Genomic DNA, 72,089 nt, shown 5'->3' with positions numbered 1-72,089 from the left:
TAACTCCTGAAACAACAGAATACATTTACATGTTGAAATGCCAGTGCAAACAAGACACCGTAACCTTTTCTAGCAAGTTAATCATCTTAAGGTACACTAACATTTAAAATAATTGACTTTAGCTTTTTTGAAAATCTACACAAACCAAATCTTGTAGGCTTTTAAGCTAATCAAAGTAAACTAATCAATACGAGTGATTGATAGCTAGCTAACTAGGAACACAGCCATCAAATGTTGCTATCAGTGATTATGGCATTTTCAGTATGAAATTCTAACATAAATCCAACAATAATCAACATATTTGGAAATTCCTCTGTAGGAATAAACATGTAAAAATTCATGATGGCAGGTCATCTAGACAGATTTTTAAAAAATGTTTTAAGGAAAAGTTTTAAAAAATACAATATATTTGTATGTGTCCATTCTATAAAGGAAATTGACATGTATATCATAATTACACACATAATTTAATGATTTGATATTTTTAGTACTACTGTATATTACATGTTATAGATGCAATTTTTAAAAAAAAAATCCGAAAATTATTGATGTGACCAAAATTGTTTTTACCTGTATTGTCTTGCCTTCAAATAAGGCTTTTCACCTGTATCTGCCTACATGTGTAAGTCAGTGTACACTATACAGTACTGTGCAAAAATCTTAGGCACACAATTTTGTTTTCCAGCACAAAATTGTGTTACAGAAAAAGGTTTGTATGTCAGTAAGAAAGAAGCATATTGCATAAGAGGCCACTTTTCAGACAAAAAAAACAAACAATGAAGACTGCTGGATTTTGCTGCGAAAATAAGATGCAATTGCGACAGTCAAAGTCTCCACAAGAACTGTGGCTGGTTCTACAAGATGCTCAGTAAAATTTACCAACTCATTTCCTTATAGAACTGCACACATTAGTAGTACCTGAAACTACTAATTTTTTTTAAGCAAAGGGTCATCATACCAAATATTGACTTTGTTTAATTTATTACTGTTTATTGCTCTTTATAGTATTTTTTTTTTTTTTAAGTATAGAAGCATTTAATTTCATTATTTTTGAAGGCATCATTTGCCCTACAGCATTTCTTTGTATGTGCCTAAGACCAAACGTATGTGGACACCTGACCATCACAGCTTTATTCGCTTGTTGGGCATCCCATTGTTCTCCTGGTATCTGTAGTGTTCTCCTGGTATCTGCCAAACCTAAATTCATCCATCAGACAGCCAGTTAATGAAGCGTGATTCATCACTCCAAAGAACGTTTCCACTGCTCCAGAGTCCAGTGGCAGTGTGCTTTTATTTTATTCCACTCCAGTTGACGCTTAGCATTGTGCATAGTCATCTTAGGCCTGTGTGCAGCTACTCGGCCATGAAAACCCATTTCAGGAAGTTCCAAACAAACAGTTTTTGTGCTGATGTTGCTCCTATACGCTTCCACTTCAAAATAGTAGCACTTACATTTGAGTGGGACAGATCTAACAGCACAGAAATTTCATGAATTGACTTGTGGCAAAGGTGGCATCCTATGAATGTGTCATGTTTGAAGTCACTGAGCTCTTCAATATGACCCATTCTACCGCCAATGTTTATCTATGGTGATTGCATGGCTATGTGCTTGATCTTATGCACCTGGCAGCAGTGGGTGTGGCTGAAACACCTGAAGTCAATAATTAAAATGGGTGTCCACATACACTATACTAATACTAGGTAGGGCCTCACTTTTCTCTCAAAACAGCTTCAGTTCTTTACTGCATGGTTTCCACAAGATGTTGAAAACATCTGATCCGTGATTCTGGTCCATGTTGACATGGTTGCATCACTAAATTCCTGCAGATTTTTCATCTGCAGTTTCATGCTGTGAATCTCCTGTTTGGCCACATCCCAAAGGTATTCTATTGAACTTAGATCCTGTGACTGGGAAGGCCACTGAAGAACATTGAGTTCATTGTCATGTTCATGAAACCAGTTTGAGTTTTGCTTTGTGACATGGTGCATTATAATGCTGGAAAGTAGCCATTAGAAGATGGGTAATTTGTGGCCATGAAGGTATGCGCATGGTCAGCAACAATACTCAAATAGGCTGTGGCATTCAAGCGATGATTGATTGGTGTTAACTGGCCCAAAGTGTGCCAAGGGCACATTCCCCACATCATTACACCTCCACCAGTCTGGACTGCCGACAAAAGGCTTTTTGGGTCCATGTATTCTTACTGTTGGTGCCAAATTCTGACAATCTTTTTCTAAAGTCTTTGTACCTCAGCAGAAATCGAGATCAATCAGACCAGGCTATGTTTTTCCAGTCTTCAACTGTCCAGTTTTGATGAGCCTGTGCCCACTGTGCTTTCTGTTCTTGGCTGACAGAAGTGCAAACCAACATGCTCTTTATCTTTTGTAGCAGATCTGCCTCGAGGTTTGATGTATTGTGCATTCTGAGATGCTTTTCTGCTCACCACAATTGTAGAGTGGTTATCGGTGTTATTGTAGCCTTTCTGTCAGTTAGAACTAGTTCAGACATTCTCTGTTGACCTCTCTCATGAACAAGGCGTTTCCATCTGCAGAACTGCCACTTACTGGATGTTTTTCTTTATTTTTCAGATCAGCACTAATAGTTGTTATGATGATGGATGAGATACTTGTTTTCTGGCAGCATTATTTAAAGCTTTGAAAGCATAATTAGAATGAACTTGAATCAACATGTATTATGTATGTGAATGCGGTTGATATCAACTAGCTTCACCTCGTATAGCATCAGAAACACATTGCTTGCCTAGGTGATGAAGGATATTTGACAGAAACATTCCTGTTTTTCTGGGAACTTTTAATTAACTTTTACTACACCTACTATTATTACTGAAGTACACTACATTTCTTCATACGTTTCGTAGGTCGGGTCACCTGTAAATGCTAAGTGGCAAGATAAATTAAATCTTATGTTGCAAACTGTTTAATCAGTAGAAAATAATATGGACCATTCTGCACAGACAGTTATTGCTATAAATAGTTTTTTTTGGTCTACTGAAGTACAGTTTAAATGGAACAAGAAACTTAATCAATGTCTCCTATCCATCAATACTTGCTTCTATTTACCAGCAACTTATAATTGGACAATCATGGTATCTCAACAGGTACACAAAGATGAAGACTGCGACCAACATTTACATCTTTAATTTGGCTCTGGCAGATGCGTTGGCCACCAGCACACTGCCGTTCCAGAGTGCCAAGTATCTGATGAGGACCTGGCCTTTTGGGGAGCTGCTGTGTAAAACAGTCATTGCTATTGACTACTACAACATGTTCACCAGTATCTTTACTCTGACAATGATGAGTGTAGACCGCTACATCGCTGTGTGCCACCCAGTGAGAGCTCTAGATTTCAGGACGCCCGTCAAAGCAAAGATCATCAACGTCTGCATCTGGATCCTGTCATCTGCCATTGGTATTCCAATCATGATCATTGCTGTAACAAGAGTGACGGACAATGGTAAGTTCTTTCTGAAGTTGATCTGATAATGTCAGTTACAAGCAATAAGAATTTTGTAGTGTTTTGTTTTATCAATAGAGCAGTAGAGAGTATATTGACCATGCTTGAAATGGAATGAAAAAGAAACCTTGAGAGCCAAAATCATCTTAAGGGACATAAATGAGAACAGGAGATGTAGTAACTGAAGTTCAGTGTGGATACTAGCACCAAAAAGCAAAAATATGGAGTGGCAGATTTACATGAGCCTGGTTTAGAGTTGCATTAAAGCACACCTATTATTATGGTTTTGAAACATGCCTAATTTTGTTTTAAATGTTTCATAGAATAGATTTACATGCATCCTTTCAGAGAGCATACTCTGCTCTGATTGGTCAGATGTCCCAGTCTGTTGTGATTGGTCTACCATTGTCAGCGTGTGTCCGGAAAAGGAAATGCCCATTACCGTGACGAGTTTCAGCTCCATCTGGAAAAAAACTTAAGACCAGAGGCGGGGCTATTTGTTACAAACCTATGTAGGTTTGTACAGGAAGTAAGTCTGGAATTACTAACGACTCATTTCAGCCGTTCAGAATCGGTTCCTTCTTTTGGGAGTCAATAACTCCGACATTCTACATTCACAAACAGCTCTATAGCACACTACATGAAAGGTAATGTTTGAAAAACCATAATAGGTGCCCTTAAAATTTTTTAAATAATACCTATAACACTGTAATAAAGTCACTGAATCATTGCCCTAGCCATTTAAGGATTATGCACATAATTTATTCATTTACTCCTTTAGATCTAAACCAAGTTTTTGTGAGACGAACTGCATTAAAACTGTAATGCGTGATAATTATATTGTCAATTACTGTTTTATTTGTGAAAAATCATGCATGTAGTAGATCTACCTTTAGATTAAATATACTGGCAGTGTAAATGGATTAATAGAACAGACTAATAAGATACAGGTTTTTTGTATTTTTGCTTAATGGAGGCATTGCCTACATGTGAGCACCAAGACATATTCATATACTGACCTATTTCCCAGTAGTCATTGTGAAGTCTTGTTCTATGGTTTTATTTTCATTATAATAAAAAGGCTGCAGGCTAAATAACAAGAAAATGAAAACACCTCCAAACCATTAGGGATGGCACCAACTTAATGGGTGAGGCCAGTTTAGCCTCAAACTGAAGGAAATATCAACAAACATACATCTGTAATAATATTGTTACTGAGTATCCCATCTTTCCTTAGGTAAAATCATCTGTATGCTGAAATTTCCCGACCCTGAAAGGTATTATGACAATGTGACGAAAATGTTTGTGTTCATCTTTGCCTTTGTGGTGCCTGTTTTGGTGATCTCAGTCTGCTATGGGCTGATGATCCTGCGGCTGAAAAGTGTACGCTTGCTCTCTGGTTCCAAAGAGAAAGACAAGAACCTGCGCCGCATTACCCGTATGGTGCTGGTAGTGGTGGCAGCCTTCATCATCTGCTGGACTCCCATCCATATCTTCATCATAATCAAGACCTTCATAGAGATTGACCAGAAGAACCCACTTGTGATCATCAGCTGGCACTTGTGCATTGCTCTGGGCTACATGAACAGCAGCCTAAACCCAGTCCTGTATGCTTTTCTGGATGAGAACTTCAGGAGATGCTTTCGAGAATTTTGCCTGCGCTTCCGCTCTCACATGAACCAGAGCAGCTTTTCCCAAGGCCGCAACACCACCAGGGAACCTGTCTCAGTCTGTGGTATAACAGATTCAGTAAGAAAGCCCACATGACTAGTGCTGGTCCAGGGATCACCTGGACAACCAAATAGAAACCAACAGGACCTACAGTCTGAGTGCACTCAAATCTCCACCACTGAGTTCTGAGTCACCCCATATGAGACATAGAGTGCAGTATAATCTCTTGTTGATTTTGGTATGACTTTTTATTCTTATAAAATCTAATTAAATTCCTAACTCAGTGTAAATCCCACAAATTTTGGGCAAGATCAAGTTGGAATTATAGACCCCTTAACAGTCAGCCCAATAATCATTCCCTGATGATATATACACTATATGGACAAAAGATTGTGGACACCTGACCATAACACTCATGTGCTTTATGAATATCTCATTCCAAACTTAGTCCCGCTTTATAATAACCTCCACTCTTCTGGGAAGGCTTTCCACTAAATGGAGTGTGGGCATTTGTGCTCATTCAGCCATAAGAGCATTAGTGAGGTCAGGCAATGATTTTGGGTGAGGAAGTGTGGGGAATGTCAGCATTCCACTTCATCCCAAAGGTGTTCAATGGGGTTGAGGTCAAGGCTCTGTCCAGATGATTCAAGTTCTTCTACACCAACCTTGCGAAGCCATGTCTTCGTGGACCTCACTTAGGCAGAGTAGGCAATCACCTAGGGCCTCGAGCTTTGTAGGCGGGGCCTCCATAACCGTAACATCCTTATATGCTAGTCCACCAATCCAAATGGGCAGCAAAAGACTAGGCTCTTTGTCCATTGGATATAGATGAATTGTCACTTACCTGTCCACCACATCGTATACTTTCAACAACAAACAAAATGACAGAAAAATTTAGATTTTCCAAAAATAAGTAAGTAATAATTGGTGACGGGCTGTTGAATTATTAGAAAAATAATGCGCAGCCAAATGCAAAACAGAAGCTTGATCCATTGATATGCAGTTACTGGAGATAACAATCCCCTGGCATATCAATGGCTGAAGCCTCCGTTACTATCTCTAAAATTATGTTTTGAATTAGCAATAGAGGCTTGAGATGGGGTGCGTAATAAATTAGATCCACACACAAGAGCGTTTTAAGGACAAAAACCTGACAAATGTCTTGAAATAAAACATCTGAGCAATTTCATGAGGTGTGGCAACTGTGGTATAAGCGGAATCATTTTCTCCGGTCTGTTGAATTATTAGAAAATAATGCACACCTGAGGTGTAATGGTCACTCTGTGCATTATTTTCTAATAATTAAACGGCCCGTCTTCAATTATTCATTACTTAAAGAAAACCTTCAAATCTTCAAACAGGTTTCATAGTTGAAGAGGTGACTTGCTGTCAAACTGCAACAGAGAAATTATGACTTGACAATGAGACTGGATTGAAGAAATTTGTCACAGTGAAATCATATTTTTAACTGTGTAAATAATGACTCTTATTTTGAATCTCTGTACTGGTCAAAGCTGGTTGATGTCATATTTTATCATAAGGCATAAGAGACTATTGAAATGGAAACAAAGAAATACACCATCATATGCACAAACAAACAAAAACTGGTTCAAGTGTCTACAATGCCCTTAGTTGTCATCTACACATCTCTTAGATTAATGAGATTTTCTGCACAATGGACTTTTGCATGCATCCTAGAGTGCCACTATTGTTGCTGAGATGATTTATGTCTCCAGGACACTTTATCACAAAAGCAAAACTGGAGTACAGACAATGAAGAGAACTAAATATAAATTAGTCATATGTAGGCCAGACTGCAGAAGCAAACCAGTGGCTCATGCAGTGTTGCTTTGGGTGCCTTACTGTGGCTGGAGAGAAGGAAAACTAGCAAGTCTTACAAGCTACTATCTGCACAGTAACAGGCACAATGCTCAATTTCAGTAAAATCATAAAAAATAAAAAAAAATGCTGTCACTGAAATTCCAACTTATGTTTATGCCAACCACAGACACAATTGCAATGTTACAAACTAAAACCTGCCTGTGGGCCACTTCATTGTTAAAACTATTTATTCTATTTCTTTTTCAGTATATGTTTGTATACATGTGACTATGAATACAATGAAAGAAATGTAGTGAAAGCAAATGTTGGATGCAAGTCAAATATTATTCTAATTACATGTATTTGGTGACAGTTTCTGTGTGGTAAAAGTACTTTTGACATTTTCCCAAGCATTTTAATGAGTTTAGTGCCAGTCGCAGAATGAAATGAGAAGTCGATGCAGTGTTCAACATCTATTCATGTGCTGCTTTTTGGTAATGTGGCTTTCGATTGTAGTGTTTTGCATTCTGAGTATTCAAATGTACAAGTTTGGCAGAGGACAACTTCAGTACGAGGCCTTACTTCTTCTGCATCTACATCAATTGGAACTGAATTATAATAACTACAGTGTTGGAATTATATTCTGAACATTTATATATTTTATTGGACCCTTTTGTGTATTTATTAAATATTGATGAAATGTGTGTTGTTTTGTGATATAAATCATAAAGCATTAATTATTGTATAAATGACAAGGAGATAGCCGTTTTGCTAATGTATACTGGTTCAGAGATGTATTTACAAGAATAAATCTAAATATAATCCATGAAATTAGATGTTTTTTATTTTTATTTCAGTGTTAATATAGGTACTTTGTAACTTGATCCCATAAATAACAAGAAAGCTGGACATCAAAAGATCATCTAGAGAAATTTAAATTCTTATTATATTAAAAAGAAAAAAAAAGAACTATAAACAGTTCAAAGAAACAGTGGATAAGATGTTGATAATACCTTAAGAACTGGTCTATTGGAGGTGGCTACCCAAGACTTTTACCATCGGTCTGTCAGTAGGGAATTCTTGTTAGTGCATCCATCCATCCATTTTCCACTTATCCTACACAGGGTCGCAGGGAGCCTGGAGCCTATCCTAGGGGATACGAGGCAGGGGACACCCCATTGCAGGATAAAAAATTAAAAAAATTAATAAAAAAAAAAAAAAATCACACAAATACTTGCCGACAAATTCACACACTACAGACAATTTAGAGATGCCAGTCAGCCTATAGTGCATGTCTTTGGATTGGGGGAGAAAAGTGGAGTACCTGGAGGAAACCCCCAAAGCAAGACAATGAGACAATGGGTAATAAGAACTAGACACTTGTTGGCAGTCGAGGCATCCCTATCAATGCTGTTGGTGTTTACTTTAAAATAAGAGCCTCTACCAAATAATGGAGATGGATCGGTCAGGTTACGAGATTTGTTTTTACCATGGCAATAAAGGAACCAATTAATGGTTAAATTCAATGGTGTGTTTTTTTTGGCCAACTAAATTATGACATTTAATAGCATATTTAATGATAACAGACCTTATGCTCATAAATGAGATTTTAAAAAGCCATCAACACAAGAGAATAAATGTACGTGCATGGTACATGTACAATTAGAGAGCATTAAGTGAGAAAGTACCAAAACACTTTAACTGATGCAATGCTAATTGCATTATATTGTTTTAAACCAGGTATAAGACAGTCACATTAAAACCATAATGTAATTCAAACATCATGTAATGGGTTTTACCTTCAAAAGCTTGATCCTATTTTCCTCAAGGATTTGAGTGCTGTTATACAAGAGCATGTCAGAGAGCAGAGCTGTTTTTCTCTCACTGACATTGTGCACATACATGAGAGAGAGAGACAGAGAGAGAGAGAGAGAGAGAGAGAGAGAGAGAGAGAGAGAGAGAGAGAGAGAGAGAGAGACAGAGAGAGAGAGAGAGAGAGAGGGGCCTTCAACTCCTTTCAGCAGCAAATCCTGCACATCACATTACATAGTCCTTTAGATAGCAAAGACAGAAACACTGATGAAAAGACTGTCAGCAGGACATCACTTTACTATAGCAAAACATACTGGTTTTATCAAACTGAATAGACAAGGGAGACAATATAAATATCATGCCATTTAGTCAGATTTTTATGGTTTTTAAGAATTCTGGGATAATAATAAAAAAAATAACCTGGTCCCAAAACACCAGAATACCTTGTCAGATTTATTCAAAGAACATTTTTGTAAAATTCACATTGTACAACAGATGGGAAAATGCAAAAGTGAACAACAATGAAAAGCCAGTAATTTTTGCAAACAACACGATTAAGTCTGGGAGAAGAACTTTAACACAATGCTAATGAGTTGTGAAAATCCTGTTATAGAAAAGTCAACATACATTATACACCAGCTCAGCTAAGTCAAGCATCACCACGCCCACTTCAAGCATAAAAGATTGACTATGTGATGATTGGTAGGAACCTTGTCCAATCAGGAGAGTGAAAATGTGCACGCAAATAAATGGAAGCAAGAGAGTGACACTGAGACCAATATTATACTACAAAAGAAAAAAAAAAATCAATACAATGGATTTAATAGCTTTTTTCTTGCTGAACAAGTAAAGAATTTCATTTTCTAATTAGAAGGTGAAACTTACCAAATGACAAGCAGACAATTTATCTTTTTAAAAAGTGTGATCTATGCCACTTTAACCATTGCATGGTTGTTGGTGCCTGATGGGCTAATTTGACACAAGTCTTGAGTTTACACAGAATGGTGCGAAAAACAAAAACATTGAGTGAGCAGCAGTTCTGTGGTTTGAAACACCTTGTTGATACAAGAGGTAAGAGAAAATTTCCAGATTGGATTTAAGATGCCAGGAAGGATATAGTAACTTGTATAATCACTCTTTCCAGCCTCGATGAACAGAAAAACATCTCAGCATCCACAAAACATCAAACCTTGAGGTGGGTTAGTTTCAACAGCAGAAGATTATAAGAAAAGAAAAAAAAATCGTCTGGTCTATTTCTAGTCTTCAGCTGCCCAGTTTTGGTGGGTCAGTGTCTATGATAACCTCAGATTCTTGTTCCTGGCAGACAGAAGTGGAACCTGATGTGGCCTTCTGCCACCAACAGACTTCCAGTGAGCTCAGACCAACGTGGTCATTCTTCTCTGGTCCCAGTCATCAACAAGGTGTTTGAGCCTGAAGACCCTCCACTCACAGGATGCTTTTTTGCAACATTCTGTGTGAACCCTAGAGACTGTTGTGTGTGAAATTCAGTAGACATCAGCAGTTTCTGAAATACTCAAACCAGCCCATATGGTACCAACAACTATGCCACAGTTAGTCCCCCATGTTTGATGTGAACATCAGCTGAAACTCTTAACCTGTAGCTGCATGATTTTTGCATTTTGCTGCTTCCACATAATTAGCTGATTGGATAATTGCATAAATGCACAGGTGTGCAAGTATTCCTATTAAAGGGATCAGTGGGTGCATATATTGTATTTGTAAATTGTATTTTGGTTCAATGGGATTAATCTGCACAAAACTGAAGTAAAAACAGCCAGTAATACTGAAGTGCAGTGTGATCAAGATAGTTTACAAACACTTATTTTATTTGTAAAGTTTCTGCATCAGTGACTGCACAAGCATTCATCCTTGTTGCTGTGAAACCATTATATTGGTGCAACCAGTTGCCATTATAAGTCAGCTACATTAATGGAGTTCACCTTTGGCGAATAAAAATAGCCACCCCATCTCAAAATGTTTATAGTTATACAATATATATAAATAAATAAATAGATAAATAAATGTGTATGCACACACACATATATATACATACATATATATATATACACATACATATATACATATATATACACATTATATATATATATATATATATATATATATACATATATACATATATATACACATTATATATATATATACACATATATATATATATATATATATATATATATATATATATATATATATATATATATATATATATATATATATATATATATATATGAGAGAGAGAGAGATAGATAGATAGATATAGAGATATATATAGAGAGAGATAGAGATAGAGAGAGAGAGACACACACACACACACACCATCTCACAAAAGTGAGTACACCCTTAAGTGAAAATGTCCAAATTGGGCCCAAAGTGTCAATATTGTGTGGCCACCATTATTTTCCAGCACTGCCTTAACCCTCTTGGGCATGGAGTTCACCAGAGCTTCACTGGTTGCCACTGGAGTACTCTTCCACTCCTCCATGACAACATCACAGAGCTGCTGGATGTTAGAGACCTTATGCTCCTCCACCTTCCGTTTGAGGATGCCCCACAGATGCTCAAGGGTTTAGGACATTTTCACTTAGGGGTATACTCACTTTTGTTGCCAGCGGTTTAGACATTAATGGATGTGTGTTGAGTTATTTTGAAGGGACAGCAAATTTACACAGTTACACAAGCTGTACACTCACTACTTTACATTGTAGCAAAGTGTCATGGCTTCAGTGCTGTCACATGAAAAGATATAATCAAATATTTACAAAAATGTGAGGGTGTACTTACTTTTGTGAGATACCGTGTAATTTTTACACACACACTTATATATTATCCATATAAATAAATTATACACACACAAAAAAGACCTACTCTTTGAAGGACCCAGAGTTTGTTATGATGATGATGATGAAGACAAAGGAGCGGTCAAAACAAGAAAGTTTGTGAAAAGCATCAGTCAGGGTTTAATTATTAAAAAAATATATAGATTCTCTAAACATTTAACAGCCTACAGAGCACCATTACATTCAGCTACAATTCTGCCTAGAAGAGGCTGTACAACAGAGGTCAGTAACCTGGTAAGAAGCCATTATGCAAAAAAGCAACCAAGGTGCCAAGGATAACTCTGAAGGAGTTGGAGACATACACAGCTCAGATAAGAGAAGCTGTCCAAGAGGGCACGGACATGTACAGACAGGAAAATGGTGAGCCATATGAAATCCTGTGTGGAGACTTGCTGGAAAACAAACACTGGGCACATCCTGCAAACACAATCCCCACAGAGGTTCTACCAAGTACTGGCCAAATAAATCCATCTCTCCATATGGTCAAAATCTGTATTCCCAATTTTCATTAAACCTCAGCTATTCAGTAGAAATTTGTCATCAAGAAAAGATAATGCATAATAAATGAGCTGTTAATTTAAGTTTTATAAAAAAAAAAAAAAAAAAAAAAAAAAAAAAAGCAAGTACTGAAAATATGGATTTGTTGGCAGAAGAAACAGAATGTAATAGTAGAAGAGATCATCAAAATATAAACTCGGGGTGGAGGGGATGATGGAGGCCAGTTAAGTGCTTGCACAAGAGGCTGTTAGCATTTCAAAGGTTTTAGACAAAATGAGCCTACAAGAGCTTTTCAGCTCAGATACTGTACAATCTCTGCTAAAACTCAGCAGAAAGCACACAATGCAATTCACTCTTGAAACACAGATTTGGATCAGTTTGAAATATCAAGCCATTGTTCTGAAACAACTTCCATATTGGAATATTTCAATAACGCCCTAAAGTCCATGTAATCTCTTATTGCAGCATAACTGGCCATTTAGGCTCCCACACCATTACTTCATAAATCATCCAAATGCAAACTTTCACTCGAAATCAAATGTTAAATTGTCTGTCATTATGTTTTTCATTATGACCATAATGGAAAAACACAGCTAATTTGATTTGGAAACTCTGTATAATACTGCATATACCTGATGTTTGGCTTTGTATGGATATGCAAAATGAAATTAAATATTCCAGGCAGCAAGTAACTTGGCATTAGTAATGTCATTTAAACCTACTAAACAAAATCAACAAGGGATCTCTTCTAAAATGAGCTACATTTGATTTACAAGAAGAGAAACACTATCAGCACGGATGGTCACAAATGGCTTTCTGAGAAGCATCATCTTTCCTGAGCAAAATTCATTATGAAAACTCTGTAAAGACTTCAATTTTTATTACACTTCCCACAGGGCAAGCACATCATGGATGCAATCAACAACTGGTATTTGCATTTTAAGGAAAAACAGTTGAATACTGCACATTACAGCAATACCAAACAAATTTCTTTTCCTGTAAAAATGTAAACACATTGCAGCTGCAGCCACTGTACATGGGTATTGCTCTGGGCAAAATGATTAACTTTTAAAATCCATTTGCAGGGAAATTTCCTAAAACTTCTTTAAGCGATAATACGTTACATACATACGTTCACTCACTCACAGCTGGCAATCCTTACAATGCTTACTAATAATTCACATTAAAAAGAATAATAATAATAAAAAAAAGAAGCAAAAAAAAATATTAGTTTAAAAAAAAAGAAAAAAGAAAAAAAAATAGTCTTTTTGATCATGATCTACTAGAATGCACCTAGTGAATCCTTGGGCTCTCCACAAAGTGGGAGAAACATTTAAATCAGATGAGACCCACCAATCTTCACCTCTTCACACATCTCCAAGCTTGTGTAACCAACTAGCAAAGTACAGTACAGGAAGATTAAGCAACCCCAGATTTCCCCCAGCATCCCAGATCAAGTTATAGTTTTACAGTTACCACCAGAACAGTAGTACAGCTCAGCTTTCATTTGGGTTTTATATCAGCACTCTTGCTTGTCTTTGACCAGTAAGACTGTGTGCTGCCCTCCACTGGAGACAGAGAGAACGACCCTGTTCTCCAGCTGTTTGCCCATCATCTCCACTGGGCTCCAAGCATCATCTTCATCTCCTGTGCCCAGCTGCAAGTTGGTGCCCATGCCCCATGCATATACAGAGCCTGTGATGGGGGGAGGGAGAGAGAGAGAGAGAGAGAGAGAGAGAGAGAGAGAGAGAGAGAGAGAGAGAGAGAGAGAGACAGAGACAGAGAGAAAGACAATATATTGAAACTCATTACATAATAAAGCAAGGTTTGTACAATAAGGAGGCATATACAGACAAGTAGCTGGGTGTCCCTGTTCTTATATCCCAGACATTGATTCTTTTTTTCCCCAGTTTTCATCATCCCATACAGTGGGATGCTCAATATGCATCATTTATCAAGTAGGATATGAACAGATTAGGAGAATTTACACAAGAAATTTGCTACTCCTGAAAAGCCCACAAGCATGTATATATATATGTGTGTGTGAGTGATATATATATATAAAAATAAACAACCAAAAAAAAAAAAAAAAAAAAAAAAAAAAAAAAAAAAAAAAAAAAAAAAAAACCCTTCTCTGTATCTTATTCATGCTCCTAAGTTTCAGGGCACAAGACTAACTAAATGTAAACCTCGACTGACTGATTTCAACCCAAACACTTTAATACATCAAGTTTAAATCGATTATTAATTTTAATTACACAAGTTAAAGAAAGAATGAAACTCCGTTATTTCATATGAATAACACACTGAAATGGCTCAAACAGTGCAAGTCAGTTCCGTTTGCCATAGCATCTTTTAATGCTGTTCCTCACTTTATTAGAGCCAGAACTAAGTGACCAATATGTAACCCATCTGGTATGCTTCAAGCTGCAATGGGCCATATACTCCCTAATGTGCCATGTCCAATCATTGCCTCCTTTATGACTCATATCCTTCAGGGAGCATGCAAAGGTGCGTGATGGACTTCAGACAGACAGTTGTTGAGACTGTGTGTTGGAAAAACAACAAAAACCCCATACATAAACAGAAGTTTTTCCTGTGGGATGAGCTCGGTGTCCATGATAATCTGTTCATATGAGATATGTACTTTTTCTTCATTAAATTCAAGTCCTATTTTGCTGTTTATTTAACATTTCAGCTTTGTCTTTTATAGAGTTTTGGGAGTGTCACTAAATGCAAAGCACTTTGCACTTTAGGGGTGACAGGCATTCAACAACATACACAAGGGCAAAAGAAAATCAGTGTTTCCAAAACTTCTGTAAATCTGGCAGGAATGTTCGAATTCAGTTTGGCTTATGCGAACATTTACAAATACCTTTACTAAAAATGGATAAAATGTGCCCACTGTCTCTCACAAACCTTCTTTAGTGACTGCATAGCTCACAGATGCTCCACACGCTACCACACAGGCCTTGGTGATTCCTGTAACTGCTGTGGGCTCGCTCTTTTCCGCCACACCCTCCCCCAGGCCCAGACGCCCATACTCAGCACGACCAAGGCTGTAAACATGCCCTGCAAGTAAACAACTCAAATTGATGATCAAGATTTTAAAAATATATTAATCGTTAGGAGTGTCAGGAAAGTGGTGGGCCAGCCATGTTTAACATGTGTATTTACCTTCAGCGTCCAAGCAGACAGTGTGGTGTTGTCCCCCAGAGAAGCCGACCCAGGTCGTCGTGGAATTTTTGAAGGCAGTGAGCTTTACAGGAACAAAGCATGTGTTTGTGCTTGCGGTACCTTAAAACACGAACAGTAGGACTGATTAAATATTGCTTTAAAGCTTTGACTTAGTTGAGTGATCCTATCGTTTCCTCTACACTTATATTTGTGTCCTTCAAAACGAAGAATTTCAAATGCATGTGCGTATGCAGAGACCTCCAATGAGGTCAATTTTCTAGAACTGTAGTACTAATGATGGCAACTTCTGGGGATCCAAGGCATTACTGATTTGAAACAAATAACCTACCCAGCTGGTGATAGTTGGAGAGACCAAAGCCATAAACATGACCATCTTTAGATATGGCAAACGTGAAGTATGCCCCACAGAAGACATCAGTAAATTGGACCTTCCCTCGAGGCTTCACTATGACCATCTGTGGCTCCAGTAACCTCACTTCAATAGTGGGGAAATAGAGGGGGAAGGGGAGATTTACAAACAAAAAAGAATCAACTGCAAGCCTATTGGTTAGAACAACAGTCACTGACTACGTTTACATGGACAGCAGTAATCTAATTATTGACCTTACTCTGAATAAGACAATACTGTGATTAAGGTGTTTACATGAGTCGCTTTTTCAATACTCCTTTCATGTTCATGTTTTACATGTTATTGAACATAGTTCGATTAACAGCACACGTCATTACGCCACACCATCCGACATTCACTCCAGAATTTCACATATCAACATACAGTTCATCTTCGTTATGGTACCGTATACAGTTTTGGGTGTTTTTATTTAAAATTTTTATGAACGCTTCAAGTGCGGTTAATTATTTGTCATGCTATACGTGCTAACAGACAACTGCGTGAAGCCGTGGGCTGCGTTCCAAACCACGTATTTACCTACTATATAGTAGTCGAGATACATGTATTTCGTCTACTACAGACCTATAGTAGGCAAGTACATGGTTTGGGATGCAGCCGTGCTCTCTTGTTCGCCGTAAAACGGTTGAGCACTGCCGTGTGGTCGTGTCCTGTCGCAAAATGCAGTGAAAACTCAACGTTAATAATGTGATTAAGGTGTTTAAATGTCTGTAATACACATCAATAATGCAACTAGAACAGGAGTACTCCACATGTCTTACTTCGATTATGACTTTAATCGGATTAAGGTAATTAAAAATCACTGTTTACATGGCAGTTCCTTAATCAGCCTATTGTCTTTATCGGGTTAATACTGGATTATTGTTGTCCATGTAAACGCACTGACTGATTCAGGCTACATACTCCAAATGATTTATTTAATAACAATAAATAAATAAATAAAAAACCCAACACACCAAAGGGCAACACATACTTAACCCCTTTCTGCCACCTCGGTTGGCAAAGCACTCCGGTACTCTTCCCAACTGGCCTTGCTCTCCACAGCCTGAAGTGTAGACAGCTCCATTCACAGTAAGCATTACTAGGTGATCATTTCCTTTATAGCAGAGCAATGACAAAGCTTCATTAGAAACAAAACAATTATAACATTTAACATAGGACAAACAAGCTGAAATCTCACCTGAAACTATTTTTACCACAGGACTGTCTATAGGGACTTTGACAGGCAAGGTACATTTTTTCATCGGTTCAAGGAGGCCAATGATACCGTTGTTATCCTGCAAGAAAATAAATGCCATGTTTGTTTTTTAATGTACTTGAAAAGATTAAAAAAAAAAAAAAAAATTATATATATATATATATATATATATATATATATATATATATATATATATATATATATATATATATATATATATATATATATATATATATATATATATATATAAAAATAAAACAAGGAAATGGTGCATAAAATCTTTACCGACGCATATACCCTGCACATATACCGCAAATGCACAACACATAGCTAAGGATTTATTTATTGTTCTTTTAATGCCATGCCAGCATCAGTGTCTATTTTCATGGCAAGATCCAGTAATTCTTACAGCATTACAACAATAAAATAACATTTCAAGCAGTGTCAACAGCAGCTATATGAGGTCCTTCACTATTTAATATTCAATAAGAACTCCAGGATTTTTCCTGTTGAGACATGTTGGAAAACTTAAATATGTATTTTCTGAGTAAAAGCGTTGTCTAGTGTTGTTAAGAGCAGAACAGTCCATTAGTACATGTTTAACAGTCATTCTTGCTTTACAGGAATCACATGTTGGACGTTTTCCACCGTTCAAGTAGGAAAGCATGTGGAAGTCTTGAGTGTCCAGTTCGGCAACTTGTGTATATGGTCTGATCATGTTTGGATTCAAAGGGGAAATTAAGGAATTGTCTTTCGTTTATAACAGGGTTGATTTCGTGTAGTTTGTTATGAATGCACTGGTCCCATTCCATTTGCCACTTTTTTGAGATGTAGGAGTTTATTATTGGTTTAAGACCTGATGGTGGAATTTGACCATCTGTAATTCTCAATTTGAGGGCTTCCTCAGCAGCAATGACTGCTTGCTTGTTGCCAGAAAGCCCATATAGCCTGCTGGCAATTATGAGATGGTCGTTCTAAGGATTTGAGTGATACTAGGGAAGATTGAGTCTGTACAGATTAAAGTGAACCTATTATGGTTTTTGAAATGTTACCTTTAATGTAGTGCGTTATATAGCAGTTTGTGAATGTAAAAAAATCTGCAAAGTTTCAAATAAAGTGCACGACAAATGGGGTTACTGACTCCCAAAAGAAGGAACCGATTCTGAAATAAGTCATTAGTAATTCCAGACTTACTTCCTGCACAAACCTACATAGGTTTGTAACAAAAAGCCCCGACTCTGGTCGTCATTTTTCCCCCCAGACAGAGCTGAAACTTATGGTAATGGGTGTTTCCTTTTGACATACACTGACAGCGGTAGACCAGTCTCATTTCAAAATTTCAATTTTAAAGCGCACATTTCAAAACCGTAATTATGTGTGCTTTAAAAAAAAAAAAAAAAAAAAAAGGTGCCGTTTTTGTGTGCTCTCTGCTCTAGGGCTGGGAGCAAAGCACAGGCCTCAGCTGTGAAAACTGAGCTTTGTCCAGGAATACGAATACCGAGTCACTGTTATCAGAATGCTACTGCTGCAGTCACACTAAGTGGGAAACAGCATTTTAGGCCTAATAACTGTTGGTCTAAGAACTGTATATTCATTTGGGTGGGTCACTGTCTTATGTTCGGTCAGATCCATTATGGTGTTTGGTTTCTTTATATTCCAGGGGGGTACAGGTCATGCATGTGTGTGTGCTAGGATGTCCAAGTTAATATCCTTGTTCTCTAGATGGGGTTTTATGCCGATTCCAAAAGGGCTAACGTACATAGGTCCGGATGCATACAGTTGTAGATATTAATGGTGGAAAACTGGAGAATGAGCTGGATTATTTTACCATGCCTTTAGCTTGACTGCACAGTGCAGGGCCAGTTTCAAGCACCTATTCTGAAATGATGGTTCCCTTGCTTCGATGTAGAAGCTTTGAACTGGTGAAGACCTGAAAGTTCCATGGGAGAGTCTTAATCCAACGTGGTGTACTGTTATCCAACGTTTTGAAATAGGATTTCCTGGCAGAGCTGTAGACTACACTTCCGTAGTCCAATTGGGATCAGACCAGCTTTCTGTAGAGATGCCCCCCCCCTTTGCTGAAGGAAGTGAGCCCTAAAAACTTTGTTTCTTTTATGATCTTAATGGGCTTGCCTTCTATAAAGAGTTCTGGGTCCAGTGCAGAGACTGCAGGAAGCAAAAGCTTACATACGTACAGTCTTTGTTTTAGAGAATTTAAATACATTTTTCATTGATCATTTACTAATCTTATGTATGCATATCTGTAACTAACTACAGAAGGCTACAGAATATGTTGGGTCCAACAACGTTTAATACTGTTGATTTTTATGCTAAAAAAAGTGACCGACAGGATGCTTCCTTGTGGCACCCCTAGTTCATGTGTGTAAGTTTGAGGTCCCCCCCCTCGTCTGAAACCACATCAGTAGTATCTGATCTTATGGTCTGTCTCCAGTATCCAATCAAGACAATTATTTACCATTCTTTTCATGGTTTTACAAAGGAAGCTAGTCAGAGATATAGGGCGATAATTGTTTGGGTCAGTATGATATTTGCCTGGTTTGGGTGAGATTATTGCCTCTTTCCAGTAGGATGGTACATCTCCTGACATCCAGATGGTGGTAAAGCTGTCCAAAAGGATCGAGAACGTGCTTTGGGGTAAATGTTTTAAAAACTGGTAATGAATTTTGTCTGGTCCGACAGCAGTATTGCTGTTCACGTGGCTGATCAACGTAACGATTGGAGACCTAGAAATATAAACATTATACAGCCCATAAGCCAACTCTATCTATTTAGACAGTTTTATGTAGGGGAGAAAAAAGTAGTAATTAAACCTAAAACATCAGCTGTCAGGCAAATCTTTAGAGAAGATCACCATCTAATTGTTGTGAATAATATAAGATAGGGATGAAACAGTTACCGGTTTCCCCTCATGGTTAGTATTGCCATGCCACATTTAATTATCATTAAAACTGTGCACGATTATTGTGATTTGTAAAACTTGCTATAAACGTACACACACACAGAGCATGAGTCTGATGCAAACTCAGCATGCAACATAGTTTTTTGAGGTTGAAATCTGATGCTACAATTAAAACAGTTTTTACAATTAAACTGTCTGCTTAATTCAGCATGAGCTGAATGAGTCGCAGCGCAGAGGCAGGAATCAGATTTCATTTCTCGTGATGAAAGTGAGGCGAGATGGCGGAAGATTTGGTTGTCGTCATTGTATTTTTCCATTAAGAATAAGAATAAACCCACCATTCAAGCAATTGACTGTGAAACCGCTAATTCGAAAGCGAAATGCTCACGGCTGCACGGGCATTCAAAAGCGATTTAAAGCAAGGGGGAGAAGGGCCAAAGCCCCCTTTCACAGCAGCTTTCTTCTCGCAAGCTCTGCAGACAGGGTTACCATCTTCTATTAAGTTTCCCCTCAGCATTTTTATAAAATCCAAAATTTGACCACACTTCAGACTAAATTAACTAAACTGCAACAAGCCTAGTGACAACAATCCATCACTTTATAGTCAAATATAAAACCTGTTTAAATGACTTCAGTGTGTGTATCAATACTTTTTGCACATTTTAACAATACCGTGATGATACTGATAACTGTGATAGTTTTGGTCATAATAATCGTGATATGAAATTTTCATACTATTACATCTCTAATAGAAAAATAGTGGAAAAACAGCCATGCTCAACACCAGTCTTGAATGGCCATCATCAAAATGCTTGAGCTCATAGCCCTGACAATTGCTAAGCTCAATCAGGTGTTTAAATGAAGAAATCTCAAATTGTCCAGGCCTTGAAGAATGGAACTGGGCACATCTACTATAAAAGAAACTAAATTTTAAACAGATTGTGTGCGTCTACTTTATGCAATGTTTATGCTACAGGAAAAAGCTTGGTTTAAAATTTGGCTCACCCTGAAGGATCCCCAGATGAAGACGGTGCCATCTTCTGTGAGAGCAGCAGTGTGGCTGTCACCTGCAGACACCTGCACTGCCTTATCTGCTAACTCTACTTTTCCTGGCACCATCTCAGACCCCTCCTCTGAGGTATCCCTGCCCAGAGCACCCTCATCGTTACAGCCAAATGTGTAGATCTGCAGCAAGAGGCAAATATTAAACATGGCATCAAAGAGAACAAGTTTAATCCTTAAATCATGGTGGCATGAACTTTTGTAGAAACATACGTTGCCTGTGTCACTGAGGCACACTGTGTGCATACCCCCTGCAACAGCCTGCACAATGCCCTCTGGAAGAGTCACCATTGCTGGTTTCTTCATCTCGAGCACATCATCACCCAGACCTAGCTGACCCACATCTCCTTGCCCAAGAACCAGGACCAGGCCCTTTTCCTGACCGTGACTCCTGTGAGAGACTACATTCACACAAGAGCGAGAAATTTTACTAAGATCTTCTTGTCCTGAAGTTGGAGTTTCCCCCGAACATTTCCACAAAAGCTCATTTTAAGTGCATCAATGTTGTAAAAAAATGACTATCTATTTAAAGAGCAGTACCTTTCACTTTTTTCAGTGATGAGTCCTCAGTCTCATTTTCTTTTCTCCTCTTTGCAGCTTTTTTCGCAGGCATGGCAGCTAAAAGGTCTAGAAAGATTGCAAAATTACAAGATGTATGTGTCAGACAGCAGCAACAAACATGACTTCAGTCACATCACTAGACCAAACAGTCTCAGACTAGTTTATTTATTCCTACACTTTGGCCTAAAAATAAGAGCAAAGCATTGCAATGTTATAAACTACCGCCTAATGGGCCACCATGCTTCTCCATTCAGCCCGTGTCCTGTCAGCTAAATGTAGCCTAATGTCACTAATAATTATTCAAAATGTTCATGCTTTTAATGAATCTTTTTGGTCTGCCACCATATCAGTGAATTTAAATTAATGCTTGCATTCAGAGTATAAGGGTGTGTGTGTTTAGCAGTGCACCTTAGCACTTGTAGCCTCCACTGTTTTATCAGTCATTGTCAATGTCTGATAACTAAAATATCCACTTCTCTCTCTCTTTTTGCCAGTATCAGCCAGATGAGGATGTCTTCCAGGAAAGTTTTTAATTGATTCAATCATTTATTTTTAAATACCACACCGTGGTACCGACTTTGGTATCGAGCATTGTGTACTTTTGGTGGCATCGGTACTGACTACATTTATCCATTTAGCAGATGCTTTTATCCAAAGCGACTTACAAATGAGAAAATACAAGCAAAGCGATATATCAAGCAGAGAACAATACAAGTAGTGCTACCAGACAAGATCCATTAATTGAGATCCAGAAGAATATTAGATTTTTGCTATCGTGACATCCCTAATTGTAACAATATAACCAATTGATCAAAGTTAAACTTTTTTTATCTACTGTTTCATTAATAATCTAATACAACAGCAACATCACAACACAGTTGGATTAAGGCACACACCACATGACCACCTGGCTGGGTTTGATCTCTAGCAGCATGATAACACACTGATGGTAATCATTAAAAAAATGCACATTTAATAAATTCACCTCCTCAGATATAGGGTTTGTATATGGGTCCATGTGTGCTTGGATTTGTTAAACAGCACTAGAAGACTTTAATGAAAATGAAGACAAAAATACTCCATGCCACGTTATAAAAAAAATACATGAAAAAAAACCCAGAAAGTGTGAAGCCGCGTAATAAAAAAAAACAAAAAAACGTACTGTTACAAAGTGTCAGCACCCGAAACTTGTTTCCAACTATAAAAACATGAAATTTTGCAGGGTTTTCCCTACCATAGAAAGGTATGTTTTTGCAGAGTGCCTTAAGCCGGGTTCACACTGTTCAATTTTGGCCGCGATTCGGTCGTCTGAGAAATAAAAATATAAAAATTAAAAAGAGACTTTTATACGACATTCAACTGTGTTGCCTTTTACAAACAAATGAACTACTGACCCCATCAAGCCACCAGTTTGAAGGTGCCACCAAAGTGAGTTTTTTGAGTGTATGGTAGGTATTTATATTTAAAGTACATTTTTTGTTTACAAGCAACATGGTATTTGTTATATTGTTCTAGTTTCATTACTCTTCACTTTTAAGCCATGTCATGCAGCTGTGTTTCACTCAAGCTCACATGACAAGCTGGTCAACAAAAACTCCTCACAAGCCTGTAAAACAGCGTAAATCAATAAAACTAACTCATAAGTTTTATACTCATTAGTGAGGAAATCCTCACCAGCAGCTTGAAACTAGAAGCTAAAACGTCACAAGTAAAACACAGTCTCTGAACACCACCATAGTGAATTGGATTATTATTGATCAACAAAAAAAACATGGGTTGCTTTGTCACTTCAGGTAGCTGACTGTTCAGCTCTGCTGGAATTGTATGTAAACTAATGGTGCATTCAAGTCATGTTGGAAAGATTGGATTTATGAATCGAACGCACGTGAATACCACCACAAAGTCATAATTACAAGTAAGAAATAGGATTTTCTTTGAGTTCTGAGTCGGGAACACATCAGTAAGAAAATATGGTGGAATCAATGGATGCGACATCTGTAGTTGGCAGTAAATTTATTGAAATTGAATGTCTACTCATCTCAAAAACTGAATTAAGTTATTATGCAGTTGGTATATGCAGCAAGTAATTGTCAGGCTTTTTTTTTTTAGCATTGTGCAATTACAATACAACATGTAAGGATAAAGCTTACAGTGGCTTCATAAATTAATTAAAAATATAAAAACCACACACCTGATGGACATTTTGTTCTTCATTTTCAGGAAGCAGAGTTAAACCTTGCTGTATTTTTTTGTAGTTAATTAATATAAAAAGGTACACCGCCATCTTGCACCACCCAAAGTGACTTGAATGCACCTGATGTCATAGTTACAACTTCCTAACAAGTAAACATGAACTTCCCAGGAGGACTCGAATGCACAGTAAGTCAAAGAAAGCTGTAATAATTTGATGACCGCAGGTTCATCACCGAGAGGCTTCTGAACAGTAGATTAAATGAAATTATTACTGATTCTTACACATATATAGAACTGCACTTTCCATCTGCAAGAGTGACTCTCCAGCAATGAAACACTCCCCCAAAGTGTGAGACCTCACACACAACCTCAAACTCGAAATTCAGACCCTCTGAGAAATAAAACAAGGACCGACTGGAAAAGAGAAGAGTGCAAAGAAAACACACACCGACAAACCATACCTGCTAATAACAAGCTGCTAGTGTACTGAACAAGGGGCGGGACTTGTATGTTCTAGACAGAATTTAATTGGATGAACACAAGAATAGTACCGGGCGAGTCATCAAAAAAGTAACCATTTTTCAAATGGACTAAATATTAAACTTAAACAAGAATAGTGCCAATTTTGGAATATTTCCCTAAACATCGCAAAAAGATACTGGCATCATAAAAGTAAATAAAATAGAGAAACAAAACATCCATTTTCATTCCAGTATCAACTTAAAAGGTTAAACAAATGTGGTGTTTGGTGTGAGGTTCAAGATGAAATTCATTGTGCCCTTGACCCTGTCCAGTTGTTCGTCCCCCCACAAGACTGACTGGCACAGCTGTTTAAACACAAATGCCCAACACATGTAGCTTTGCTAGACGATTACGAGGTAACGTGTGTGCTGTCGAGTTTTATTCTTAATCTACCACACACACACAGTAACGAATGTTAGTATGTGGTGCAAGTCAATTTTTAAACTGAATGAACGTTCCTCTCAGCCGCATGTCCATGTGGCGCTAACTTCCACATAAGCGTGTGGAACACGCGTGTGTAACACGAGCTACAGCGGCACAGAGTCTCAAACTTCAGCAGAAATGATTAAACAAACTGTAAGTTACAGCAAACACACAAAAGAAACACTGAACCTTTAACTAATTAACTAACAAATACTTAACTAGACATGCTGCTTACTTTGTTATTTCATGTTTTGCAGCTATTTCCATGTATTTCATTACCGAATTACAAAACCTAACTAGTCCTAACGCTGTTCCGTACCAATGAACAGTCCGGAATACTGAAATACTCAGCTAGCGGCTAACTAGCTTGTATAACTTCTAAACTCTAAATGTATGACCTGTGCTACAAATGTAGGTAATGTTGCATAGCATTGAAGGTTAAAATTAATCGGTTTATCTCTTACCTTTGAAATTCTCTAGTGAAATAAGTTTGGAGGCCACGAGATGACGAAGTTTCTCTGAGCTTCTTGAAAGAACATACACACGCGCTCGGCACCTTGTCCTCTTCATGTATTCCCTCAACTTGATGTGATATAAGAGCACACGCTGCCCCCTGGCGCTGCGGAGGAAAATTACCACGTTTTCGTTTTTAAGAAAATAAACACAGACAGGGCATCATTTGGGTACTCGGTGTATTTTATTAATTTTCAAATAGAATTGATAATAAGCGACTTTTTGGACAAACCATAGCGACTTTCCAAATGTCGGCGGTACTGTCCTGCAAGCGCGAGGTCTTGCTTTCCCGCTGCACTCACACCTCTCTCTGCATCCGCTCTGTTCAGTGAGTGTCTAAGAGACGGGGCAGCACATCCCGATGATCACGCGGCAGCTGCCACGGATGTGACTGTAAAAAGAAGCAAGCGCAGGTGTCCCACTGCTTGATTTAATAATGTCATGGATAACGAGACGAGCCCTTCGTCCCAATTTACATCATTCTTATACGAATGTTTTTAGAATGCAAGACGAATGCAATGCAACATGTTTTACATGTAAAATAGTCCACGTTATTACAGCCTAGTTCTCTTGTTGAAAGTACTTATGGTCTTCAGAAACATTTTTAATCATTCATGTTCCATTCTTGTCCATTGTATAGGCCTAGTTTTAGAAGTCATCAAAGTTATATATATATAAAAAAAGAATAATAATAATGAAAAGTTATGAAAAGTAATTTAAAAAGAAGTACACAACCACAAAAGCAAAACAGATTTTGCAAACAGACATATATATTTATACATGAATATATATTTTAAAATATATATACATATATATCTAAAATATATACATACTATATATATATATATATATATATATATATATATATATATATATATATATATATATATATATAACTATATATATATATATATATATAACTATATATATATATATATATATAACTATAACTATATATATATATATATATATATATATATATATATATATATATATATATATATACACACACATACAGTATCTCACAAAAGTGAGTACATTAGTCACATTTTTGTAAATATTTGATTTATACCTTTTCATGTGACGACACTTTGCTACAATGTAAAGTAGTGAGTGTACAGCTTGTATAACAGTGTAAATTTGCTGTTCCCTCAAAATAACTCAACACACATCCATTAATGTCTAAACCACTGGCAACAAAAGTGAGTACACCCCTAAGTGAAAATGTCCAAATTGGGCTCAATTCACCATTTCCCCTCCCCGGTGTCATGTGACTTGTTAGTGTTACAGGGTCTCAGGTGTGAATGGGGAGCAGGTGTGTTAAATTTGGTGTCATCGCTATCACACTCCCTCATACTGGTCACTGGAAGTTCAACATGGCATCTCATGGCAAAGAACTCTCTGAGAATCTGAAAAAAAATAATTGTTGCTCTACATATAGATGGCCTAGGCTATAAGAAGATTGCCAAGACCCTGACACTGAGCTGCAGCACGGTGGCCAAGACCATACAGCGGTTTAACAGGACAGGTTCTACTCAGAACAGGCCTCACTATGGTCGACCAAAGAAGTTGAGTGCACGTGCACTTCGGAAATAGACGTATGAGTGCTGCCAGCATTGCTGCAGAGGTTGAAGGGATGGGGGGTCAGCCTGTCAGTGCTCAGACCATACGCCACACACTGCTTCGAATTGGTCTGCATGGCTGTCGTCCCAGAAGGAAGTCTCTTCTAAAGATGATGCACAAGAAAGCCCGCAAACAGTTTGCTGAAGACAAGCAGACTAAGGACATGGATTACTGGAATCATGTCCTGTGGTCTCATGAGACCAAGATAAACTTATTTGGTTCAGATGGTGTCAAGCGTGTGTGGCGGCAACCAGGTGAGGAGTACAAAGACAAAAACAAAAAAGTCTTGAAATATTTCACTTTATGTGTAATGAATCTAGAATATATTAATTAAATTACAGAAAAAGGGAACTTTTCCACGATATTTTTTTAGATGCACCTGTATATGTTTGAAAGATACTTCTTATTGGAAAGTAAATGTCATAATCTAAATAAAGTTCAATGTCAAACATACATTTCCCTCGCACAGTTCATCAAAATAAAATGTTCATGCACTCTAAAAGAACACTGGGTTAAAAACACCACAAATTATTTAGGTAATTATTTAGTTATTTAGGCCAACAGCTGGGTAAATATAAGACAGGGCACATTTTGGGGTAAACTAACCTATCAAGTTAGGAGTTTCATTTTTACAAAAATGCTCGGTTAATTGTATTTCATAAATGGGTTAATATTTTCAGGGTTAGGCCTATGTTTACCATTTGAAAATATGTATAAAACATACCACATTATAAACAAATGTCAGCATGGTATCTCCTTTTATTTATACACAATCAGGTGTTCAGAAATATATTCTTATAGAGCTGCTAAAGTGGTGTTTACATGCACACGCGTTCTCTCATGATCATCCATTCAGCAGTGAAAAGGTTAGGAATCACTTCAATATAATATTGACATACTGAGATGGTGTATCATACAAAAATGCATGGAGTTTTTACACATTCTATGTTCTTTTTGTTATTCTTTTCTAAATTGTTCAATACCAATACCATTGTGATACTCAAATACTCAATTTAATCAATTTAATCATGACTTAGGAATGTCTGTTTATCCGTGTATAGCTTAGGTTGGTAATAAATTGAAACTTAATGCAGTGACCTTTTCACATATAAATAACAGAGGCCTTGTTCACACTGGTTTCATTTAACACCGTTGATGTCTTGAATAAGAGAAAGGGAACAGACATAAGTTTGGTTTTTTTTTTTTGACTGGCAAGAAAAGACAAGTAAATTAAGGAGTAGTTCAGAATGTGCATAATATTTATTAAGTCATTCATGAATGGCACTGTTCCTCACAACGTTGAACAGCATTGTATGAATTATAGTATTTAAAGTGTTCATGTGCTGTTTTAGGATACAGAACAGCGGTTCACAGAAGCACACATCTGCATTACACAAACTAATCTGGGCAAACTGAAAATTCAGTAAGATCCCATTGATCCCATTCAGTAAGGGTGCTATGCAAATATATTCACACACTCCTTCACATCTAGGGGCAATTTGTCATCATTCTAGTAGCTTTGGGTGATGGGAGAAAACCCAAGAAGCCAGAGAAAAGCCATGCAGATGTAAGAACACTGACAACGCAGAGTCCTTAACCCAAGCTTATTAAACCTGTGACCCTGAAGAGACCCTGGAGAGCATCCAAGCACATCCAATAGCAGCACAAAAATCCAATCTTGTGGGAGGTGGGATTTCTGCTGATACATCATTCCATTTGTAAGAAATGGCAGACTCTGCTGGACAAGTGAGTTTTGATCAGGTGTGATCTCAACCCAAACACCTCAAGTCACTCTCTCTCACACCGTTAGGCTGATAAACTGTTACCGCAAATATACCAGTCATCATAGTCACAAAGAATGGTCTGGCCTCACTTTCACACTTGCACCAGGATGTTAATCAAATCAGGACGTTGATTAAATTATAGGGAATGGGAATAGATTAAAAGGGACCATCTCAGTCAAAAGGATATCAAATGTTTGCATAGGGGTGATAAATCCTGTTCCGAGGTATATATTGTATATTCGGTACATTCTGGTACTTTTCACATATGCCTACTAGTTACTGCTGTTATTGTAATAAAAGACATTCACATTTTTCTCCAAAGTTAAAAGAACTAATTTTTCCTTACACACTTGACGGTTCATTCCACTCACACTAACTGAAAATGACCCTTCATAAATCCTGTTCCGAGGTATATATTGTATATTCGGTACATTCTGGTACTTTTCACATATGCCTACTAGTTACTGCTGTTATTGTAATAAAAGACATTCACATTTTTCTCCAAAGTTAAAAGAACTAATTTTTCCTTACACACTTGACGGTTCATTCCACTCACACTAACTGAAAATGACCCTTCATAAACAATGTAATTGTCATTCATTTATGTTTAGTAACTGCTTTATCCAGGTCACTGTCAGGGAGTGATTCTGGAATAAACTCTGGATGAGACACCAGGGCACCATGAAATCTCACATACATTTATACTTTCATTCACACCAATCCACCTAATGATATGCTTTAGGGAGGTGGAAGGAGACCAGAGAACCTGTAGAAAGACATACCCGCTGTACCACTGCTGAGTTGTATGTACACCTATTCTATGATACTTTTGCTGAGAAAAACTGAAGTTAGACCAGAAACTATTTGTAAGCATTTAATTTAGATTTATAGCGACACCTAAACAGAGTTCAGTTCCTAAACGTTCACACAAATCAAATTAAAAACCAAAAGAAAAGGAGCTTTGAAGCATTGGATAAAACACTTCATATTTTGTGCTTAAAAAAATAGCAACCTATATTACTTTTATAATATTTAAAATACAATTCCAAATAAAGGAAGACAAGATATACACAACAGTTAGTTTAATCTAAATAATACTTCTGTACAGCAGAGCATATTATATAATTCTACTGGCCATAGACATTTAAAAGGAAGAAGAAAAGAAGAAAGCAAATATTCAAGCTGAAATAATTCATAATTCCCCTGGGAATCATTACACTATTAAAAACCAACAAGTTTATTTGTAGTGCTGTATAAAATACTTGGGCTTCGATTTTAATTCAAAAGACTAAATAATTATCAATTTATTCCTATTCAGACAAGTATGCAGTCCTAACTTTCAGAAATATGATTATGATATTGTACTTTAATTGAAATGACTCATCCCCATGTAGTAAAAAGGGATTAAAACATCAAATATTGCAGTTTTATATATATATATTTTTAGATTAAAATCATGATGTGAAATGCTCAAAGACTGAAATAAATCCAAAGTAAAGTAAAAGGCCATCATTTCCCCCTTCTCCTTTTCCAATAATAAGCTGCAAAGGAAGGGCAAAAGTAAGAGAGAGAGGCATAAATAAATCTGGCCATTTCACACAAATATAACAACGCATCATAAAACCTTGTGCTTTACAGTTTCTAATGAGTACATTTAAAAGATTCAGCCTAAGAGAAAATTACAACACTATACACACACACACAAATATTCCTGTTTGTCCATGCAAAGTCCATCTGTACACTCTGCTCAGTCCACCATCAGAATTTAACAATTATTTATTATTATTTCTTAATACTATTATTAGTTAGGCTTTATACATTTCCCTAAAAGGAAACAAACTGAATATGTAAGTATAATGGTCACTCTTGACCTTCCTTTCCCAGACCCATGCTGCTATAGGGGGATCTCGGTTCCTGAGAGATGTTCTCCTGATGGCCTGCGCACTGTACATCCATTTTTGAGGCTCCACTAGTGCTCTGGTTGGCACATGTTTGTCTCCCTCGAACATCAGGGAGAAATACTGAATTGTTCAGTTCTCAGCCCTCCCATCTGTCATATTTACACAAGGGCAGATGACTGAGGAAAAAAGTTCTCCATTTGTTCCAGGTATCTGTACAGTACATTCACTGAAGGGCAATTTGTCAGGAAGCACAAACACCCTGAAGCTCCTTTACACACTTACACACTTACACACTTACACACTTACACACTTACACACTTACACACTTACACACTTACACACTTACACACCCTGCCACCAGTGCTCAAGTGCTTCACTTTACGGTTAATGGAAGATGTTATGGACGATGAAATCTAGAAGAAAAAAAATAATCAGAAGAAATATTTGAAAACCGTAACTAGGTAACAAAAATGATACCATCTTGTGTATTGTTTACCTTGTATAAATTCTACTTTCTTCATGTACTTCCATCTCAGAGCTTTTGAACTCGTTGAGTTCCTTTCGGATTGCAGCCTAGACAAGAGCAGTAAGGTTAACCAGGGAAACAGAGACACACACTGGTGGTAAAGTAAACAGCTAAAGCAGCAAATAACTTGTGGCTTTACTTTGTCGGCAGGTGTGAGTTTAGTCCATGGTTTGTCAGCACGACGGTCGTAGTCTTGAGCGTGTGTGACCTCCACGTACTCGTGGAAGCGCAAGATCTTTCTGGCCTGTAACTCAGCAACTGTTGGCCTCTGACTTAACTAAAGAAGGGACAAGAGTCACTTTCTGTAAACATAACGGTTACCGCTATACTTGATATTCAACTACAATTAAACAGAAGCGGAGTGTGTAGAAATAAAGATTAGGATGGAAAACTGGGGTATGACTGATGCAAGAATTTACTGGGATGAGATCTAGTACAATTACAGGGTAAATATTTTTAGGGCTGTGAACAGAGGCCAATACATTACTGAGACCACAACAGTAAATAAACAAATAAACAAACAAACAAATAAATAAAGATAAGCCTACTTGTTCACAGGGTTTTTCATTTTTTATTACCGCAGAAAATACAATTAATAAATAAACAAATATTGACACCTGTTCACCTGCTTTTCTGTCTCATTACTGCAATCACACTTACTCTCTTGCGTGCTCTCGCTCTCACGCACACTCGCTCTCTCTCTCTCTCTCTCTCTCTCTCGCACCGCCCCAAATAACTATATATATCAATGGCTCAAGCCTCCGCTTCGCCTCATGGCCGCATTTCCACCTCAGGTGAGCATTATTTTTATAATAATTCAACGGCCCATCGTCAATTATTCCTCAGTTATTTCTAGAAAATCTCAATTTTGTTTGCTGTTAAATGTCTGCTGTGGTGAACAGTAGGTTAGATTTTTTAACTTGGCAAAGTGATATGGAATTGTAATGCAGGCAAGACCTGACTGGAACTACTTTAGCTGTGCATTTACTGAAAAATTATTGCAGAACTGCAGAACATCTGTCAGCCAATCAGAATTAATTATTAAACAGCGCTGTGGTATAAGTAGGAATGAACAATATATGTTGTATATAAACAATAAATGCTGAACTGTACCTTTCTGGTGAGCCTGCGTTTGATCTCCCGAACCTCTGCCTGCCGATCAGCTTCATTTTTGGCTGAAGGAGATATGCAGACAGAAAAAGATTAATATTAAATAATTCTGAGCAAATTCTCCACAAGAATGGTGTATTGACAACTAAGACCATTTTTCAAGCCATCATTATTTATATATTTAAGAACACTTGTTAGTCAAAATGCTACTGTTGATTTAATCCTACTTGCTCTGCAGTATGACTAATTTTCACTGCAAATAGTATAAATGGGGAGCAGAGCAGGATTGCATTGTAGGATTATAGGAGTGAAGAATCCTCTGCATATACTTTTTTCTATGTGTGTGTGTGCTACATGTGTTTAAAGCAACCCTATTATGCTTTTTCAGATATTACCTTTCATGTAGTGTTATAGAGCTGTTTGTGAATGTAAAACATCTGAAACGAGTCATTAGTAATTCCAGGCTTACTTCCTGTACTAACCCATGTAGGTTTGTAACAAAAATCCCCGGATCTGGTCTTCATCGGCTGCTCGCGAACAGCTTTGACCCTCCCTCAAACACTACAGTTGTAATTGCCCTGAAAGAGTTAGATTACTGTTGTCGCCATTACCCACTTTATTTGGATTATCTTACGCCACTGGATAACAACCTGTAAGTATGATTCATTATTTATGTACATATTTTCTACCGAGTGTATACGTGTATAGCCAGTGCACAGCTGTTAGCTGCTAGCCTCTGCTAATCTGCTAACTCACGTTACTGTCAAACTACACACAAACTTACCACTGAGAAATATCCTGTTCTCGTTGTGCTTGCGATGGTGGTTCAGGTTTATCTTCCAATACATCATTATCGGGACTCAGGCTCAAATTGATAAGGTAAAACCGACGAAATTATTACTGAGCTGAAATTTGGATATGGTAACAGGCATTCCCTTTTCGACACGCACTGTAAGCGGTAGACCAATCACAACAGACTGGGACATCTGACCAATCAGAGCAGAGTAGGCTCTCTGAAAGGAGGAGTTTATAACACTAAGAAAAAGAGGCGATAAAATTAAAGTGTTTTTTTTTTTTTTTAAACTTGGATGCATGTAAACCTACTGGATGAGACCTCTAAAACAAAATCAAGCACTTTTATAGAGCATAATAGGGGTGCATTAAAAAAGTGAGGCTATATAGAGCACAGAGCATTACTCTGGCAGTAGCAGGAAATAAGGAAATTGCTTACGCTGTAGAATGTTTCTCTGTTCCAGCTCCTCAGCAGTGGGCCTCTGGCTCAGTCGTCTTTAGACAAACAGACACATTACCTTAAAGTTATTTAAGGAGACATTTTTCTCTCTCAGTTTATGTGTATAAATTAATTAAGTCTGATTCCCACTAGTACCTTGGAGAAACCCTGCATTTAGATACTCACCACTCACAGATAGATATTAATGCGCACGTGTGTGTGTGTGTGTGTGTGTGTGTGTGTGTGTGTGTGTGTGTGTTAAAGAGAGAGCATGAGGACCAGTACCGTGTAAGTGCTGTGCCAATCTGTGTGCGGATGGCCTCCCACTGCTCTTTGCTCTGCCACGACAGACCTGTGTACTCAATTCTGGTCTGCCTCTCAGGAACCTGTCTGTCTGGGGCACAGGGCCGACTGCTCAGCTTCAGAGCCAAAGTGTCCTTCCTCTTCACCCTGCTGGCCAGACTACCTGCACATACATATACACACTGTTCAAAGCAGGCCACCACCATTTCTGAATGTTAAAGTTTTCCTACACCATGGATGTATGTATTCTGTATGCATAAAAATAAAGACACACAATCTATCTACAGTGTAAATGGACACGGCTCTGTTCACATACTCGGTGGACTGTCTTCCTCTTCATCGGATTCCTCCTCTTTGTAAAGCACAGAGCCATCTGAATCGCTCTCATCAGCCTGCTGATCTTCCTCTCTTTCCTCTTCCTCACTGCTGTCTGATCCCTCTGGCATGATTCGGATATTTACGTCACCCACCAGGCACCTGCGGCTGCGAGGTTCCAGCTCTGGCTGAATTTGAGGGGGAGGGAGGTGTTCAGGAGGTGGCTCGTCTTCATCCTCCTCCTCCTCCTCCTCCTCCTCTTCTTCATCTTCCTCCTCTTCCTCTTCATCAGAGTAGTCATCTTCAGCCCTGAGAGGTAGGGGTAAAGGATATAAGAATAAATATATGTGAATAAATTATTTTTTTAAAATTGTAATCAAAAATCAGTTCTATCCTCATATGTAGCTACAGGTTTGGAAAACTCCCATCAAAACTTCCATTTCTAATTTCACCAGGCATTATTCAAATTATACCAGTGCTGTTGAACTACTAAATTCTGTTTGTTTGAAGTCAAACTACTGTACAAGCTGTGATTTACACAAAGATATTTTTGGAAGGAGTCTCCAGTGTCAGCTTTTTGTAATTCAGAAGTATGGCTATACATTGCTGATGTTGGGTACACACATTTTTAAAGGCTGGATGGTGACTGGCAGCGGGCGAGATCCTTGGTATTCTGGAGGGTTTTCAAACAGCAGTGAGTGGGCACGGTGGGAGGCATCCAGGTGAGGGAGGGCAGCTCCGGGGCTGATCAGTGCCCGTTGGATCATGATGTGCAGGGGCACTGGGGCTTGACGTGTAGGCAGCTCTTCCTGTGGGCTAGGGGGGTCAAAATGGACAGGCAGTGGGTCGGGGAGAGGATGAGGGTAGGAGTGCTGGTGGAGGAGCTGGTGGGGGTGTCCTCGAGGAGGGGAGGGTGGGATGTGTGTGGGGAGAGGTGGGGACTGTGGAGGCGGGGGCAGTGGGAACCCTCCTGGGATGTTTGCCCTGTCCTCAAGAGAGAGTATAGTAGGCAGAGAGGAGATGGGAAGGATGGAGTTCTCAGTGTGGCGCTTCGTGACCGGCGTGGTTCTCTTGGGGGGCATAGGTGGCGATGGCTTGGATGGAGCTTGGTTGACACTTCCTACAACCTGCGTGAGTTCAGCTGGAGAAGGCAGAGGATTATAGGTCATGATCAGTGACAGTATTTACAGCTAATTTTACCACTCATTTATATCAGAATGACATTTATACAAAATCAAGGTTAGTGCACCATTAAAAATCTGACAACACCAGTTGTTACAAGGCCTTGTAATTTCGATCGTAACATCAACCACAAATGAAATTTCAGAAAGATACACATGTAAAGCATTAAAACTACATTGTATCCTGATTTCACATGCTCAGAAACAGTAAGATGAACTACTGTACATCCACTTTTTGTCACATACTGTACATGTCCATGTGGCAGGACAAACTGCATGTTGAACTGCCACAGGTATGGCGCAAGGCGAAGCTGCCCCATGTACAGATGACCTCAGAACAGCTGACAAACACACAGAAAGCCACAGCCAGAGAAAACTAGGCTTAATGGAGTAACTGCATGCACACATTTGAAATCTTTTCACTGATAACAGAAGGGACAGTATTTGAACAGATTTTCAGCTTCTGCCGAATTCTCATCTTATTCGAAATAATCTGCTGTTTTTCAGCATGCAGTGCATTCAATTCGATTTATGTACTATTCTGTAATCTTATTTCTGCCAATCGAACAGACGACCCAAAAAGATGGCCACAGTTCTGACAGCTCAGTTTACGGCAACAGGACTTCACAATGCCTTTTAAAATCTTTCATGGCACAGAATGCCCTTTTACTGCAAAACTAGTCCTATAAAACATGCATTTTAACAGGAAGCAAAGAAAGAGTGAGTGTGAGAGGGAGAGAGAGAGAGAGACAGAGAATATGTGGCACTCTAGCCACTCCATGTTAGTCCAGCATCCCAGCCAGAGCAAAGAGCATATGGTGGTGAGGGTGAAGAAGAAAATGCTAGCGCACATAGAGCAGATGGATAGGACATGATAAAAAAGGCAGCATTGCTGTGGTTCCAGACATGGCCTTGCTGTTACCTGTGCGCCCACCTCCTGCCCGACGGCATAAGTACACGGGCAGGGACAGGTAGACATCATAGTCAGCCTCACGCTTCCAGCACGACCAGTAGAGGGGAAAGGGGTCACCCCCATGAAGGGTGGAAGCTGACAGGGATAAGAAACCATCCCAAAGGAATCAAACACCACACATAAATATGACCAAACCATCCATCGAAACTGTACAGTTTGGCAAAGTGAAGGTTAATGAGAAGTGTAAGCGGTAGCCTAAAATGTGCTGAAGCAAGATAACATTAGCTGAAGAAGGCACTTAATTTAGCAAAGTGGGTCATATTGCTGTAATGAAGTTACAGCAATGAAAAGGCCAAGCAACCACAGGGCATCCAACCCTCAAACAAATCCAGTACAGGCCAGCTCATCTCTCATGAGCATACACTGACCTGCAGGAGGCAGCGTGCAGACACGGCCCATCCACATATTAATTGCTCTCAGAGATCACAAACAAAGCATGCATCAATAGTAAAATCAACATTAATATATTGCTGTGGTTTTAATGCATAAAAGATCTAATAAAATGTTTCCCTTTGTTTAAATGTACAGGTACAACAGGAATTTTAGCTTTTCTGTGTACCATGTTATTGTATTGTTACGTGTTGCACTGTGGACCTGAACAATCAACATTTTATTTCATTGTATAGGAGTTATAGAAGAGGAATGACAAACCCACTTGGCACTGAAAATATAAAACCCCCACACACAAAATTTGTCTGGCTGTTTCACAAAGCTCCATTTGCAGTGGCGTCTCTTGTAATAAGTGTGAATAATGATTGGGAATAAACAAATAAGGATGCTTCAGGATAAAGAGTACAAAATTAGTGTATAAACTATAATCCATACAATAGCAAAACCCAAAAACAAATTCAGCATGAATCTAACCAACCGATTCACCAAGTTCTAGCACGAAAGAGCATTAGTGATCTAAGAAGCTTAAATTCTCAGATCCTCTTAAATCTTACGTCTTTCTAGGGGCTACATGATGCATGTTTCAATGCTGATACAAGTGCACAAAATTATCAAAAGGCACACGCATGTGATGAACTCTCAACAGTTCCATTATACAAGTTGCACACTACATACAAATGATGTACAGATTATACATGGAACTTTGAGTTTCAGTACTTATTTAACATAATAGACTCAGACTAAAATGATCAGCATACCCCATAACAGAGGAAAACACTTATCCAACATAGTAACAAACAAAAACAACAACTACTGCAACACTGCAGCATACAGCTGCCTGCCAAGCCTGGAGTCATTAGACATAATGCTGCACACGAGGAGAAGGATGCCAAGGAAGAAATGTTCTTGAGACTCACTTAAAATGCTTTCCTACACATAAAAATAAACCTTGAACATGCCGAGACAAAGATAAATGTGTTTCTTATTCTGACACTCCTAAACAACAAGAATGAAAGCGTGTAACATCTGCTTTTTGGGCTGGTGTGAGAAAAGCAGGAAGAAGGAGTAAGCACTCACCCAGCATGGCAGCATTGGTGGTGCGGTTGACTGGTTTGGGTGGAGGGAGTGGGGGCTGCCTAGTAGGCTGTGTTGGCACTGGTCCTTGGGTGGAGGACTGGTTGTTGGAGGAAGTGAGGGGCACGCTGGCCACAGCAGATGAGGCAGTCCGCAGGGTCTTTGTGGCTACGCTGGAGATAGAGGAGGACGGAGAGTTGGAGGAGACAGAGGAGGAGGGGAATGAGGTTGCAGGGTTGTGGACGGGTGTGTGGGGCAAGGCCTCAGTGCCAGACTCTGTGGTGGAGCTCATCAGCCATTTGGGGGAGATGACAGACTGCTTTGGGGGCAGCGGTTCTCGCAGGGTGTCCCTCAGAGCATCGGGGTCGGGAACATAGTGACTGCTGTCTGATTCTGAGAGGAATACAATGAAAAATATTTCTAATAGCTGTACTTCAGAGAAGTGGTTAAGACTCATTACTATTAGATATTTAAAATGACCTGATGACCCTCACAGAGAAAGAACCACTATGCACTAACCACTATCCTAGTAGACTTGTTCATTACTGTTGTATATTAATGTTAAATATTTTCCTAAAATAAATCAAAGTAATAGTCTTCAGCATTAAACACACACATACACTGAAGAGTTTCTCTTATCTATCTTATCAGGCTATTAGAGCTGTGTTACGAGTTGTATCATTATTCCCATGCTACTTGTATTGTATGTTTCTTAATCAGCTCATCGACTGCTATGGGAGATAAACAGGCTGCCATAATTACCTCTCTGTCTCTCTATATCGCCCATTTCCACGTTATTCTCCCTTTATTCTTCAAAGCTGGCGTTTTAAATGCCGGGTTATTTACAGCCAATTTATCACAAGACACAGGCAGCAGAAAAGCATATGTAGTCAAATGAAAGCACTGCTCCGCTTTTTGGGTCTGTGTACGTTGCTTTTATTCATTTCGAAATGAAAATGAATTAAAATGAAAACAGTGAAACGTTTTCATTTTAATTGTTTGCTATTCTTGGTGCATATATAAATAGGAATTTTAATTCATTTTTCATAATAATATTTTAAAAAACACCCACTGCAGATATTGGATCAGCATATGCAGAAATAAATCTTGGGTAATTAAAATATTCTTAAATTGCAGCACCTGGAAAATCCAGTTGTTTTTAAAAAAATATATATATCCTAACTACCAGTCACCTAATTGCTATGTTAAAAAAATAAATAAATAAATAAATAATAATAAAAAAAAATAAAAAAAAAAACGTTATCTGTACATCACACACGAACAGCAGTCTACCATTTTCTTGCTAATAGCTACCCAGTAATTGCTGAAGCATATCCGTGTCATTCAAATTCATTTATTAATATTAGTACCATGAATCTAAAAGGAGGAAAAACAAACCATCAAGAAATATGGCAGCTTTTTTGTAATACTTATTATTTTAAAGCCAAAAATGGTTTGAGCATCAGTTATGCAGAATGTTTTCATTGGAAAATTACAGACCATTAGTGCTGGTAAAATGCAAATTTACCCTCACAATCTGTTGGTGTTCATTCAAAAGAATTGGACTGACAGCAGCATATTTATAAGGAAGAGAGAGAACAAAGCTGAGCTATTCCTCTGCTTGTTCCTAAATAAGAATCTTAGCTAGAGCAGGACCCAAGGGAGCAGAACCACTCTCCACTTCAGCATGGCCAGGAGAAGTGAGAAGAGGAGGAAACACTGGCGAGCAATTGCAGAGAAGTCGTCAAAGAGTTAGAGGAAGAAAGAAAGTTGACATGTCTCACCTCTCCTTCCTCTGCCCTCCTCAGCGGATGAGTGACGGGGGAGGCTGGGCTTCCAATCGGCCTCAGGGCGAGTTCGTCTTCCATCCTCTGATGGGGCTTTGATCAGACCGGGCTTTCTCTCTGTGTCTGGGTGGATTCTGCCTCCATGCTTAATTTCCTCTCCCAGCCAGCCCATGTTTGGTTTCCACTCATCTACTGCTGCCCGTCCACCTCTCCAACCCTCCTCCTGGCTAGTCACCGCCCGTCGCTCTGCATCAGAGAGGTCACGACCCCTGCGCTCCGGATTGACCCTGAATTGCAAGTCAGACGTAGGCCGAACAGGCTCGATACCCCTACTTCCACTTCCACTGGTGCCTCCTACAGGCAGTGTGTGGCCATTCTTCACATATGGGGGCTTGGATCTATGCGCCTCATCTGCCTCTGCAACAATAAATGATGAGAATACATGGAAATTTAGCTAAAAGTTAATAAATAAATAAATAAATTAAAATTTCCAGCCTTTTGTTGCCCTGTCCCAAATTTTCTGAGACGTGCTCCAGCCATCAAATTCAAAATGACTTTTTTTTTCTTAAAATGGTACATTTTCTCAGTTTAAACATTTAATATGATTTCTATGTTCTATTGTGAATAACACATGGGCTTATGAGATTTGAAACTATTGCATTCTGTTTTTATTCACATTTTACACATCGTCCCAAATTTTATGAAATTGGGGTTTTGTATGTATGCGTATGCATATATTATATATATATATATATATATATATATATATATATATATATATACATATACATATACATATACATACACACACACACACACACACACACACACACACATACATACACACACACAAACATGTACATACACATGTTTTTAAATCATATTGGAGAAAACCAGAGGATGCTTTTGAAGATACAAATAAGCAGGAGAGAATTAACAAGAACAGGTTGTCTGTTGTTTTGTGTGTGATTTGAACAACCTCTAGATAAATGGGCCTCCACAGCAGTGAGTGCATGACTTTCAAAGCTTTTTGCTGCAGGGCATAATTTGCTCCACTTTTACTCAGCTGAAGACAAACAATATGTCATTTCTCTCCTCGGAATATGAAGTTAGACCTTCAAACACCTGTCAAATTAAACCTTTTTGCTTCATCTGTCTCAGGAACTGCTGAATTTCTACTGTGTCCTAGAGACCACATAACAGACCAGTGACTGTCACCACCTTCCTGAATTGTTTCTGTGTCCCTCTCTGAATGAGACGGTCAGACAGTAAAGGAGAGATATCATGATGTGTATGTATAGTTCACGCACTGACATACAGAGACACCACTAATTATGTTGACTCATCAATATACTCAATATCAATCCTTTAACACACACACACACACACACACACACACACACACACACACACACACACACACACACACAGAGAGAGAGGCTACCATTCTCAGGAAGCTCCTTCAGAACTCCCTGCTCTATCAGCTCCTCCCGTGGTCTTCTCATTGACATCTTTCTTTCCAAAACTATTGGGAAAAATGCAGCACACACAAGCCCATCTAATTAAACAATACCCTACAACACACAGTGATGTGTTAACTCAGTGATACGTTAATCTCATTCAGCACGTTTACATGGACAACAATAATCCGATATTAACCCGATTACGACGATACTCTGGTTAAGAAACTAGCATGTAAACAGCGATTATTGTCGACCTTAATCCGACTAAAGCCATACTCAGAAGTAAACACAAATCGAATGAACACATGTGGAGTATTCCAGTTTAAGTTGCATTATCGACGTGTATTACAGACATGTACAAATCTTAATCACACTATTTACATCGTGTGGGAGTTTTCATGGCATTTTGTGTGCTCAACCGTTTGACAGCAAACAAGAGAGCATGGCTGCATCGAAAACGTACTTACCTTCTATATAGTAGGCGAGATGCACGTATTTCGGCTACTATATAGTGGGCAAATATGTCATTTGGGACGCAGCCCACGGCTTCAAACAGTCGTCTATTTGCACGTATAGCATGACAAATAATTAACTGCACTTGAAGCTTTCGTAAAATTAAAAATGAAACACCCGAAACTGTATATGGTACCATAACGAAGACGAACTGTATGGTGATACGTGAAATTCTGGAGGGACGTCAGACGGCGTGGGGACATAATGACGTGTGCCGTTAATCGAACTATGTCCTATAACATGTAAAACAGGAACGTGAAAGGAATATTCTAAAAGCAACTCATGTAAACACCTTAATCACAATATTGTCTTATTCAGAATAAGGTCAATAATTAGATTACTGCTGTCCATGAAAACGTAGCAAGTAAACTCAAGCAGCAGTGACTGCCGGCTCTATATTTGTACAGACAAAAGCGTAACTTTTGTCCAATTTGGTTGGATATAGGCAGGATTTTCCTGTTCTCACTCATTGTGAGACTTATTTATAAATGGCCTACTTTCACCCAAGTACTAACTGAATTCAGTGGATTATGGTGTTTGTTTTATGATCACAAAAATAAGCCTCATGCAATATGAAAAACAAGATTCAGACAATTATCTTGCCAGATGTTAATAACCATCTAAAAACATTAATAACAGTGATGATGGTATCATCTCAGCAAAAGGTTTCTTTCATTTCTTCAAGGTAACAGACAGAAAACCACATGTGGTCCAAAAGCTTATAAAGGCGATAAGCACCGACTAAGCACCTTCTGAAGTTTCCTGAAACTTCTCACTGCTTTTCTTCTTCCTCCATCTCCACGGTTTGAAGATCTTGCCCAGCGTAGAGAACTTTCCCTTGCGTTTGGGGGGAGGAGTGCTATCACCCCCTTCACTCCCTGTGCTATTGTGCTGGTGGCTGCTTTCATTATCTGGAAAGAAGGTGACCAAACAGGTGAAGATGGTAAAATGAAGACTCTAATGACCAATTCAGCAAAATATGTCAGAATTTCAATAACTGGATGAAACATGGTCAGATTAAGTGTGAGCATAATATCAATCACAGCAGCACACATACAAATGTACAGGAATAGAAAATGGTCAATGAGCACTGAGTGCAAACACACATACACAAAGTCGTACTTTCCTTGTGAGGACCTTTCATTAACATAATTATTAATACTATGCCTTCAACTAAATCTAACCCTATCGTATCTAACCTCAGTAACCAAAGGGAAACTTTTTGCCTATTTTAGGGTTATAAAAGTAAAAGCTGTTTTTGAAAAATTAAACAAACAAACAAACAAATTAATAAAAGGTTTTACTCATGGGGACTAGCCAAATATCTCTACAAGGTCAAAAACAGTCAGATATTCATATACTTGTTATATCCAATTGTATCCATTGGATTTCCCCCCAACACACACCCATAGCCCCCCCCACAACCACCCCATACACACACACACACACCCATTAACCCCCCCCCCCACCACCACACACACACACACCCCGCCCCAAAACCCCCCCCCCCCTCACCACCACACACACACCCCCCCCGCCCCCCCCCCCACCCCCCCCCACCACTTCAGTAAATTTCAAAGTTGATGATGCTTGTCAGAAGGGCTGTTTTAAACTCCAAGGCAGTGTTTTAAACATGGTTGTTGTTTAAACACAGCAGTGTTTCCTGGCAGCTGTAGTTGGAGGCAAACAGACCCCTGCACAGAGCCTCAGTCATTTCACCAGTGGCTGCCACTTCACTACTCCAAGAACTCACATTCCTCTCACTGATAGGACTGTCAACAGGTTCCCACACATCTATTAGCTGTACCATTCAACCATTCTGCATTGAGTATTTATGAACTTCACAACTGACTGGATTAAAGACATACACCATACTTCTGACACTTATAAAAGTATGTTCTATTGTAGTTAACTCACAAAGAGAAAGAACAGATTAACACTGGCTGCACTGCATATACCTACTCAGTTCATGATTATGTGATCAACCCAAAGTATGTTACCAGTAAATCAATGTTTGGTATCTGACATTTACATCTTTAGCTTTTGCATTAATGACGCAAACACTTTTTTTTTTGCCAGAAACACAGGCCAAATCATGATGCACTATATATCCAAAAGTATGTGGACACCTGACCATGACCCCCATATGTGGGCCTATCCCAAACTTTTGCCACAATGTTGGAGGCACAAGATTGTATGGAATGTCTTTCTATGTTATAGCATTACAATTTCCCCTTCACTGGAACTAAGGCACTTTATCAGCAAGACAATGCCCCTGTGCACAAAGCGAGCTCCATGAAGACATGGTTAACCAAGGTTGGTGTGGAAGAACTAAAGTGGCCTGAACAGAACCCTGACCTCAACCCCTCTGAACATCATTAGGAATGAACTGGAATACATCTGCAGACCAGGCCTCCTTGCCTGACATCAGTGCCTGACCTTACTAATGCTCTTGTGGCTGAATGAGCAAATCTTCATGGAAAGCCTTCTTAGAAGAGAACTGCATGCATTTGGAATAGGACTTCAGCAAGCATATATGGTTGTCATGTCATATCAACAAAATATTTATTATTTAATATTAGCATTAGCAGTCTTTTAACATCCAACCCAGAAAACACAGGATGTCCTGGCGACAGTGCTTCAGTTCTTCCCAGACGTTCCCACAACATGGCAGGCACATGATCCACCCCAGTGACGAAATGTTCATTAAATGCAAACATCCAGGTCTCTCTAAACACAGCAACACATGAAACACGATCAGGAAGTAGGGGTGAGCATCATGACAAACACACCGTCATAAGCTTGGAGATAATCAACTTTTTAAAATCTTGATAAATCAGCATTTTTATTAGTTTGTATGAGGTTTTGTCTCTAGGAGGAGATCTCAGGAGTTCGCAAAGCCAGTTGGTCACCTCTTTGAAACATTTCAATCGGACTCCTCCCAGAACAGGTCAGCAGGGTTAAGGCTTGGTGACTGGGAAGGCGAAATTATAAAGGATAACTCTGCCACCTTCACCAAGCATGTACAATTTTAATGGGGTGTGCGGTTGCTAAAAAAAAAGAAATAAAATAAATTAAACATTTCCTGGTAAATGAATAAAATGATACATATAATAAAAAATATCTGGGTAGAGACTAGCTGTCAGGACAGGAGATGTAAGTATGCTCCAAGAAACACAAGTAGACCAGTCCTTTTAATCTTCTATAAGTGCTATTTCCAGCATTTCCCTCAGAGCCATGCATACATTCCTAATGGCCAATATAAAACTGGCTGCCCTATGGCTGCCCTATCTTCCTGTAATGAAATCTACAGCTGGAAAGTAGTATTGCCCCCATGCCATTTGGCTTCCCAGAATCAAACAGCACTTTCTAAATGACACCAACAATGCTTCACAAGCAGTATGAATCAGCACTGAAGAGTTAGAAAGCAGAACTACCTGGGCTCCAGCTGCCATGTTGAAGAGTGTGGAAGCAGCAGGCCATGAGGAGTTAAGGAAAATTCAACGTGTTTCTCTTCTAGAAGAGCCTTTGCAAAACAGCAGAAGTGTGAGAAGCTGCTTAAATGGTCCTTGAGTTGAGACCAACTATAATCCTCTAAAAGACCAAACAGACTTGGCAGAGGTTGTTTATTTTAAATCTGGAGCTCCAGATCCTCATACGAAAGGGAAAGTGTGAGAGAAATCTAGAGGAACTCATGCTCAATATCCACATCACGCTGTTAAAGCAGCAATAATGACACAAGCAGTCTCTCACACTGAACTCATCCTCCAGTACAATATATTCCAAGTCTACACAGGCAGCCATCCAAATATGAGACAGTTACAGTGCTGAGTCAAAGTAGCCACTGACCAGCCATCCATCACAAAGCAGAGAGAACGAGGCGGAATGGATTCCTGGTCCTTTCATCTCTGAAAAAGGAACAACCGAATGCTGCAGTATGCAGTTTGACCAGGCAGTTGGCTGAGTCATTAAGCAGATCGTCTGGAAGTATTGAACACGAAGCTGAGCTGTCCAAGCTCCCTGCTTATGGATAATGGACCTTAATGGACTCAGAATTGCTCACAGCTCAGATCGGAGTGTGCAGGCGAAAGCAGATCAGGCAGACCTAGATTCAGATGGAACAGCTTGTTGATAAAAGTGTCCATTTGAGGGGCGAGGTGTGAGCCGACTTCACATCCTGCGCTATAGGGCTGTGTGATAATAGCTGGGAGAGTCTGAGTGGACTCAGAAAGGGAGGGAAGCCTGGGAAACAGAAGGAGGAAATGACACTCCACCCTGATCCTGAAAGAGGCAGGTGGGTGGGGGCACATATAGATGACCCCCACTCACTCGCCAAACCAGCATGAAATGGAAAACAGTAAAATAGATGAGCAAAAACAACACGCACCCACCAATGAGTAATGTAATCTGTGCACATCCATGCTAATGGGCTCTGAGGACATTAGCAGCCATTTTCCCAAAACTCCATGACCAAGTTTGCAGCTATATACACAGTACAGGTTACATAAATGTGCGTATAGAAATCAGGTTAAAAAAAAATAAATAAATAAAAATGAGCACAATCTGTGATTATAACCACAACATATGGAATCTGAAATATTAAACATTTTATTTATGACTTTAGAAAGCACTTGAATTTGCTTGAGTATGTGTGTATTATTAAAATAAATAAATAATAAAAACGTTAAACTCTTTCATATGATTTATATTAAACTGATTATACTTATATTAAAGCATAAACATAAAACCTTTGAAGCTTTTTGTGTCATTTGACAAGATTTAAATAATGATTCAATAGTCGATAGGACATTCAGAAAAGGAGGCTGTGGCTGTAGTGAAAACAACAGATTTTCAGGCACTGCTCAGCAGCAATCCAGCTTTAAACAGAACCGTACAAAATAACATCCAGTCTGGCTAGAAAATATTTCCGAGCATGAAATCAGTGTTCGTCTTGAAAAGCTGCAGTAACTCATTTTATCAAAACACATCAGAATCTCACTGTCCAGTATAGAGGGATGAAGCAGGTCACATTTCCCCATCAACTCAGGATGAGAATATAATGCTGCTTAATGAAATCCTACTTTTCTTCACTATATGAGGTTTTGTGTCCTACAAATAGCATTGACACAAATTCTGTTTTTAAACACAGCAAGGGCTTAACACAATCACCCAAAAAAAAGAAGAAAAAAAAAAAGACAAAGAAAAAAAAAAAAAACCACTGCCATGCTAAAACAGCACGACCACTGTGTAATTGCTGCGTCACTCGTCATTTATTTATAACCAGCACACTGCTGGCATTTGCCATGTACAGTACAGCTGCTTAAACAGATGAAAATATTTTTGATTGTGGGCTGTGAGCATCCTAATCCCAAACATTACGGTTTAATATTTTTGTGGAGGTATGAAGAATCATGGCATCCAGTAATTTAATTTAAATAATAATAATAATAATAACAACAACAAAAAAAGGTCTTTAGGCCTTCCTCAAAATGCTTAAAAATGCTGTCAAGGCAATGAGTAACAATATAATGATAATATAGCATTTAGACCATGTTGTGGAGTTGTCCATGTTGGATGTTGTCAAAAGACAGACATCTACAAAGCAAAAAGCATCAGTAGGTTTAGTACAGTGCATGTAGAATGTTTCATATATCTAAATGCAAATCTAAATGTGTATTGCATGGATGCACATACAGCTCCAGGGCAGAGAGAATCAGGGGTGTATACTAAGCGAACACAGAGACCATAGCCGTCAGTGATTTAGAGGAAAGTATGATGCCTGGAGCAGTTTGTGTAGTTAAGCAAGTTAAGCTAGTCTGTTGGGAAAACCTGTGAGGAACAACACACTCCTCCTGCAGTCCTCTCACTCAACACCCATTCCTCCAACCAGTACTGTAACAGCACTCACAAAACACATCCATACAAAACACTGACATGATCGCATTGTCAGGAAGTGTTGCCATTTACTGTAGAAATTAGCCAAGTGATTGTGAGAACAATTAACACAGAGCTAAGTCAGTGGTCACTTCTGTAGTATGACTTTACAGAAAGGTTCAGCACAACTCTACGAAAGGCGACATTTTGCATTAGAAGTAGCCGTAAGTAAATCCAGCATCAACAAGGGCAAACCTTAGGAGAGTCCGCTGACCAAACAAAGGAGCCTGTATTGTGAGATGAAACTTGGCCGTGCCGTTTGGCTGGTCATTTTGGCCAAGCAGAACTTGGCATCTGAATGATTCCTGTATGCAGAAAACCCTAAGATGTTTCCATTATTGACATCTCCATCTCGATACATTTAGAAAACAGGCCAAAGGATATTGAGAATTCAATTTCTACATAAATATGGTGGTGGAGAAGACCGCATCACAGTCTGTAAACTCATCTAACACGATGTTAGCAGGATGCAGAGAACATTTTTTTGAAAGCTTCCAAGTATGTTAGGCAGCAATGTGTTGTAAACCACACATGCTATAACACTTTGCTCCAGAATGATCCTAAATTATTGACCTGAAAATGTCCCAAGTTTGGACAAAACTAACAATATAGAACCATCAGTGGTACAACTAAAATGCTGCAGCAGTACTGAAGGGATGTTTATAAATGGTATACAGAAATGTTCTCTAAGCACATAGAAAACCGAAACAGCCTACTATTGTAACCTAAAATTGACAGCTTGATACCATTCAGGAATGAGATAGAAAACATGCCTGTCTGACAGAAGCATGGCAACTTTAACCTTTAAAAAAAAAAAAAAAAGTAGTTAAGAATGTCAGTGTGGATTATGCAAGGGATTACACTGTACACATGAATCACTCACTGACTTTCTAAGAATATGTAAGACAGACCATCAACTTTAAACATTGGTGGTATCAAGCAAAGGAACAGATAAACAAACAAGCATACTACTACACTACTACTACTACCACCAATAATAATGTTACTGAACAGTGAAGAGATCCATATATTAAGATCAGTCACTTGCCAAACACACAATCTAAAAGGTACTTTGAAAATAACCACAATCTGCACAGTCCCTGCTTACGTGAGAAACAGAAGCAGATAAAACATAAGCAAAGATTTTGAAAAAAAAAAAGGATTTAGGAATATTTTGGAATATTTTGAAGGAAACTACAAATAATTTTTGTTAAATTACACCTCATGTATGTGAAAGTGATCCTTGTTGCTGAAGACAATTTTCTCCCATAACAAATTTTCAACAGTCACCTGATCCATATGACTTCAATATGGACAGACAGATTTAGAGTCACTAGCGTTACATCACGTTTCAGTTAACCCAAGCCTTGTTCGGAGCGGTTTTACTCATTGCGAATACATCGGCCTCCTGTAGATGGTGAATCTACAGTTATGTATCTAAACCTCAGATAATGTCTGTGGTGTGTATACATATGACTCACCGGTGTGTGTGCTGGTGTCCTGAGATGCAATCTCCAGAGAGAAGCTCTGTCCCATACTCTTGGCCCTAAGGGCCTACGCTTTCAGCTGTGACCTAGAAAAGGCCACTCTGTACTGAGCAACAAGAGTCCCACCTGCTCAATTCTTGACTTGCCTAGGATCTCCACTTCAGAAGGCCTTCTTACTGCCACTTCTTTCTTCTACCCAGTGATCGTTACAGAGCGCTCCCTTCTGTTCTGTGTCTCTTTCACCAACATTCCCTCCCTTCTTCCCTTCTGGAATTCTGCACTCCTCCCTCTGCAACTCCCCACCCCTTTCCTTTACACTGACCGTCCCTCTGCCTCCCTGACTTAAGCCTGTAAGTTAGCACAACTGCAGATGGATACCTATCATTCCAGGGAGCCAGGGTCAGAGTGTGTGTGTGTGTGTGTGTGTGTGTGTGTGTGTGTGTGTGTGTGTGTGTGTGTGTATAAGGAAGAGATTAAGAGGTTGCTCTTGTACATGACAAAAAGATACTTAATTAGAACAATATGGTTAACAATATGAAGAATGGAATGTCACTCAGTCATACAGAGGCAGTGCTAAAAAATGACTGTACCTGTGTACTTTGCTACAGGACAATAATTTTAAAAATGCAAAGTGCTTCAGTTTGAATATGGCGCTTTCTTTTCCCTTAATCCTCCTTCAACAAAACAATTACTAAGAAAGTGAATATTTTTTGTGCAGGACATTCCAACCCCTGACAAGAAAAATATTTATAGTTGTGATTTATCTGTTTCACATCCAGCTCCTGCTTTATCCCCAAAATATTTTCATTGAAGTACAAGAAAACAGAGTTGTGCCCCCTAGAGGGAACAGGGAGCAAACCCTTTAGTGGCCATGCATTGGAATTCCAAGCATGCAGCTTATCCAGCACAGTGCATTAGAGGAAAATGAGTGTACTTGTGCCACATTTATGAATGACGCTCACATACTTCCCATGCAAAGCTTCATTTCCTCCATTTATTATTTCTCTAACCACATAATTTACAGAGGTCACCTTTTTGCAGAATTGCCTCAGTAACTAGGTTAAGATATATTAAACATAGCATAAGTAATATGTCTCATTCGGTCTATATGCCTCAGTAATTCAGTGATTTGATAAATGCACTTAAATGACTGGCTCATTACAGCATTGGAAGTGCACCCACCGTATCTCACATGCCCGAGACAGAGACAAACTAAGAAGTGGCAGAGAAGCCAAAACACATACTTAGCAGTCAAGTAGTGCAATACTTCCCTGTTTAATAAGCCACACATTCTAAAATTCATCCCAACTTGCACAGCTGACACCCAGTAGAGGTTAGACAGAGCTAACAATGGAAATGGGGGAAGGCCATTTGACATAATCAGACTGTAGCAATGACACACATGAGGAGGAACATAGTCAAGAGAACTGGGAAGATGAATAAGGAAAAAAGGGGTGAATCAGTAATCCAGCCAAACTACAGAGGAAGCAAAAATGCCGGTGCATGTTTACTGTGGCACTTTCATTCTAGACCACAGTGATAACTCTTCCAAGAGGCTGTGAATATAGACATTCACATATAGACTAAATGTGTGGTTCTCACCACAGGGGAACTTTAATGATTATGGAAGGTTATGTCTGAGACTCTGACAGAAGTCAGATGTGGCTAGTTGTTTCAAAACGCTCATTTTTGACATATACAGCTCCTCCACTTAACATTGCCTCCAGAGCTACTAAAAAACACTACCTAGGCTTAAAGAACAGAATGATACTGCTAGAGGCCAAGCTTTCTGAACTTACAAGTAGCATGACTGGTAAATATGGAGGGGCCCTTTTGTCCTGAGTACTTGGATATTTGTGGTTAACGTTTTTTCCCTCACGTTTAGAGATCCTGCACTGCCCAAAATACAGTGCTGAGCAGATATTTTATTAAAGTTGCCAGAATGTAAATGAATTAAAAATAAATAAATCACTGACAACAAACCCAAACCATTAGGATACAGGTATTTTTTTTTTTTTTTTATTAATTTAGTATTTGACATAGTAATTTACTAATTGTTTACAAAATGTTCTTTATGGTAACATTTTAAACTAAGCAAACCAAGTATTTCCTGTGACTATACACAATCAATCAATATTCAAAATATATAATTTCATGGGATAAATAAAACATTTAAACTTTCATTCTTACACAAAGGCCTTAGGTAAACATTTCACAGCCATAAAATTCAGAGGCAAACCCTAATAATATTTTCTCTCAGAGCAGCTATGAAATTCCCAAACCATTAAACCACAACAACATAAAATTGCACACTGAAACCTCAGGGAGCCGGACAGAGGGGTAGCGGTATGAATAAAAGTGAATTGAATCTTCCTTGAAAAGAGCTCTAACACGTTCAGAATACACTGGCAACACAGGCACCATCCCAAAACAAAACAAAACCGAATGAGCTCTAGTGATGATAAAGCGGGCTGCAGTCCTATTTCTGTGTCCTAGTTACAGCGTCTACACTGGGGCACTGATCCAAACATGCATAGCCCACTGGTTAGTTCTGCCCGAGCCCAGAACCTGCTGCTGTGACCTGGAAAACGTGCTACACTCAACTGTGTGATGAAGTGGACACATGACCATGGTGAACTTGAGAAAAGAGTTATCCAGGTGTTTCAGTGATGCTGATACTCAAAACCAAACTGGCCCAATAGTCGTCCATACCAGTAACAAGGACAAAATCATGATATTAGTATTATAAAGGTGCTATGTGCCTATCATTTTTCAGCTGGATAGTTGCATATGTGCGTGAGATGCAAGCCAAACATAGATCTAGATGTTGATAATGCAATGATGTTAACTGATGCTAAATGATGTTGATTCCATGAATAACCCAATAGCCCAATATATCCAATGACGTAAATGCTGTCTTGATGACATTTATTTAAACATCGAGATGAAACATGTGAAACAGCTCACCATAACCCTTAACAGCAGCATAGAAAAACAATACAAACAAGTATGTGCTCTGTGAAACAATCACTCACTCACCATGATCTTCCATCACAGAATCTGACACAAATCACTGAGTCGATCCTATGGATGCAAATGAACAAAGATGATTAAAACAGCTTCATTCCTTCTTTGACACATTATATAATCAGTGATAAAATTCTCCATGAGATCACATTTGTCATTTATACAACACATAATATGCATCACAATAGTCATTAATAAGGCCATTATGACAGAGCACACACACTTTCTTTCAAACCTTTAATAGCTACTCTAGTAAAATGCAGCAAAAAACATTTCTATTATACCTACAAAACAATACATCCGAACATTTCAACAGTAAAACTTGCTTTTGGAATCTGTTGATTTCTGTTTATGTTGTTTTAAATTGTCTTGTTGGTGCAGGATACACCCGCAATTACATTTTAATATGCTGGATTTTTTTTCTTGCCGATAAACTGTAAAATGGAGGTACATGTTTTCACCCAGAAATCATAGGGGATGCAAACATTTGCACTCAGCCATAGCTGTGCACCTGAATGCTTTTATAATAGAAGAGTTTAGCAAACCTCTCCCAAATGCTACTTTCAATCATTTCGTCATACTGCATTTATGCAGAATATTCAATATTTCAGGCTTCAAGTGCAAACTTTATGTGACTAATATTAAAAGAGTGGTTGTCGCCCACAAAGTCTGAACACTGACAGCTAACACTGGAAACGCACTGTGTAGAAGGTCATTGGCCTTGTAAGGGGGTGTTTGTTCTCAGTGTGTCCAGTTCACAGGTCTCAGAGCAGCAGATACGGTACATGGGCTCGCTTCTGCTGAATCTGTACAGGTCAGAAAGGGGAGGTTTAAATTAGCAGGAACAGATAAGCACTTAAACATAGACACAGTATCAGAGTAAAGAGAGTCATCGATAACAAGCTTCTAATCTCACTGGGTCCTGACCATTTCTGAATAATTTTGGTTATATTACTTACCAGAGTGCCAGGAGAATCTGGCACTTTTCAGTAATATTTGAAATGGCTTCAAATGGCACTCTTTTCCTATATTATATTTAAACTCAGGGTTACATGGCTGGTAAAGTTAAAGCCTATAATGTGATACTAAGGGCTTAAAAATAATTTTCTTAAGGAATCACAGCATGATTCATTGAAGAAAATGTTAAGGCGTAAAAGGCTCAAGTTGATCAGGTTTATCAGACTGTAATGGACTGAGAGCAAGACAAGATGTGGAATAAGTGGATGGATGAGGCAGAGAGGAGAACATTGAGGAGATAGAGAGAGACGATGAGAGAGATCTGCGATACAGGGAGAAAGACAGAAAGTGGAAGAGAGAGTGATGAAGGGAAAGTGAGAAATGCTAATGAACATCTCCAGAGACAGAGCGATCGATCGGAGTGAGGCAGAACAGGCCAGCTTCCCTTTCATGCCATATCGCAGCAACAGAACAAGAGGCTGGAAAAAAAATCTCTCCATGTATGATCAATGTAAGGCACCAACAAAACAAAATCACTAAACTGGTTCAAATTTAATACACATTTTAACATTTTAAACATGACAAGTGCTTTGCAATGCCACTGTAACTGACTAGCTATAGGAGTCTGACCTGCAGATCCAACACACTGTAACAAAAATGGTAATGGGAAAAAGACTGCAAGCTTAATTTTAGTCCTGTTTGTAGGCCCATTTTTCAGGGAAAATTAAGCTCAGAAAAAGAACACAGGTCCTATATGTATATGTACATAAAAAGCTGGTAGAGTATGCTGGGGATGCTGGTGTGCTTTAAAGTAATGTGTACAGTAAATGTAAGTCCACCAGTGTAACATTACATATAGTGCATCTGTATATACAGACTGAGAGGAAACAAGAGAAATAATGATTTTCTAATACGATACAATATTTTAAATCAATGGCTGAACATTAAGTTTAGCATATGTTAACGATTCAAGCACACAGCTGACACAAACAGAGTTAATGCTAGGGTTAAGAAGGCTGAGGTTTGCAAGAACTTGACAGTAAGCCTCACCAGCTTCACATTTTTGAGGTTTCAGCAACCAAAATAATCCTACAACTGTAGGATTCCAAGACTTCCTTGGAAATTGCATGTTCTGTCAATGCACATCAAAAAACCCCATCAAGTTAAAAGGGACAGACAATTTTTATGGCCATATAGGGTCTACAAAAACACCAAGCAATTTATCTATGTCTAGGTGAAGCAGCTGATGTGCCATTTGGTTTGGACAATGGTGTAGAGTTTCACATGCTTGTTTTTTGAGCTGCAGTATGGTGATTGTGTGTGCTCTGTACACAACGATTTACAATTAAGTGGCTATCCTGCTAGATGATGTACTGGGAAGCTTTATATGAAAAGACAGCCTGTCCTAATACTCTCTTGCACTCATCATAAACAATATACCAATAAAAAGGAGCACATTGACTCATACAGTGTTAAGTTACATATGCAATATGTATATACAATAAAATGAGATCACCGATGCAGAAATAGAAAGACGAACTCTTAGCCGTGTACTCAGGTGATTATCAATTCATGATTCAAATGGCAGCAGTCTGTGACACAGGCTAAAGCTATACATTTCAGTTTAGATTTTCTCTTGCTTTAGGGCTTCCAGGCTCACCCTCCTATTTCTCAAAGCATTTAATGAACTGCTTCATTTGATTCACCACATGGAAAGTAGATCTGCGCTTGGTACATTACCAGGACTGACATTTTTGCAACACTGACAAAGCAATACTCTGGCAGTATAAGGCTGGCCACTGGCTGTTGGAGAAAATGTTTAAGCTTGACAATATTTAGTTACAGATGTGGATGCAGTCTATAAAAAGTGAGGCTGTGTACACGCCCTTCTGCCTCAAAGAAGCTCATGCTAACAATAAATTCTTATCCCAAACACAGCAATCCTTTCTAATCAAACTGACATTTGAGGTCAGATTATTTGACTATGCTCTAGCTACCATTCGTTATCATGACTTTTTTTTTAAATGAGACTGTCTTTATTCAGATAAATTTATCAAAATGCATTTACCTTTCGATACGAGTAAAAATCTCAAAATTTCATGTACTATTGCAGATCTTTTTTAAGAACCGATAAATAAAGTGAATCCTAAAATTAATTCCAAAGTTAATTTTTTCCTTCAGACTTGTTTTTTGTGTTTTTATTCCATTCAGCTGAATCCCATCGAGAATAATGTATTTTGAAATGTAAATTGTTGCAAAGATGCAGTAACTACAAGACTGAGTCGAATACTTGCTTGCTGTTGCATAACTTCAGTCTGTGGAGAGCACAATGGCTGCCGAAATGAAACATGGAGTCAGTGGAACAGAGATGGTGAGGTATCAGCGTCCTATAAGAACCCAGAAGTCAGTTTTTCCAGTTACTGTAAATCTGCTTTAGTTCTCACACTTCTTAGTGTATGGCATATAAACTGTGGTGAATCACACACTGCGATATGGAAGAGCGTACAGGTGACTTCCTTTTTAAAAACAAAGCATGCGGGTTTGTGTGTGTGTGACGTGTGCAAACATGAACTGCCAGGACACACACACACACACATATGTTTATATATATATATATATATATATATATATATATATATATATATATATATATATATATATATATATATATATATATATATATATAACATGTGTGTGTGTCCTGGCAGTTCATGTATGTGTGTGTGTATATATATATATATATATATATATATATATATATATATATATAGACATGACTATATCATGAGTGTAAATGATCTATGATGAATAATTCTCTTATTTTTAAGTGGAGTTTAAATGCAGTGCTTTAAACACAGATGTGCATATGTGGTGTGATTAGGGCTAACACACACACACACACACACCTCAGGATGGGAAGTGTGAAAATGGGATGTAACTGGCCTAGTTCCTGATTGAGCGTTAACTCCTGACGAACCGCCATGCACCAGTTGAGATGAGGCTGTTAAAAAGAAGCCCCTTAGGGAACAAAGCTCTGATGTACTGTAAATTAAACGGGGAACCTGTGTAGCAGGAAGAAAATATATAAAAAGAATGTGCTCTTTTATTGCAGGAACCAACATCGACAACTCTGGTTTATTTGCTGCAGATTAAGATGAGAATGTGTCAGTGCATGACCTTTCCTGAGGACTTTTTTTAGTTATCTGTTTTGACATTTTGTGTTATCACTGGTTTAACACAGCAGCAGCTTAGCAATTATACTTGACAAATTGCAGTAGTAGATATAATTCCATTCAGCTACGTTAATCAAGAAGTTTTTTTCCTGAGGGTCTTCATCAGAAATATTTAAAATAGTATCCCGTCAGCTAGTAAATAATGCATGATGGTTAATATTGGCAAGCTATTAGGTCCTAGAACAAAGTAATGACACAAAGAAATGAAGTCAGAATACAAGTGTGAAAAACGATGCCCCAGTGGATCATCCATCTATTAAACACTAAGAGGGAAAAAGTGGCACTGCATCTAACAGCATCATGTGATGGTAAACCAAACAAACATGCCTTATTACTGTTAAAAGGCTCTTCTGCCACATTGCTTTGTGCAAATGAAAACAGGGCTACAATTTGAACGACTAATAATAGCTTAACACACATAAATGTAGGTTTACTGATGATCAGGTTGCAGTACCACAAAATGCTCCTTTCGCCTACCACAATCAACACAAAAGGAAATGGGGAACAGGAAAATGCAGGACAGATATTAGACATTACTGACAAATTTGAAGCAATTGACATCTTTCATGGGATGCAAGAATTGAGTTTTGTAATGGGAATAAGTGTATCAAGCCCTTAACATTTAAATAGCATCCCAACTTGTGATTTAACAGCTTGCCCACAGGTTCAGATTTGGGTAGAAATTAGGAGTTCAATAATCAGAAATCCTGTATGCTCACTCAAGGAGTTTCAATACGTTTCAATTTCACATTCTCTTGCCAAAGAAGAGAACAACTCAAACCTGACCCAACGTGCTCATACTCACAGACGCTGCTTCAGATGCTGGCCTATACCAATGGCTAGATCCAGTCAGACAAGTGTCTACATGGGAGCTGTGGAGAAAGATCAGCAGCCTGTTTGATCTCCTTCTGGCACAGTGATCTTAGCCCAGATCATGAGCACCTACGCATCCTAGTCCCGATCTAGAATGAGAGGACGACAGCATTCGCTCCAATTCCGGGCCGCCTGTAACGTCATAGCCGTGCTTGTCCCAGAAAAGCTCGGCTCACCACAGGGACTGATGGCCCACTTTACAAGGAGTCCAAAAGGCTGCTCTCTCACTGTTCTCTCTAAACTTTAATCCTCCAGACTCTTCATGTGCAAGATCATATAGCTGACTCAGTCCTGAGAGACATGAGCCTAAAGGAGGGCTTCAGCCCCACAGTCAATACGGTTAAAGCCATACACTGTTTACAACATGCCATGAAGCAGCTAAAGTTAAGCACAAGCTGACTTTGTCAAATAGTTGCCATTTTACTCTTTTAATGCAGTACCACTTTTGGTGATATAAAGCAAGGTTTCCAATATACAGCTTTAAAACACCACAGCCTGGCAGTAATTCATGGTGTTTTAACTTTAGCTGTCCAACATATAAATCACCTCAGACACAGTTAGAAATTAACAACTTGCATAAATCTCCAGCTGTTACACTGAACAGACAATTGACAGTAAGAGTACTACATGGTAAACCCTTCTCCATTACGGGTTTACACCTAAACAAACCAAGTGCACCAGTCCTTAGGACTGTTATATAACTTCTAAGGCTTTGATTTCAGTTACTAAGTAATTTTGCCAGCTGAACAGTTTGTATACATTACATCTTCTTGGATTTGTTTGTGCAAGTAAAGGTTTTTAGCTTACAGCACTGTAACAGCCTGTGAGACTCATCTGATGGTAGCTTCCACCTGAACATTTATTACACTGGGTATATTAAAAAGAGTGATATCTTTGCTCTGCACTTACAGTATTTGGTGCTGTCACACCTCTCCCTGACTGTGCAATTGTTATAATGTTTATTATTATACAATATTTAAATACTTTATACATCTCTTATATATTTCAGATCACTACATGTCTTGCAGTTTGATCTCCATACTGAGATTATATCCAAGGCAGGATTAAACAGTAGATCATGAAAACTGGGTCGCAGGCACAGTAAGCAATAATTGACCTATGGCATGGTCTAATAAGTCCCAGTCTTAGGAAAAAGCTAATAAGAATCTAATCTTTTGCTTTTTGAATTGTTTGTCTTTCAGTTCATAGCACAGGATCAGTCTGTGCACAAAAGAGGTTTACTCGGCAGAGACATGAAGAACTAAAACAAAGCGGGAAAAACTAATTTCAGAGGAGTTTACACTTCAATAAGCAGCAGGTTTTAAATTGGGACAATAATTACATATGAACACAAATACTTAAAAACTTAAAACACTCTCAGAAATAAAGATACTTCACTGTACTTTTCCTTGACACTGGAATGGTAACACCAAGGGCATGTCTTTTGTACCTTTAGTGTGTATCTTTCCGCTGGGAATGCCCAGGTCATGTACCTTTAATTAGAATTTAGAGTAAAGCTTTAAAAAGGTATATCAGTGGTCCGTAAGGTCCAATTATGTCCATCCATACGTTCATTTTCTGTACCGCTTATCCTACACAGGGTCACGGGAAGCCTGGAGCCTCTACCAGAAATGCCAGTCAGCCTACAACGCATGCCTTTGGACTTGGGGAGGAAACTGGAGTACCTGGAGGAAACCCCTGAAGAACGGGGAGAACATGCTAACTCCATACATACAGAGCAGAGGCGGGAGGCGAGAACCAAACCCCCAACCCTGGAGGTGCAAGGCAAATGTCCCCTGCTCCAATTTTGTATCTCAAACCATTTCTAAATGTAAAAAAAAGATTCATTCTAAAGATACACTCTAAATGGCAGCACCTCAGCAACAAGGAAAAGTATAGTTTGGTACCTTAATTTGATGGTTATCACAGATGGCTTCTAAAAAAGCTACATTTTAACATTACATAGACTGAACATCTTTATTTAGAGAATATCACAGAAGATATATAGCCATATAACAAGATGCTGAAACAGGAGTAGGTCATGTTCCATGCTCCTTAATGTAATCTAAGCAGCGATGTTAGAATTAATCATGTGTCCTTCAGCCTACCCTTGAATCAGGTAAAGCATTTTAATGCAAGAGCTCAAACAAACCCATATATGACCCCCATGCAAAATATTACTCCACCTACAATGAAAGCTACAGCAGCCTAAAACCTTGACATATCATGGCAGTACTGTACATACAGCAGCTTAGACACCATTGGTTTAGTGTGAGCAAACCAGATGATGAACTGCTCACAAGGAAAGATTAATTCCGTGCATCAGAGACAGATCCTCACACTTACACACACTGACAGGAGTGATCAATTAGTTCGCTTGGCAGTATTGATTATATAGCTGTCTTATGTTACCCACAAACTGCCCTCTCTTTTAACCGCGATGTGATAGACTAACAAACCGTGTGTGTGTCGGTTTCAATACAGCTCCTACTGCGCTCATGACTGAGATTTGTATTTATATTTATTATATGTATTATTATTATTATTACTATTATTATTAGTTATTGTTGCTATAATGCACACTGCCACTAACGGCTTCATATCGGTCTCCCTCTCAGTCTCTTCATATCTCTCTCTCTCTCTCTCTCTCTCTCTCTCTCTCTCTCACACACACACACACACACACACACACACACACACGTCTCTCATAATAGTTATTTTAAAAAAAAAGGAGGCGTTGGTTCCACAAAAGAAGCTTATATAGCCCATCACCCATCCATCACCTTTCCCTCAATTCTCCCCTCCATCATTTACAACACGTTTGTCCAACACTTCACCATGATTGATAGAAAATGAGCACACTGACTGATAGAAAATGATAAAAGCCAGATGGTGATTATTTATTTAGGGGCTGACTGGATGAAGAGGAAAGTGTCTATAGCATTGCTACTGTCCCATTGTAACATTTAAAGCGTACGCTTTTGTAAGTTTGTAGGTCGCGATTCAACAGTAAAAAGTAAAGCCCATCGGCCTACCAGTTTTTCATGTGCAGGGAGACAGAAAAGCGCTGCCGAGATGCAGCAGCAGCAGCAGCAGAAGAAGAAGAATAAGCGCGTGCACTGCACACAGCCGCTATTCCACAAAGCTCTCAAATCACGCGCTGCAAGTTTCATTGTAAGAGGCGCGAGCGCTCGGAGCATCTTTATTCTTCTTCTTTGCACAAAGTTTCGATTCTATCTGTCTTTTCTTCAACACGGACAATATTGCTAATCAGTTTTCTTGATAAAAACGATCATTTCTTACCTCGCACTACGGTGTACTCGATGCGTTTTGCCCTGTTCTTTTGCCGACTAATTTTCAAGCGGTGCAAACACGGACACTTCTTTGGCACTCATTTTTTTTCCACCCCATTGAAACTTTTTTTTTAAAGGGACCGGAAATCATCTGACATACACTTTGGTAGTTGTAGTTCTAATAGTATAGATTTCTATTCTTTGTGTTAATGCACTGCACATCAATACCCACAATGCTTTGCAAAGGAAACGACGCCCCCACGCAGTGTCCACCGTTAGCTACCTAAACGCTACTTTCCGTCAGGATAACAATCTTCATATCATACTGGAGGATATTTATAATATCATATAATATATAATATAATATATATTATATATTATCTGAACACGCCTAAACCAAATGCGCATTTAAGCTACTGTTTTATACAACATTAATACTGATTGTTATATCTAAAACAAAATGTAAAAAATAAAAATAAATATTATATATATATATATATATATATATATATATATATATATATATATATATATATATATATATACATACACACACACACACACACACACAGAGAGAGAGAGAGAGAGAGAGAGAGAGAGAGACGATTATTATTATTATTATTATTATTATTATTATTATTATTATTATTATTATTATTATTGTTACTACTATTATTATTATTATATGATTACTAGCCTCATACCATATGGCTCTCGATTCTCAGTTCTAGGTGCCATTTTAAAACAAACAAACAAACGAACGAACGAACGAACAAACAACCAAGCAAACAAAGTAAGTTAGTAAGTAAGTAAGTAAAGCTTGATCAAGAATAACAATGACAAATAACTTGATAACCTAGTAGACAAGTCGGGGAAACAAACAAACAAACAATAAATTTATAAAAACACACTCACCCATGTGTTTGTCACATAAATGGCATCATTATCAATAACAGCTTCATGTTTTATGTACGAGTTTATGCATTATTTCATAGTCGATTAAAATTATTGACAGTTTGATGGACCATGAAACCCTGAGTCTGATGGACAACTGAAATATTTAGATTTGAGCAGAGGAAAAGAAAATATAATTATTACAGATGCTGTGACACAATTAATCTGGTGTATATAAAAAGTTATGCGATTCTGACGTGTAAATATTATCATTTAATACAACACTGCCCTCCAATGGAAACGAAAGGAAAAGAAAGACTGTTGATACAGTTAACATTTCCGAAAGAAAATGATATATTTAGGGATTTATATGGAAACATCTGAAATCTAAAATGACATTTGCTTCTTAAAGCATTAGGACACATATAAATCTGTCGTGGAATCAAAGGTAGCCTACAATTACATTAATGAAAAGAATACAAGTCACAGAATAAAATGATAAATGAATAGCTCCTTTAATGTATGTATTAATACAATTTATTCTAAATGACAATGTGATCATTAAATTTTTTAAGTTCTTCTGTCCTTTATGTTTTTTTAATCTACAGAATGCTTATCTACTGTAATTTTTTTAATTAACATCAAATGTACCTAATTGTTTCAAAACAGTGCACTCCCCCTTTCTTTTTAGTTTTCAATTTACAAACAAGAGCAAATGACCTGGATGTTGAGGAATAGCAGGCCTAATTGCAGTCATTTTGTATTTGCCTAATGCCAACCTTAGTCTTGCTATTTTAAAATTTTGTGATAAGAAAAAACAAAACAAAAAAACTGAAGCCATAAGCTATAAATAAACTGCAAGGGTTTTTGGAAGAAATCAAAGGAATTGATGATATTTGATACATGGATTTGAACTCATTGGGTATCTACAAGTATTTATGTTATGGAGGTGAATTAAAATGTTTTATATTATTACCTTGGGCAAATTAATTATTTTCCATGAAAATAAACAATGTTCAACTAATTACAGTAAACACTACACCACGAACAGTACTCTTCTGGTAGTGAATGCAGCATTAGACTAATGTTGTCATGGTGAACTAAAGCAAAATGAAACAAACAAACTCTTGCACCTGACACTTTTGAATTCAACTGTGCCTAAACCACATGCTCAGTATGAGAAATAGGAAGAAAATGATCCACTCACACAGGAAGTGTCTGAAAGCTTGGTGCTGGTGTGTATTCTTAGTTAAACTCAGTGTGACACAGAGAAACCAGCAAAAGTACAAAGATGTAAGGTACTTTAAAGCAACATTTTGAAGTGGGGATATCATAATCTCATTAAATCTCCCATTCCAGTTATCACAGGAAGGCAAAATACAGATTTTGCCCTTGCTACAACTGAAAGAAACTTTGTGTATAATATAAATGCCTTGAACTGAAATATTACAAAACCCAGACCTAATTTTAGTGCAGTCCCAGCAATTGGTAATTGGGATTTAAAAGGAAACATACTGTTCCAAAACCAGTAGGTACAGCTGAATGTTTTGGTCTAGATTATAGTAAAATTATTATTAAACTAAATCAAGCGACTTATCATTTGGGATACGGATGTGATTGTCTACTAGTTTAATCATGCAAGGTAGTTTTATTTTTAATTGTTAAATGAATTGTTAGCTGCAATTTTTTTAGCAAGCATGCATGCCCAAAAAAAAAAAACATTAGTCAACAAGTGACTAGTAATGTAGATTACTTCTTAAGATTGTGTTATGTCCCCTCGTTCAGATTAAGATCTGAAAGAGGGGACATAATACTAGAGCGCTATAGTGTTAAAGGCCTTTGGGAAATTGAGGTACTATGCTTTACCCAAACAGTTCCAGACATATTGGGTCTGGATTTACATTTACATTTATGGTATTTGGCAGATGCTCTTATTTATACAACAAAACAGTTGAGGGTGAAGGGCCTTGCTCAAGGACCCAGCAGTGGTAGCTTGGCAGTGATGGTATTTGACCATATGACCTTCCAATCAGAAGTCCAATGTCTTAACCACTGAGCAACCACTTTGTTTAAACTTACAATAAACATAGACTAAGCATAAGAATAATGAATGGTCCCATTATTGCATTTTTTAAATCAATTTTTATAATTTAACACTAAGTTTTAGTACTACCATCAACTATACTCCACTATATCACATAAAACGTTAATTTTGCATGCAGGGAGTTTTATCTCCTTTGTGAAGCATAACTAATAATTAATTAATTTCCAACCAGGAATTAGATATTGGTACAAGCATTAAACTCATTTAAAAGCCAACACAAATGCTCTTGTAACCTGATGACATTATTATGATTTTGTTTTTCTTAGAACATCTCACTGAGGGTTCAGAGAACTTGCTAAAGATGTGTAGCTTGACATCTTGCTTGTAAATGATAATTGCTTCCGATATGGGTTTTGTAATGTCATTTGGGTTGCACTGACATAGAAAGGACCTGCCGTGTGGACAATTTTCTAGAAATGATGTGCTGTTTTTTTGTTCTAATATGCTTAGGGATATGGTATCTGTAGTATCCAGAGCACATGAGGTGAACAGTGTGGGTGTGTGTAAAAACATAATGGGGAAATGTCCTGGCTCAGCCACTGTATCCATGATTAGGGAGAGTTATGGAATTTATTGTTATGGAGATTCTTCTTCTAAACATAAATATATCAGCTGTGCAGACTGACAGTGCTGAATAGACCTTTATAATTTACTATTTCTAGTTGCAATTTTCTTGTATAAGATGTACCAATGTCTACAGTGTCCTGTAAGTGATACTTGCTAGGCAGCCTCCCCTACAGCACTGCTCTAATAATAGCTCAGTAATAGGCAGTGAGAGAGTGTGCCGCAGACAGAATGTGCAGGAACGCCAGTGTTTAGTGGACAGCTGCTTGAATATCTAGAATGCCATTAAACAGCATCTGCTGCACCAGATCTTACCATATTTGCTTTCTTTTAAACTGTATATGTTAGAAGTAGAAGGAAATAGGAATGTCTGAACATTAGAAAAAGTTAGATACTTTTAGAGTAATGTAAATCTTTTTTTATTAATAATTTTTTTTATTAATATATTCCGTTATTGAAAATGAGTTAAAATAATGTAATTTAACTGTCATAGATGCATACATTAAGAGCATAAAGAATTAGAATTACTGAGCACAATTCACTAATTCAGTTCAATGCAATTTTATTCCTATAGCGCTTTTAAGAATGTATACATTTTTAATTTATAAATTTATCCCTGATGAGCAAGCCAGAGGCGATGGTGGCGAGGAAAAACTCCCTGAGATGATATGAGGAAGAAACCTTGAAGGGAACCAGACTCAAAAGGGAACCCATCATCATCTGGGTGACCCTGGATAGTGCGATTTTAAATAAATTCCTTCTATAACTGTGTACTACATGGTCAAAAAGTGCAATTGCGTAAAAATTGTAAGTTTACACAGAATTGTGCAAAAACAAACAGTTCTGTGGGCAGCAGTTCTGTGGGCACAAATGACTTCTTGTTGAGAGAGCTCAGAGAAGAATAGCCAGACTAGTTCAAGCTGACAGGAAGGCTATGGTAACTCAAAGAACTATGCTTTACAACATGGTAAGAAGAAAAGGGTCTCAGAATGCACAAGTCAAAGCCTTGAGGTGGATGGTCTACAACAGCAGGGGCCACATCATGTTCCACTCCTGACAGCCAAGAACAGGAATCTGAGGCTGCAGTGCGCTCAGGCTCACAGAAATTGGGCAGTTGAAGAGTGGAAAAACACCATGCAATTTTAATATGTAAACTTCTGCTCTTTTTTTCTTCTGATCTTTTTTTATAGTCATAAATGTGCCATCAAAGTCATATCAAAGTCACACAAAAGCTACACCCAAATACGCAAATAAACATTTACAAGCATGTACACATTAACCAAGTCAGCTTGAGAAATATCCTGCTTGTAGACATGCTTTATATGTCTGTAACATTGTTATTCTTTCAAGCACAGCAATTTTACCAACTAAATTTGGTCTGTTATGAAATTTGATCATTTTAAATGACACAAAATTACTCTTGAATTGAGTTGCCAGGCATTAAACAAAATGCTCCAGTGCCACACAATCCATGAAATCAAAATGATTTTCTTCAACACCCGTGATAAATGTTACTTATATGTCAAGCCATGCCTAAAATATGACTTGACCAAAATGTATCTGCCGTGAAGTGACTCAAATCAAGGCCAGATGTGGCAGCCTCTCCACCTGCTACCCCATATACTGCCTTCTCCTAAAAGTGAACAGGAAGCCAGTCAGATGTTTTTAACATGCAGGGGGTTACATTCTGCACATTCAACTTTATCTGTTTATGGTATGGTCATTATATTTAGTGCTTAAGGTCTTTTGCTGCTTTTCCAGCTCACCTAGTGCCTTCCATAAAGTTTTGTTTTATGGAAGCTGAGGCAAATTAACTGTCAATGTATGACATGATCAGAAAAAGTTGGATTTATCATAAAACTTGCCTCGGGTGATGTCACTCTTTGTATGTCTACCAGACCGATAAAATATAAAACTTTTCTAACTAGGCTAGATTGGTGTCAGTAGCCAAGGGGAGGCACAACCAAGCTATAGGTTTAGCTGCTACAGAGCCATGGAAAGTACATTATCTTTTCTTATGCTCAGCTCATATCATGTTCACGTAAATGGAAACTTATATAGACATTTACACACCTTGTTTTCCTGCTAAGCATCAGAGAATGTTACTGGTTCAGTTTTAACCCCTTTACTGGTATAAAAAAAACCCCCACAAAAATCTGTGTATATCCATATTTCTTCACACTGACTGTGAGAGCTAGCATTTGGCAGAATTTTGAGCTGTCAGCCGATAAGACAGGAGTATTTCCACGTATTGTCCTGTAAACCCTGTCTGACTGGCCTCGCCTTCGTTCACTGAAGATATAAAATTACAACACCGTCTTCTTTTACTGACAAACCGCTCCAGGTGGATAATGGATTTTCGGGGCTACAGCCCCCAATGCCCGGGCCAGGTTACACCCCTGCCTAAAAACAATATTATCAAGTAATATTATGATAGGCAAATGTGTCACCTTTTGTGCTTCCCCCGGTAAATTCAGCATCTGGCTCATATTCAAGATCTGGGTCATTTGAGGCTATTATCGTGATCATAATCATCAAAATCAATAGTTTGTTTGCAGACAGCTTCATCATCAGATCCATGATCCACCAGTATTTGATTAGAGACTTGTTCTGCAGTAAAGCACTGAAACATGTCAACTTTTGTAACAGTTCTTTTTTGTCTGGGGCCTTATGATTGACACATTATATCGTCATTGTTTACCAAACATTCCCACCTTGAGGAATAAAAGAGAATTGCAGTTATTGAGTGATTCAATATTGTTGCGAGAGGTTCAATATTGTTGCGCAGAAAAATATACTTACACCATTACATACCTCGTGTCACCCTATAGACCCTATAGACTTTTTACAATAAATTAATAACAAAACAGATATTATTCAACAATTTAATTTTTTTTCTTGTTAAATTCTTGATAATAAATAGATTGAGGAACACTAAGAAGGTGGAGGTCTAATGTGAAAAAATGAACGAGGGGGAGGGTACTGAATGACGTCCCTGGTCGCCAACAATCCGACGTATGTGTTTTAGGGTTAAACCTTAAACTGTTAATTTATGTCCAACTGTATTCAAATGAACATTTTTTGTGGTAAAAGAAGTAGGTGTTAATGAAACCCTGTGGATTTTGTCAACAGGGAGTACTACGAAACACATCAAAGCATGATGATGGGTAAAAATATCACACTTGAAACAGCAGAGAGCGCTGCATGAGGCTGTATTTGCACTGATTAATGCCATTATAGCATAAATGTTACTACCAAGATCAAGCAAGAATAAATGGGAAAAACATGTTCTGGAAAAAAAATATTTTAATAAGTGTGTATGTTAGGTTTATTCCACTTCCATTATGATTATGATGATAGTGATTATTATTATTATTATTATTATTATTATTATTATTATTATTATTATTATTATTATTATTATTATTATTGTGGAGCAATAATAGTTCTGGTTCAAAGCAACATATAGGACTTAGCTGAGCAAGCACCTCTTATAGTTATACATTACATGTTTTCTATAAAGTTTTTCATTTCATGTTGAAATCAATATACTGTTAATTACACACCTGAAATGGTTTGTGGCTTTGCATATTTATGAGATATACATAACATATAAATAGCACTTGACATTTTGATTTACACTGCACTGACTGTTCAAAATAACTTTCATGTTTACTAATACAATGACTGAAATTATTTACGTGATAAGCTCCAGGGTGCTGACTCACACTGCATCATATTATATTATACACACTGTACAGTGGTAGTGGGTAAAGTTGACACTAAGCATGATCCTAATAAACATTTGATCAAATTTAAAGGCTTGATGCATTTTATATTTCCAGCTCACAAGAACAGAGTTAGTGGCAAACTACCATTCCTCAAGGATTATGTGCACGATCTGTGAATATGAACAGAAGCTCTAAATGTTATTGTAGTCCATCTCTATCCCTGGCACCTCTATTCCTGGCACTCCTATAGACCAACACATTGTCATTTTTTGCTTTTGTTCAAAAATGCTTTTCTCTGCATTATCTCAGGTTTGGTTGCCTCAATAATGAGCAACTCTTTGTTCAACTTTATGTTTCAACTTGTTGAATATACACAGTTGCCTAATAGTGGCATTCACTGCTTGTTTTTTTCTCCAGATTAGGGACTGTGCTCAGAAAATGTATCTTTTATCCCCACTTTATGACATAAAATAAATGTTGGTGAGCTGTTTGTTAAATGTTTTGTGCATATTTCCCTGTGGCTCGCACACATAATCCATACATATGTGAAGGTCTTTGTGATTCGGGGCATTTTATCTAGTAGCATGAAGTCAAGATTAGTGGATTAGATATGATAATAAAAATGTCTTCATCTATGGGTATTCACAGTTCAGCAGAGCTGTGGAAAAAATCCCTAGTATTTTATATCTCTGTGTTTGAATAACACCTATAATATCATGGAACTTGTTAGCTACTTGGCAAATACTGGCATGTAGAGGTGTGAAATGGCGTGAAACCATTGACATAAAGGTTTTATGACAGCAGTGTAAATGGTGTTGAAGACTCCTTAACCTTCAGAGATGACTAAGACAAGATAGCTTCCCTGCTCTCCCAACCAGTTGATCTCTTTATCCAACTGATATACACTGTACTCCTCAAAGATGTGTCATTTGTCCTTTGGACACAGGAAGAGCTTAAAGTCATAATTTTAACTCTTTTTGTACCTTGCACTTCATAGCCTCCTGAGATCTAAGAAAACTAACAGCAGTTCTGCTATTAGTGTCGGCAACTCAAATCACTGTTTTATATTAATATGTTTGATCTAATGTTATTGTTCCTATAGTAATAGCTAATTCACAGGGAATGTGGGAATATGATGGCAGATGCCGACTTTTTTTTTTTTTTTTTTTTAAACATTTGTTAAACATTTATGGAAGGAGTCTCCAATTTCAGCACTTTATAAGTTTCAAGTCATCTTCAGGACAGGGGACTTGACTCTTTCTGGTTTCTTGGTAACATGACAAGCTGTGTCATGTTGCTCTGCTTTGTGTCACATCACACCACCCCATCAACTATTTTCCTATAAGAGCACATCCTAAAGTGTTTAATTTCTTAGACATAACTTATTCAGTGTACCACAAGCAGACAGAGCAGAGTCTGAATCTTCCCACCCAAAGGAATTCATGAGATGTATGCGATGCAATAATCTAGCTGTTTAACCAGCCATCAACCAATTAACCAGAAGCAAGTGCAAGAGGACTAGAATATACACTATATGGTCAAATGTTTGTGGACACCTGATGATCACACTCATATGTGCTTTTTAAATATCCCATTCAAATGTAGTCCACCTTTACTGTTATAATATCCTCCACTCTTCTGGGAAGGTTTTCCACTAGATTTTGGAGCATGGCTGTAGGGATTTGCTCATTCAGCCACAAGAGCATTAGTGAGTTCAAGCACTGATGTCAGGTGAGGAGGCCTGGTGTGCAGTCTGTTTTCTAGTTCATCCCAAAAGTCACATCATGATCAATATAGCTTAAAATGACTGATGCCTTTCAAACATTTGAATGATAAATATATTTGAAATATTTAAAGCAGAAGCACATTGATGGATGTTTCCAGTTAGAATGAAAGGCAGAAAACAAGATTAACAGTTTAATGACTCCATTATAAACCCATATCTACTCCATATCTACTTCACTGCCGATGATTAGTTAAAGAGTGAGGAAAACTGGAACTAAAATGCTAAGCATGAAGTTAAATTTAATAACCTCACAGCAGAGCTTAAGTATTCTAAACCCTTGACATAAATCATGCTTTCCCAGATAATAGTAATATTACGGTAAATGATTAATGCAATGATTGTTCTTGCAATATCTGACAAAGTGTAGCAGGGCTCACTTGTCCTCCATCACAGAGTGGATCACATCTTGAAAATGGGATCTGGCTGGAATGTTCTTAGAAACGGGAACACTTGCATATGGCTCTACATGGAATCTTTAAGGGGTTTGTCCAGAGAGACAAACTGGTATATGTACAGTTGCAATCAAAATTATTCAACATCCACTGCAAATCAGGTTTATTGTCAAAATGTAAAGACTTTCAGCTGTTTGCAATGAAGAAATCAAATAAAAGCAATTGAAATAGTTTAACACAATGAATGCTTCAAGTGGTTTCCCCAAATTCAACTGAAAATGCAACTTATAATGATTTATCCAGTTTAAAAATGATTCAACCCCCTGAATAGAATCTGTCACAACACCACAAATATGCTAAACAGGTGTTGTCTCAAGCACACCTGATGCAATTAGTCAAGGGCTTCATTAGTTGCACCAGGTGTGCTTGAGCTGGAACACATGAAATACCTGAACTGGCTAGGGGCAGAAAAAGGAATAAAATACCTGGTATAAAATACCTGGACGGGGCAGAAAAAGGAAGCTATCAATGGCTGCAACCAGATTTCTGAGAAGGCAGGTTGTGAAAAACCCTCGAGTGACTGCAAAAGTTCTGCAGCAAGACTTGGTTGCAACAGGCACTGAGGTTTCAGTGAGTACTGTATGGCACGTACTAAACGCAGAAGTTTTCCATGCCAGAACTCCAAGATGTACACCACTACTGAGCCAAAAGCACAAGAAACGTCGGCTAAAAATCATATAAATAAGCCACAGAAGTTTTGGGATTCTGTTCTGTGGAGCGATGACACAAAACTGGGATTTTTCGGCACGATGGATCAGCAGTATGTCTGGAGAAAGAAGAATGAAGTATCAGGAAATCCTAGGAGAAAACGTCATGCCGTCTGTGAGGAAGCTGAAGCTTGGGCGTCATTGTACCTTCCAACAGGACAATGATCCTAAGCGTACCTCAAATTACACCAAGGCTTGAATGCAGAAGAAATCCTGGAAATTTCTACAGGGCCATCACAGTCACCTGACTTGAACCCCATAGGAAATCTCTGGTGGGATTTAAAGAAGGTGGTTGCAGCACGCAAACCCAAGAATATTACTGAACTGGAGGCCATTGCTCATGAGTAATGGGCCAAGACTCCTCAGGAATGCTGCCAGAAGCTGGTCTCTGGCTATGAATCACTTTTGCAGCAGGTCATAACAGCAAATGGGTGCTCTACTAAGTACTAAAGATGCTTGCCATGAAGGGGTTGAATAATTTTGAAACTGGAGAAGTCATTATAAGTTGCATTTTCAGTTGAATTTGGGGAAACTACTTGAAGCATTTGTTGTGTTGAACTATTTCAATTGCTTTTGTTTGATTTGTTCATTGCAAACAGCTGAATGTCTTTAAATTTCGACAATAAACCTGATTTCCAATGGGGGTTGAATAATTCTGACTGCAACTTTAGTGTATGCAAATATCTAAGACTCAGAAAAATTCATATCAAAGGAATAGCTGTTGTTGTTGTTGTTTTTGTCCTTTCCAGAATGTTTTTTTGCCCTTAGTCCTTTTTGACTCTGTGTTTCTGAGACTAATATGTTGTATCTCAGACAAACAGGATGTAAGAGGAAAATATCTGGATTTAAGACTTTGCCTTATGTGTGAATTCAAATCTCTCTGCAGTCCTACTTGGCCCACAGGCAGTGAAGTGGGAATAGGAGTAGAGGAAAGCATCAGGCATGTTGTTGTCGTCTCATAGCCATTGTCCAGTTTTATTATCCAATGTGCATTTACATGACTGACTGCTTAATTCACCTACTTGCTTTATTAATTACCATCTCTTAACAGGCATTGTTCATGCAGAAGAGAACTGGAACAATTTATCACTCTAAGCATGGAAATGCTTAGGAGTAGTTTGGGCAAGAGATTAATTTGGATGGTAATAAGGTTGAAATGGCACTCATTTGAATGGTTTGGAATTGTTTATTTTTAAAACTTATACAAACTATTATATGTTTAATATATATTAATTTTAATATATCAACTAATATAAATATTAATATGAAAGAAATACATAACTATAAAAGAAAAAAAAAAACCTGAATATACAGTTTGAGTAAGAACATGTACTTCTATACCATCTAAGGAAGCAAAGCTAATATGGCTAATATGTCACTCATTATACATACATTACAAAGCTCTTGCATGATAATTGCAGCTCTCCTCATGTAGTCAGCTTCCTTATCTAGCATTTATCTAGCATTATAGCTAAAGTGTCTTTGACAAACACAGATCTATTATAAGCTGTTGCCATAACAAATATCAAACAGGTAATTAACAGGATGAACAAAGAGATTTAATTTCAACAAGTAAGCCATAAAGGCATTATACAAAATAGCTAGACCCTATTCAGTGTTATGATTGGTATGGATTATACAAATGTTGGCTGTTTCAAGAAATATGGCTTTTCTTAGCTTCTTAACTCCAATTGCATTTTTTTTTAACTTCAGAATCTTAATCC

At 38.1% G+C, this 72,089-nt stretch overlaps 4 protein-coding genes across 15 annotated transcripts in view; 1 reads left to right on the top strand and 3 right to left on the bottom strand.

Annotated features, from left to right (window-relative positions):
• The window catches only part of oprd1b (opioid receptor, delta 1b), a 14,240-nt gene extending 6,442 nt beyond the window's left edge, over window positions 1–7,798 (top strand). Inside the window, exons 2-3 of the mRNA XM_017476063.3 lie at window positions 3,120–3,475; window positions 4,713–7,798. Of these exons, the coding sequence (XP_017331552.1) occupies window positions 3,120–3,475; window positions 4,713–5,242 (886 nt within the window). The 3' untranslated portion in view covers window positions 5,243–7,798. The remainder of the gene's footprint in view (window positions 1–3,119; window positions 3,476–4,712) is intronic.
• A 5,218-nt stretch (window positions 7,799–13,016) lies between these two features.
• rcc1 (regulator of chromosome condensation 1) lies at window positions 13,017–25,244 on the bottom strand. 2 transcript variants are annotated; one of them, XM_017476052.3, is made up of 11 exons: window positions 25,101–25,207; window positions 22,733–22,806; window positions 21,478–21,564; window positions 21,151–21,338; window positions 20,881–21,060; window positions 16,938–17,034; window positions 16,731–16,853; window positions 15,680–15,826; window positions 15,331–15,450; window positions 15,073–15,225; window positions 13,017–13,848 (listed from the first exon to the last, which is right to left on the bottom strand). In XM_017476052.3, the coding sequence occupies exons 3-11, from the start codon at window positions 21,548–21,550 to the stop codon at window positions 13,673–13,675; spliced, it is 1,257 nt and encodes a 418-aa protein (XP_017331541.1). In that variant the 5' UTR covers window positions 21,551–21,564; window positions 22,733–22,806; window positions 25,101–25,207; the 3' UTR covers window positions 13,017–13,672. The 2 variants fall into 2 exon arrangements, with proteins under 2 accessions (XP_017331541.1, XP_017331531.1); XM_017476042.3 differs by lacking the exon at window positions 22,733–22,806 and having other exon boundaries at window positions 25,101–25,244.
• A 4,172-nt stretch (window positions 25,245–29,416) lies between these two features.
• Window positions 29,417–60,261, bottom strand: phactr4b (phosphatase and actin regulator 4b). Of its 11 annotated transcripts, none has more exons than XM_017476327.3 (16): window positions 60,138–60,261; window positions 52,453–52,577; window positions 51,784–51,828; window positions 42,073–42,234; window positions 40,792–40,872; window positions 39,345–39,764; window positions 37,564–37,953; window positions 36,046–36,171; window positions 34,567–35,083; window positions 33,944–34,251; window positions 33,610–33,790; window positions 33,325–33,380; window positions 32,097–32,158; window positions 31,123–31,260; window positions 30,954–31,030; window positions 29,417–30,870 (listed from the first exon to the last, which is right to left on the bottom strand). In XM_017476327.3, exons 3-16 carry the CDS (start codon window positions 51,794–51,796, stop codon window positions 30,855–30,857), a joined length of 2,547 nt encoding a protein of 848 aa, XP_017331816.1. In that variant the 5' UTR covers window positions 51,797–51,828; window positions 52,453–52,577; window positions 60,138–60,261; the 3' UTR covers window positions 29,417–30,854. The 11 variants fall into 11 exon arrangements, 9 of the variants coding, with proteins under 9 accessions (XP_017331816.1, XP_017331795.1, XP_017331825.1 ...); XM_017476306.3 differs by having other exon boundaries at window positions 52,473–52,577; XR_008397025.1 differs by lacking the exons at window positions 51,784–51,828; window positions 52,453–52,577; window positions 60,138–60,261 and adding an exon at window positions 48,739–49,017 and having other exon boundaries at window positions 29,417–30,725; window positions 30,758–30,870.
• Window positions 60,262–71,344: 11,083 nt separating this feature from the next.
• The window catches only part of LOC108261220 (endothelin-2), a 4,884-nt gene continuing 4,139 nt past the window's right edge, over window positions 71,345–72,089 (bottom strand). The window contains exon 5 of the mRNA XM_017462145.3: window positions 71,345–72,089. This exon is cut by the window's right edge and continues 546 nt beyond it. The gene's annotated coding sequence lies outside the window, so the exon portion shown is untranslated.

This window comes from Ictalurus punctatus, chromosome 1 (assembly GCF_001660625.3).
Source record: "Ictalurus punctatus breed USDA103 chromosome 1, Coco_2.0, whole genome shotgun sequence".
Taxonomy (NCBI): Eukaryota; Metazoa; Chordata; class Actinopteri; order Siluriformes; family Ictaluridae; genus Ictalurus; species Ictalurus punctatus.
The sequence above is the reverse complement of the archived record's forward strand: the minus strand, read 5'-3'. Positions and strand labels throughout refer to the sequence as shown.

Coding starts and splice junctions, on each gene's coding strand:
- phactr4b (XM_017476289.3), bottom strand. CDS start 48,793: ATGGGACAGAGCTTCTCTCTGGAGATTGCATCTCAGGACACCAGCACA. Junction 42,235..48,738: donor GGACACCAGCACACACACCG/GTGAGTCATATG, acceptor CCTTCTTTCCAG/ATAATGAAAGCAGCCACCAG. Junction 33,791..33,943: donor AGAGGAAGACAGTCCACCGA/GTATGTGAACAG, acceptor ATGTATGTGCAG/GTAGTCTGGCCAGCAGGGTG.
- rcc1 (XM_017476042.3), bottom strand. CDS start 25,206: ATGAAGAGGACAAGGTGCCGAGCGCGTGTGTATGTTCTTTCAAGAAGC. Junction 15,451..15,679: donor CTCCAACTATCACCAGCTGG/GTAGGTTATTTG, acceptor TCGTGTTTTAAG/GTACCGCAAGCACAAACACA. Junction 13,849..15,072: donor CTATGCAGTCACTAAAGAAG/GTTTGTGAGAGA, acceptor CCCCCATCACAG/GCTCTGTATATGCATGGGGC.